Raw genomic sequence first — 72089 nt, 5'->3', positions numbered from 1 at the left:
AGTATCAATTGCAATAAAAATACACTATTTCACAGCAACAGTAACAAGGATTGGACACCGAAATCGACATACTTGGCGAACAAACTAAGCTATGCTAGAAATAGCTCACTTTAAGAAAATCACTCGAATCACTAATGAACACCAGTGAATTGAGAAAAAGCACACATTTATTTTAAAGATCTGCTTTGTTGAGAAGGTTGCTGTGTATGCTTCTCAAATGGGCTGTCTTCTAACAGCGTCGGTTCAGCCTCAGCACAAGACTCACGAAAGAAAGAAAGTCTGTCTACCGCTGAAGGCGAGCACAAATTCGTGTTATAGTGAAGAAATACCGCCTTCATAGCCGGATTACCCTGCAGCGTGGCGATATCTCTTCTCGGGTCATCTAGATACCGAAACACTTCCGCCCTCACTTGGGTTGTTCTGATTGTTCAGAATCCGAAGTCGGTCCCCATCTTCGGAATCCTCAGCCGTCTGACCCTGTCGGCTTCAATGAATCTTTACCACCACCGACGCTACCAGCACCCATTTCAAAAAGCCGCAACAGGCGAAGTCGGCTCCGGCGGTAGGGGAGTCTGCTACCACAAAAGACCGTTTCACGCGTTTAATCAATTACGAACGCACCCTGACATTGGAGATGTGGCTGAAAGCGCGTGAAAGATAGCCATCTTCTGGTCACTTCCGCAGCGACTACGGGAACTGCTTTTGGAAGTGCCGCCGCTTTGGAAACTGAACACACGCGAAGCATTGCAAAGCCTGTTCCAAGGCGGTATCCGCGCGGGGGGTCGCGAAGTAATAGCTTGCCACCCGAAAATTTAGGCGTGCTGCACTGACCTTCAGAGACAGCGACTTTCGTCGGTAGAGGCCGACAATACTGCCCCCGCGATTCTGCCGTCTGCGGCGTAGCGCGCTTTACCTCATGGACCACTCTGTGCTTGAGGGGAAAGCATCGCCGCCCTATCTGTCGGCGACCGGCGGCGCGCCTTTGCTTGTCTTGGCACAAAAAAGAAAAAAAACGACATTCCCCCATTGGAAACACGCCTCAACTCATTTCCGACACAAAAAAACAATGTAACGAGATACCCGTGTCCTGCATAGTATCGCGATACATCGTAAATGTATTTCACTACTGAGATACAAATACAATTTCAAATGTATCTCGATACAGAAATACAGAAGTATCTCTGAAATACTATCGCGATAGTTTGTATCGCGATACTGCCCAGCCCTGCTCGCCAGATACACGCCAGTCTTCGATTTTGCTCAAAGCTGTAATTCTTTTACGCTGCCGCAATCCCGTATGCACTTCCGTATCAACACGGGAGATGCTACACCGATACGCCAGAAGCCTTATCGCGTATCCCCTTCGGAAAGGAAAGTGATCGCCGAACAGGTGAACGACACGCTGCACAAGCGCGTTATTCCGGAGTCATGCAGTCCTTGTGCAGCTCCGGTTATACTCGTCAAAAAGAAAGACAGCTCATGGAGATTTCGTGTCGACTACCACTGCCTTAACGCCGTCACAAGGAAAGACGTGTGTCCTTTACTACGCATCGACGATGCGTTTGATTGCCTGCACGCCGCTGCGTTACAATATATTTATCGTGTATGTGGGACAACAATATATTTATCGTGTATGCGGGACAACAAGGCTATCGACACAGTATGCTTACTGTTACATCACGAAAAATGCAACCGCAATTTGAGGGGGGAGCGGGGTAGCTATCGGGAGATGGGCTGCTGATTCTATAATTCTAAGAACCGGCTCGGGCTACTCTAGCATCAGACGAACATAAGTGTAAGCCTGAAAACAGCCCGAAAACGGAGGAACGGAATGACGCACGTAGGCACAGGACGATGTGTTTGATTCCGTGGTCCCGTCTTTGCGCACTGTTTTCACGCTCAGGTATGTACCAACTTACCCGCTTACAATTAGCGTTGCAGTGAACATAAGTGTATTTGTTATGTTATTATTACACATATAAACGTCATGTACTATTTCACCGTTTAGAATGGTGAGGACGGTAGCGTCCCACGCAATACACGGAACACCGGCTACGCCGTCTTTACATGAAGAAAGCGCTGCCCACACCACTGTGGCATATCATGTGGACTTTCTGCTAGAGGATTTGGGAAGTCCAAGCTAGCGCGAGATCATGCGTCTAACCATGAGATATGCTTAGGTCATATAGCACGAAAAAATTACATAATGGCAGGACATAGGTTTCAAATGTTATTTTAAGGACCAAACGATATGACGATGCTTTTCTGTTGATTGTTCAGAAAAAAGGGCGCGGCTTGCGCACGCTAGTAATGAAGTTTTCGCTGCGGCACCAGTCTGTAGATCTGCTCTCGTCGGTGCCATCAACACACTGGGTAGGTTTTTTAGAAACGCCACGTTGGCCTTCAGGCAAAATTGTTTTTTAAATTTTCGAAAGCAGCCACAGTGAATGGAAAAAGCCACAACATTCAAATGGCCCCATATGAAAAAAAAAAAGATCTTTGCCAGAGTAGGTTGATAAATAAAAGCACATGCAGACAATCTCTAGCCAATCGTTTTTATTGATTATATTTTGCATGAGACACATTTCAGACGACAATGAAAGGAAGGAGCTGGCACACTATTCGTAGCCTGGTGCGCATCGAAGCCACAGATGGTGTAGCTTTGTGGTCGATCGTCAAGTCCTTCGATATAACAAAAGACGAGCATTTGTGATGGCATATTAGCATGAGCCATTAAAAATTGCCGATCAATGCGATACAGGACTACTGCGCAGGGAAAGAAATCCTACATTTCCGGAGCACGTTACAGCAGACGTGAACCGACGGAACAACAGAACGACATCTGCCGCTCACTTCGAGCAGTGAGAATCAATGCTTCGTAAACACGGCAGTTACTGTGCTGCTGCTCCACGATGCGATAGCTCACTTTGTAAGCGTTTGCTAATAAGCGACAATGGGGCGTAGATAGTTTGTCCCCAACTACAATAAATAGATAGATAGATAGATAGATAGATAGATAGATAGATAGATAGATAGATAGATAGATAGATAGATAGATAGATAGATAGATAGATAGATAGATAGATGTGCGCTCTGGCCTCATACTCTGCACAGGGGAAAGGGAAGGAGAAAAAACAATTATGAGGAATACGATGGGGACACGAAGACGTGATGCGTATGTACAACCACGTAACACAGTGGCCTTCTAAAGTCTATTGTCAAGTGCAGTACTCTTGAGAAAAGAACGCCAAGGAAAGTATAGGCGTATACTTTCCTTGGCGTTATTGTCTGTTAGTTGTCATTACTATTGTGTCTAACAAAGAAAAACGAGCCAGTAAAGTTGAAAATTGGGCGAGTTGGTGATAGTTCATGTTTACGTGGGAAGCAGCGCAAATTGGACAAGGCACGAAAAGGAACGAAGAAAGACAGGACGGAGTTGCGAGTGCAGCGGCCGTCCTGTCTTTCTTCGTTCCTTTTCGTGCCTTGTCCAATTTGCGCTGCTTCCCACGTAAACAAAAACGAGCCCTTAAGAGTCAACTCCATTCCTTCACTTGTAGTAGTCGTTGATGCTCTCGTCAGACATTGCGGGAAATAGATTAGTTTCACTTAGAGTGTTCACACCGATGCCGGCCAACGTTGAAGCCTGCGTCTTTCCTTGGGACACGTACAGAGGGCATTCGCACAATTCGGGAGTCGCCTTTCTACTCCCGGCTTGAATACAGCTACGCCACGCCAGTCTGCTGCACCGGATTTGACTAGGCTTTGCCTTCACACTCGACGTTACGCGCACCTTATCGGCCGTGCGTACAGCCCAAACTGTGAGCGTTGCCAAGTAGATGAAACCTTCACTCAACTACAAATGCGGATAGAAATCCTGCGCGGAAAATGTTTGAACTTTAACGCTGCAACTAACAACTAACCATGAGCACATGCATGAATGGGTGAGGTCTATTGGCAGAGAGGATCGAGAACTGACAGCAACCGACCACGTCTACAAAAAGCATTTTCCCATCAGAATGCTCGGAAGGCGTAATACAATGCTAAGCTCAGACATCCTTGACCAGCCGAAGTTCTTGAGGCTCCTTGGAGCAGTATCTTGCGTTTTACAGCGAAAGCAGTTATGAGATCATTTCACCGGCCGTTTTTGGCGCCGTAGTTGTCCGCCGCCGCCGCCGCCGGTGTCCGTTACCACTATCGTTCGAAATAAGAAAAAAAAAACGAAACAAGAAAAAAATTCCAGGATGGAACGAGGTTCGAACCTGGGCCCTCTGCGTGGGAGCCCAGTATTCAACCTCTGAGCCATGCCGGTGTTTGAAACTGCTTTGCGAAAAGGTCCTATACAGGCTTCATGTCGGGAAGGAACCATATGCAGTATAGCGTGATAGAAGAGTAAAATAAGCACCAAGCGTCGGACAACGCGAATTCTGTAACAAGGCATCACACAATGCGAATTGCGCAACGAGGAGGTTGTTGAATGCTTCCAACCCATTACAAAGGGCTCTGCCATAATTCTTCATCGTCATCATCGCATAATGTCTTACATGCGTTTAGCAGGTACGACGGCTCTCCGCAGAATGACGAAATATGGCACAGCGCCTGCTGCCCTACTTCTAAAAATTTACAGTGATTTATAGCGTAGTGGGTTCCTCGCAAGTGCACTTGTATTGGTTGCCAAGGAAGCACATAAGCGCATGATCCATTTCCTCGGGGTCTCAGTAATATTCTTCGCCTCCGCCGCCGTCTCTCTCCCACGTCAACGTATGTTATACAGCATGACGGGAGAGGGAAATAGCGATCGGGCGTCAACCAATGCAAATTGCATAACTGGTGGGCCGTTTAAAGCTTCCAACCCATTACAAAGGACTGAGCCATAATTCTTCATCGTCATCAGTCGTCGCGTCAACAAAGTGCACATAATGCCTTACAGACGTGTAGCTGGTGCCTCGCTTCCCCGCAGAATGACGAATAATGGCTTAGTAGGCGCTTACCAAGTTCACAAAAATTGTGATTTATGGCGTAGTGGGTACCTTTCTAGTGAACTTGTATTAGTAGCCTCAAGGGAGCTGAGAACGGGCTCTAGAAACGCCGCTCTTCCAGCTTTCGCTGTGACTGTGCTGCGGTTTTAGCGAAGGCCTGGCGTTTTTTTAGGACATTTCACCTTACTTGTGCCTAGCAAAGAAACCGAGAACCGGTCGGAAGATTCCCGAAATTACCAATAAAAGTAGCGCCGAACAAGTGAAGGTGGAGAGTGCTTTGAGAGTACTCTCGCGAGTCAGATGTCCTCGGCGAACATACTGACAAGCTCCAAACTGTTTCAAACATCCAGATAAGCTGCGTCGAGAATGAGGCGTGTCTCTCAGCTTCTCGTATCTGTTCGTTGTAGCTCAACATTGAAGAATCGTTATCACGAAGTTTCCGAACAAAAGACTGCCGGAAGAGCTTGGAGACATGAAAATTACTTCATGGTGAATATATATATATATATGTATAAAACTTTTATTCACGTTTCTGCAGGCAGGCGCCGCTAAAATTTTTTCGTAATTAGCACATATTCCATTGCATTTTCACCAACATCACGTGATTGATGTAGTATGCAAAACCGAAAGAAATAAGGCGAGCCACTCTAGCGATTGTGGACAGCTTCGCGAAATCGTCGCGGTCAGTTCATCTGTCTGTCTCCCACGGCCTTCCGGCTAGCTTAGCCAAACCACGTCGAAACGTTTGCCGTCTCGTTTAGGGCTGACGCGCTGGAGTTTTGAGTACTGTGGCGGAGCGTGGTGGCGTGCGCCGAAGTTGGTTGGGTAGCGAAAAATGGACGCCGACCGGTGAGTTACACAGTTCTCAGTTGCTTTGAGCGTTTTACTTAATTTTGCGCGTAGCTTTCAGGCTCAAAAAGTGCTTAAAACGTACGCAGAAACTTGTCCGCTATGCCTGCAAAGCCTGACATGTTTGACGAGCGATCCCTGCTTCAAGAAACCGTGCTGAAAGCAGGCGGACTGGGTGACGGCTCTGGGCAGCGCGCGGTCTCGAAGCGCGGTTGCCGCCGTTATTGTGGCGTGGTTAATTGCCACGAACATGAGGGTAAGGATCCTAATGTGCGGTTCTACCGGTTCCCTGGAAAGCCGTATGAAGTGTAGCTACGGAACCGCTGGATACGTGCCGTGCGACGTGTGAAGTGAGTCCGCGAGAAAAACTCGGTCTGCTACGTAACGTGCTGATTACTTTTCGATATATTCCCTGTGTGCAGTCCTGACGGCTTTTGTAAACTATTCATCATTGTATTGAGCATCAATGAAAGCGAAGTTTCATTTATTTTTTAGGAAATATTGGCTGCTGCATTGTACTATCTACACTTAAATTTTCGTTGTATTACTTCACTTTGTTTTTTAATTACATCACTTCTTGCTTCCTTTTGTTTTCATTGTTTACTTCAGTTGCCCTTTCCTGCTGTTCGTTTCGGTCAGAAATATTTACCGTGTGGGTGGTCGAACCATGGCAAACGTTTTCAAACGTAAAAAAAAAGACCAGCGTTATCTTTAATTTGGCAAGGTTAACACATCACGGTGAGTAAAATGAGGCGGAGGTGGCATTCACGCTCAAAAAATCACCTTTGTACAGCAATAAAAAACAGCTCATACCATGATTTGATGCACTGACCACAGGAGAAAGCAGTGTGGGCTCGTCTATAGGTGCGGCGAAAATGTGGAAGGAAACACGTTATTTTTAGTGCGCCTCCTAACCCGCTAGCTCCTCGTATTATTCCTGCACTGTGAGCCATGCTCACTGTGGGGCGCAGAAAAGAGCGCCACTTATAATTTCCGGACAATAACCCCGCTTCGCCACACAACAAACATTGCGCGCCGTCGCTCCTCGACCGCCACCGCACGCTGACAGAATTTGACGAATTCCCTGGAAGCAAATGTTCAGAATTACGACCGGGCATGGTGCAAATGTGTGTTTGCGAATGAATGCGGCAGAAAACGGCACACGGCGCGAATGCGCTCATTCGGGCCGCCGATGGCTAGCCTGCGTCACTGGACCTTTCTTGATTCCGCTTCGTCGTGTAATGCAAACCATTTCGGCTTTCTTAACAGCAATCTCTTATTTTATGCACTGTCACTAATCGCGCGAGCATGCCTCGTAGAACTTACCTCGAGTTCAACGTCGTATGAGTATCGCTGCACTTGCAAGTTGTAGTGCGCCGAAACGGTCCCTTCAATACACTTGAGGAGAACTTCTTCTTGGCCTAGTTGGTATTGCTTGCTGTATGACATACTGCCGCTCGTAAAAAATTACACCATCTCCCGCTAAAGGGGACCATGAGGCGATGCGAAGCCGGAACACTTGCACGATCGCGTTCCGTTGGCGATCGTAGGGCATGCTACCGACCTCCCCTATTGGAAAACACAGTGTCATTGTCCCCGTGCCATACATGATTATTGGACCAGTGTGGCGCTGGGTACTGGGACGCTGGACGCTGGTGTGCAGCGCGGCACGCTGGACTCTGGCGCGCTGCACACTGGGACACCCGTTACGGGCCGAAATCGGGCTTTTGAATTGTTTTTAAAAACTCTGGTCATGCCCAGATCGTAATTAGGGCTGAAACACGAGCGCTGCGACAAAAAAAACACCTAAAAAAAAAGACGAGCAAATGGGAGTCGAACCCACCACCTCCACGCGCCGTGCATCTTGAGTCGGACACGTTATCGCTACGCCACAGCTGAATTTTTTTCTTTATTGCCTGCTTTTGACAAGAAACAAACAAAAAGACGTCAGACAGCCTCTTGTTTTTTTCATGTTATAACTACTTCCGGTAGCCAATATTTTCATTTTCTCGTCTAGAAACGCAGATTTCAGTCTCTTCGTGCTCGCGAGAACCTAACAGAAGATAGTTAATTTGTTTGTTATGTGCTGCCTAGCATCAGAACGTCTATCTGGCACGTTTTGCCGCAAAAAAATACTAGCGTAACCGCAGATGTGTTGCGGCGATCGCACTGACTCGCTAAGCAGTTAGTCATACCTATGTAGAAAACAATGGTTATCTGAACTGCACACTGAACACTTTAGTTTTCGTCACCCGCTGGAACATATTTTCCGTCCTTGTTGTTTACGTTCCGCGCAATATACAGCCGTAGTAGTTCACCCTAGCCGAACCAACCGTTAGGCTTAGAGCTGTACTCCGTGCGCCGCGATCGCTGTCAAGAACGTGCATATTCAATCACGAAGAATCTAATAACCGTTCAAATGTAGTTTCGATCATGCCTGACTGAAGCGAGGCCATATTCGCACCTTCGATTACACAAATCAGAGGCTAAAAACGCCGAGATTGAGCGTTACGTTGGTTCACTGTTGCCGGTGACGTGCAGCGATGGTACGGGTTTCAGCGGTTCGAGCCCACATGGAAAGATTGATTGGTAATGTAGGTTGATGTTATTATCAGTCTAATACTAATGTCATATTGTGTTGCGAATGATAAGTTCTTTCGATGCAGTTATATGAACTACATTTACGACACTCGATCACACACTTCAGCGAAGGCGCGCGCGCTCGACAGATTGCTTTAGCGTATACGTACGTACGTGCGTCGCCTAACTAAAGCTAAAGCTACATATGCGTAGGACACATAATAGAATAATATTTTGAAAATATTCGATAAGCTTTTCTTTCGACTTCTCGCGACTCAATACCAAATTTTATACGAATTCCATCCAGTGCGCCCAGTTTTTTTTTTGTTTTCAATGTGCTGCCAGTGTTCCCAATGCGCGGGCAGAAACTGTACAGCGTGCGCAGTGCCTCCCAGTGCGCTGTAAGACACTGGGCCACTGGGTACAGTATTCCCAGCGTCTTTCAGCGCACTGGGCGGCACTGGCCACGCTGTACAGTCTGTCCCAGCGCCTCCCAGCGCGCTGTAGTACACTGGGACACACTGTACAGCGTTTCCAGTGCCACCCAGTGCGCTGAAAGGCACTGGGAGACAACTGGATACGCTGTTTTTTTCCGATAGGGTCGCGTCGTGGAACGCGAAGAGGGACGCTACGCGCGTCGTATCTTCCATCTAGCCTGGCCGTTAATTCTCACAGGGCGAGCGGGGAACGCGGTCGACAGGCGGGTGAGGGGGGGCAGCGTAGGAGAGGAGAGAGAAGGGGAGGGGACGCGCATGCGCTCGAGCTCACCGCGGCGTTGCGCAGGAGAGAATTTCAGCATGTCTAGCCCGCGTTTCAGAGGAAGAGTGGAAAGGGTGGGAGAGGGGAAGTGGAGACGGAATGTGGAGAGGGGAATGGAGAGGGGGAGAGGGAAAGTGGAGCGGGAAAGTGGAAAAGGGAAGGGGAGAGGGTGAGTGGAGAGGAGGTGTGTGGAGAGGCTATGCGCATGCGCAGTAAGGGTGGTCACGCCGCACACCACCACCACCACCACCGGATTGAGCTCCGCCTTAAGATACTTCGCATCTAAAAACACACACACAAGAGAGACCATTTGTCGTCCTGTTCGTGTCTCTCTTTTGTGTGTGTGTTTTACTAGCGGAAGTATGTCATAGAGGCCCCTGCAATCTCCTGCACGTCGTAAACATACTTGGCGTTGACGAGCTTCTTGCTTTTGCGCAGATTGCTTGGCCTGAAGAACTCAGCTACGCCAGAAATTGGCCGAAAGCCAAAGCGCAGCACAACCGACAGCGGCGGCTCCATTGTGCATCTGAGCTTACTGCTGCATGCGGCCGCCAGTCTGACTACTCGAAACCAACGAACTTATCGTAGGGGGCGCTCTTTAGCACCGCTTTCGCAACGCCGCCTGGGCAGCCAGGCAGACCTTTAGCGACGGCCTTCGTGTTTAGCCAGTGACACCCTGATATAGTTACCTAATGCAAAGGCGGCGAGCAGCGGTGCGCATGCAGATGAAAAGAGCGGGCTGCACGCTTTCCGCATCTGCCGCTTCGGCTTGGCAGTTCGGCCGCGGTTCTGTCGGTCGTGCTCTCAAGACGTCCGCCGCCGCTCCCAGGCGTCATACTATGACGGCGCGGAAAGCAGCCGAGCTTCCCCTCTATTTTTTCTCGGTGACCTAAGCTAAGTGACTGGTCCGTTTTACTAGTCTAAGCACAAACACAATTTTATTGTTATTATTATCATTAATATTATTGTAGCGAAAAATGAGCCAATAAATGATAATTGGCATACTGTATATCTGTATTATGTATGCTTTCTCGTATGTCGTATATTTATTACCGCTGAAGACTGTTTCTAGTGCATGGTTGCAGGGCTCCCGTGAGATGCCCTCTGTGATGAGCTATTATCAGGTTTTGCGTGCTTGCAATAGTTGAAAGAACACACTGACAGCGAGGTGCTATCTGCGATTCAAGCATACTGTGTAACAATAGGACGTCGGCTTTCCCCCACGCGGGTGAAATCAACATCTAATTCGACCATTTTGATTGATAGCGAATAGGCATTCGTAATCTTCCTTTATTACTGCGTACTCTTACGAGGCGTCGGAGCAGAGGTCTCTTCTGTTTCGAGCAATTACTACGCCACAGGTGTCGGGGAAATGGTCGGCGCACACTGATGTTATATTGTACATCATAAAATTGTGTGTCCACAAAATACCTTCTGTAAAAAAGAAGAAATATATGAGAGACGCAATCTATGAATAAAATTGGGAACACGACGCACTTACGAAAGCAGTTGGTTGAGAATGCTAGGCAACTGCTTCGTCCCGACATTTTCGTGGACTGCTGACCTTTATTATTTTAGCTGACAAAAAATATGTTCTAGAAACCAACACATAATACCGGTCAATAAAATCGCGAGCGTCATCTGTGTTCTTAGCTTGACGTGTCCCCCTCGTTTCTAGCTCTATATTTCGCCTCCACGCTTAGCCAAAAGGGAAAGTTATAATCTTCGCTGATGCAAAAATGAACGTCCATTGAACTTTGTCGGAACCGCGCGCACCCCCAGGTGATAAAGCCACGTGCCGTGTGGTAAGTGTGTGCGGGGCCCACGTGTGTCCTAGAAAAGCCTCAGCCGATACGCTGCGCGAGCAGTCCGCTGCGTACTGGCTGGAGGGTTGTCGAACATACTAAAGCATGGGCAAACCTGAAATGGCGCATATTGACATCATTATCGGCCGTTATGACAAGTCCTGCATCGCTGTCAGAAGTAGCCGCGCTGTATCAACGGATTAGAATCTTGCCACTGGGCGCGAGCTCAGAGGTTCCATTCCGTTCGTTCACCTCGCATAAGTTTTGTACCCTGACATTGGGCCTCCCGCACACTCCTCTCCTAATTGCAATAATTGTTCTATCCGCGTAGCCACGAGGAGACAAAAATCTAGTGTACTAGTGAATTCTTAGTAAGGAAATGCCAGTAGCACCAAACGAAAGCAGAATAAGCCGAGACAAGAAAAAAAAGAGACAGGAACAGGGTGAATGCTGGGCTGTCAACTGACTTTAATTCGACGAAAACGCTCAGAAGAAACCGATATGAGCAAGAGCAGAAACAACTGTGACAACACTGAAAGGCACCCTATCACCGCATCGTCCACCCTCGCCCTTTTCGCGCTGCTGGCATTTCCTTACCACCAACTATGTGCCAACGTGCCCAAGAAGCCGCCCTAATGTACTAGAGAATATTGAGGAAATATTTTTCATCAGGGTCATATTTGACATTCGGGTCCTTGAGGCGGGTTAGCGTTGCAAGGGCGACTATAGACGTTAGACTCTGCCCAGGCGGCGCTGCGAAAAACACCGCCACCAGCGCCCTCATCGTAGCCCTGGCACTAACTGGGTAGTGCAAAGAGAGCCGCCCGCAAGCGAATGTGTATAGGCCGCAATATAACCCTCCTCTTTCGTTGGTGTCGAGGCGCGGTTTCCTGAAAATCAAGGACCTGGAAAGCTTCTTCCGCCAATCCACGCTTCATAAACAAAGGAAGCTGATCAAAGCGAACTGCGACTACAATGCAAATAAGTTTTAGTTATTCCCGCGCGCTGCAACTTGCAAGTACAAGCGAGCATCACACGACACCGAGTTCGAGGCAAGCCCTCCGACATCCGTTCTTTAGAGCCTAAATGCGTTAAAATCGGGTATATACGTATGCCACAGCGATAAAGTACCTACATACACGATCAATTTACTTAGCTATGCATCTTACGATCAGTGGTACAAAACTCGGTTCATCAGGGACGAATGGCTCCGGCGATTTTTGCCTTTTCAGTTGCATTCTCCCTTAACTCATCTCTCGCTCCCTGTGCATTGGAGTGTTTTACTACTCATCCTCAAATGGCCTCTTGATGGTCGTCTTCCATTTGTATGTACTGCAAATGGGGATACGCGCGTGTCCACTTTCGCGGGGTACAACCAAAGGCAAAACAGTGGCCTCCGAGATAGCTACGGCAACCGCGGAGGAAACGGCCGAAACAAACCTGAAGGGGGTCACGACCAACATTCTGCGATTTACTTGTATGACGCACGTGGTGTTAGCTAGTTAGAACCAAAACTCTGAGCCTTCAAAACGTACATACGTCCGCGGTGCTGTGTTGTGACGATCAACTCGTCGCGGTGTGCGTATCACGCGTCTCCAGTCTGCCTCTAGCTGCTCACTTCGTGTTACACGACAAGCACCGCAGTCAGAGCCTCTGCTGAGTTCATAGTCAAGGTTACCACGGTTTTGCATCAGGTCTACGCAAAACAACAGCAGAGCCACACATTCATGCCACCGGCTGTGGAGAACGCGGGTACTTCGCTTACCCAACACGCTCGCAACGGCCCGTATCCAGCGCTCTCGCCTTTCTTCTTCGTACGACAACTATGGAAATCGGTAAAACTGAACGTTGTTATTCAGTCTTTTACGTCCGTGGCAATTCACAACGCAACAGTGCGTCTCTTGCGGAGTTTCTTCGTAGCGTGCGGAGGGCTCTCGTCTGCTGCTGTTTTCGCCGTCGTCCAGGCGAATGATCCAGCAAGCACTTCACGACGGTTCGGTGGCGCGTCCGACTAGCGGAGAGCAATTCACAGCTCTCGTTCTGGGTGCTAAATGCGCGAACACACGCGATGTTAAGCTCAATCGTTGTTTCGCACTCGCTAGTTGCACCTGGTCCCATAGCAAACTGTACGAGAGAGTCGGTCTATGCACTACTCAATACTTCTCCGACAGGTGGCGCCACACATCTTGGAAACTCCAGAGTCTGACGTCTATAGGGGAGGTGAATCAGGCTGGTGCAAGCACTTACTCGTACCTTATAGGCCAGGCGACAAACGCTCTCTACCAGTATAGAGTCGTGCTCGCCAGGTTTTTCCCAGCGAGCACAGACATGGAGAACATTGCAGCTCCAGCTCATGTGACCTTTCATTAATGGAGACTACGAACGCGATCGACTTCGTTCTTGGTTCAAGCACAGCATTAATAGCTGGGCATACCGTCATTGCAGAACTAAAGGCACCTGTAACGTAAGATTATTTGAATTTAGGTCGGAATAGGTGAAATGTGTTACGGATTATGCCCTCTGCACAAACCGGTAGCTTGATATAATGTAACAGGCATGTGTGTACATAGCGCTTGTGCGCCTTTTCACAGAGACGCAATTACTTCTGATTCTGCCCAGCGTCGCACTTGAGACAGGCCTAAAAATTATTTCGGTAGTAATGTCACCACCAACACCCATATTCATCGTGCTTTCGGCATAAGTTGCTCATATCGCCCGAAGTATTAACTACTTAAATTCAGTAACTACAACTATCTTTCACAACAGTGTACTTAATAAACCTGCTACACTTACCTTAGACAACACTAACATATCCAAAAGAAAGCAGTGCCACCTTCAAATATTTCTACTCTTCTTCGTTTAGAAAGCGAGGTACATTCATGAAAGGTGGGGAACATTAGTTTGTGACGCCACTATACGTAAGAAATTATGGACGACGAAAATTCTAAAGAAACAATTTACTGCGAAAGAGCTTTGTTCATCAACATAATCCTCTTCTAACCTCCTCTGTTTTCACAAGTGGCTATATCATACAGGCAATTTGACTTCTGCACACCAACTTTCACGTTTCAGTTTCCTTCGAATGCTTTCTCATGCTTCTGCAAAGGCGCGCAGGTCAACGGTAAGCATTTATTATTGTTCGCACATCTATTGTGTCTCCCATTGGCTTTTCCAGGTACCTTCTCAGTGAAAAGAGCAAGCATGTCTTAGGAACGCGCTGATCAACGGCATCCGTTCCATCGTTCACCAGTATTTAACGATCACCCGCCTCCATGGCTACAGTGAAAGCATTGATAAATCAGTTTTTTGTAACAAAACAACACCTACGATGTCCGTGATATTCAAGATCCATTACGAGGCAGTCACGGTCAAAGTAGTATATGCCTTCCTTCACATCTGGATCTGGAACAGAAAATAATATACTGCCTAAAATGAGCGTGGCGTGTCCAATTGTCTCACGTCGATCAATATATTTATGCATAAAAAATGGTAGAGATGGTTTCTGGTAAATTCATACCAAACTTGCCTCACTTAACTAGTTTGAGTCTGTTGCTCCAATGCTTCGCGTTATTCTGCTGATATAGAGTGTTAATGCGTGCTTGTTGGTACATAATGAACTACAGGTAAACAGCGCTACAACGGGACAAAGAAATAAGGGAAAGGACCAAGCGCTGACTCACAAAAGGAGTTTTCATTCCGCCGCAGCGGAATATACCTATACTCTCGGAAAAACGAATACAATGAACAAAAATATATGATGATAGCTCTCTTACATGCGCGAAGATTACATTCAATGGTCTAAATAATCATGCTCTTTCTTGAGCAGGTCTATGGAAGCCATGTAAACAGATGATTCATTGCGCGTGTGGATCACGTGGGCCTCATAGATTTCCCTGGTGCACTAGTTCTTGTGTCTTTTTAGTATTTTTGTTTGGTCGAAGCGTGGCGTGCACCCGCACTTCATGCAATGTAGGGCAAGGTTGCTGCCTGTTACGCTTTTCATTGTGCATTCATGCTCTCGCAACCGAACGTTTAGGCAACGGCCAGTTTGCCCAGTGTACGATTTTCCACACGATAGTGGTATGTCGTACACTACTCCGGATCGGAATTCAACAAACTGTCGCGCATGCTTTATGGAACAAGAGTTTTTTGCATCTTCTTGCTCGTTCACTTTTTTGCACAATCCACTCAGTTTGTTCAATGCGCTGAACACGACCGAGACCCCGACTTGAGCTGCAAGCTTTTTCAGTCGATGGGATATACCATACATGTTCGGGATGACATCCATATTCTTCCGTTGAATAACGCCACGTTCGTTCACAGATTTTCGCGTGCGAATTTCTTTTAGAAGCGCTTCATACAGACTTAACAGCATATATGCGGGAAATCCTGCCTTGGTCAATCTACCAGCTTGCGTAGAAAATCTATCGCCTATTTGAAGTGAACAGCATCGGTTGAAGGCATTTCGGAGCGCTGATATAGCAATGCCTCTTTTCACGACTTTTGAATGGGCGGACGAAAATGGCAAATTGTTATTTTTTGAGCGCGCGAGTATTTCCAGCAGAGGTGTCCGCGACGCAAAGTCAGCTCTAGGTCGAGGAACCTGAGGTGGTCATCGGTGGGTTGTTCAGTCCTCAATGTGAATCCCTTCGAGGTTAAATTAAATGTCTTCAGAATGCACTGCACTTGTTCCACTCTATCGGAGGACACGGAGCACTCGAAGGTGACCAAAAAGTCATCCACATAGCGAAAGACCCGCACAATCCGGCTAATCGCGAGCGCAATTCTAGTTCCCTGTCATAGAGGGCCAACAATAAGAATATACTCCGCTGCGGCGAAATAAAAGCTTCTTTCCCCTTCTTTCTATGTCCCGTTGTAGCGCTGTTTACCCGTAGTTATTCTGCTCCCTACCGCATTTTACGACGGCTATGCGATGTCACTTGCGTGATGGCTTCCGAAAACCCGCGCCTGTCATCTGTACAGGCAGCAGCCTATGCTCATTGTAAAGTTCAAGCGGCAGCATGTTTTCAGCCATTTATGTTCGCTGTCCCAGTAGAATTCTTTCTCTACTTTCTCTAATACTACTTCTTTTGTGCCAGAGAAGTATATTCGCCTCAGATGCCTCTTCGACCTTGCCTATGTGTCCCTGGCAAATTTGCGGACGTTATAGAAAAAAATATAGAACCCCTTACAATCCAAATTACTTAATTTAAAAGGTAATTGATTACAGTGATCATTTACAGCCATAGCAAAGTAACTGAGCAATTAGAGAAATGTAATCGATCTCTTTTAGGGGCAAAGCTCCTTATGCCGTGGGTCTGTCCATCTTCCGTTTGTTTGTCGCGTTGTAGTAGTCACCTCTAGCCCGTGAGAGGTGCTCGTTCTGGTATGTAGTAGAAGATGAAGACGACGTTCACGAGCGAGACTCTCGTGCGTGTTCGGCTGTGTGGCATTCTTTCTTCTTTACTGCGCGCGTTCTGGTGTGCAGTAGAAGAAGAAGACGACGTTGACGAGTGACACTCTCGTCCGTGTTCGCCTGTGTGGCGTTCTTTCTTCTTTACTACGTCTCGTGTTTTCAACGACACCCGAAGACAACATTTCAGAAGTAACGCGCCATGAGGCACCCTCTTGGCACGCTTTCTTTTAAAGACGCCAGTCTTTCTTGGGGAACTTAAACGCAGAAATTTTGGTCTGTCTTTCTGTCTGTCTTTCTGTTTGTCGGCACGTCCCTCGATTCAGCCACTCGGCCAAAGTTCAACCACTTGCACAAGGGCCAGCCATCGTGAACGGCTCACTAGGTTCATACTTGTGTACATGGTTGATCAAAAAGCAAACATTACGCATATCTGAGGCGCAACATCACTAGGTAAGTATTAGGTGGTGTGTTCCTTTAATAGAAAATACATAGATGCGTAATTCTAGAGACCCTAGTTTCTTAAGCTGCGCTGAAAATGCGACTGCGCCGAAACTTGGCTTCCTCCGTGCCCTCTGCGCAAGCTCATTGTTGTGTTTCGGTTTCAGTTCAGTATTGCACTGTACGAGTGCCATGGGGCGCCGCTCTGGCATTCCTGCTTTACCCAGGCGACGTGAATATAAAAGAGTGTGTGGAGAGTACTCGTTGAGTGCGGACGTTTCTTCTGCTTCGGCGCTTCGCGCCAAACCGCGTGTTCGGGCTGGCTGGCGTCCCCGCCGGTCGCGTTGGTCACCGCCGGTCTTGCCTGCTGCTGCGCCGGGACTACCAGCCCGCAACACAGCATTCACGTTTCCCGACGTATTGCCAGATGGCGTTCATATCTCACGCAGCGCCTCTTCTATCGTCTTTAGACGACATTTGCAGCGAAGCACGCAGATACGCGGCCAATTTTTTAGCTCGGAGTCGCCAGATGGAAGACAAGGCTGCGGAACGGAGGGCACGGAAGGCGGCGGCAGCGCGCGCTCGCAGACAGAATCCTGAGGTGAGAGCCCGCGAGGCCGAAGCTGCACGTCAACGCCGCGAAGCAGATTCCGCCGTTCGAGCAAGCCGAAGCTGCTCGACAAGCTGCACGGCTGCGGCGCGAAGACCCCGCCGTTCGAGCCCATGAGGCCGAAGCTGCTCGACAAGCTGCACGACTGCGGCGCGAAGACCCCGCCGTTCGAGCCCGCGAGGCCGAAGCTACACGGCTGCGGCGCGAATCGGATCTTCAAAATGTGAAGGACCGTGAAGCGGCGAGAAAGCGCGCGCACCGGCAGGCAGAACCCGAGGCTGCGTGAGCACGTGAAGTGGGTGCAAAACGCAACACGCGGGCTCTGCCCGAAGGCGCCGACGCGCGCTTCCAGTGGGACTTCTTTGAATAGAGTTTCGGCCATAGTTGCGGTGTGCGCAACAGATTGTAGTTCTCAAACAATCGAGTCACAATATATTCCATCAAGAAGGACCACGCTCGCGCCAATGCCATCGCCATGCTGCAGCGCGAGTTCGCTTTGCCATTCACCACGTGGATATGCTGTGATTTTTTGCATTACTTTCTTTCAAAATCTTATTGCTGTAACACAATAGGACACGCTTACTCAAACTACAACCAAGTACAGTGGCTTGCATGTTAGAGGGGAGGTTGGAGACTTGCGTGAAGACTGAGAGGTTTACTATGGCTTCGGCTTCTGTGATATAGTGCTGCACGTTAACTTTCAACAATAATTGAAATCACCGACAGTGCGGCATGCGAGGTCTGCAGTACTGAGGAAGACATCGATCATCTACTATGCCAATGCCCTCGATTTGCCTCTGAAAGGCAAACTCTTTCTGATGCGATGCGACGATTGGACGATCGGCCGCTCTTCGTGCAGATGCTTCTGGAGCACCGTCCCCATCGCTCGTCGGCCCACAAGGCAGTTAAAGCAAGGTTGTGCTTTTTAAGGACTACGGGCCTGTGTGAACGCTTGTGAGCGCTTGTGACTATTTTACAGCGAAAGCTGTTATGAGATGACTTCAGCGGCCGTTTTTGGCGCCGTAGTTGTCCGCCGCCGCCGCCGCCGCCGGTGCCTGTAACCACTATCGCTCGAAATAAGAAGAAAAAAACGAAATAAGAAAAAATCTAGGATGGAACGAGGTTCGAACCTGGGCTCTCTGCGTGGGAGCCCAGCATTCAACCTCTGAGCCATACCGATGCTTGAAACTGCTTTGCAAAAAGGTCCTATACAGGCTTCATGTCGGGAAGGAACCACATTAACATATGCAATATAGCGTGGTAGAAGAGTAAAATAAGCACCAAGCGTCGCACAACGCGAATTCTGTAACCAGGCGTCACACAATGCGAATTGCGTAACGAGTAGGTTGTTGAATGCTTCCAACCCATTACAGAGGGCTCCGCCATAATGCTTCATCGTCATCAGGCACAGAATCAACAAAGCACATAATGCCTTACATGCGTTTAGCAGGTACCACGGCTCTCCGTAGAATGACGAAAAATGGCATAGTGCCTGCTTCCCTAGTTCTCAAAAAATACATTGATTTATAGCGTACTGGGTTCCTCGCAAGTGATCTAGTATTGGTTACCAAGGCAGCCCATAAGCGCATGATCCATTTCCTCGGGGTCTCAGTAAAGTTCTTCGTCCCCCCCCTTCATGCTCCCACGTCAACATATGTTAGACAACATGGCGGGAGAGGGAAATAACGACCGGGCGTCACCAAATACAAATTGCATAACCGGTGGGCCGTTTAAAGCTCCCAACCCATTACAAAGGGCTGAGCCATAATTCTTCATTGTCATCAGTCGTTGCGTCAACAAAGTGCACATAATGCCTTACAGACGTGTAGCTGGTGCCTCGCTTCTCCGCAGAATGACGAATAATGGCTTAGTAGGTGCTTCCGAACTTCACAAAAATTTTGATTTATGGCGTAGTGGGTACCTTGCTTGTATTTATGGCGTAGTGGGTACTTGTATTAGTAGCCCCAAGAGAGCTTACAACCGGCTCTAGAGAGGCCGCTCTTCCAGCTTTCGCTGTGACTGTGCTGCGGTTTCAGCGCAGGCCTAGCATTTTTTTGACAAAGCATGCAATCAATGAAGGAATTTTATCTACCACGAAACAACCGGTGCCCAATTAAACGTCCTACACATGATCATGGAGCGCCCATTTTCTATTACTTATTTTTTCTAACATACGAAGTTTTCTTCCGAAACGTGATATAATATCAGGTATTTTGTCATCTTCTGAAAGTAACCATCTTGCACTCACCGAGATATGGCTTAGCGATGACGTTTCCGGCGCGGAAATTCTTAGACTTCCCAAATTTCCTAAATTTCGCAAAGATAGACAAGGATCTAGAGGAGGCGGTGGTCTTATCGCTGTAAATAAACGATTATCTTGCGCCCGAGTAAACGCATCCTCGGAATTGGAAATCTTATGGTTAAGATTCAACGCTTGTCCACAACATCGTGGTGTTTGCTATTGCCCTCGAAACAATCCGGCTGATTTCTCTTACAAACATAACAGCATCTTAGGCCAGTTAACCAAAAAGCATCCAAATACTCGTATTATACTTTTGGTGATTTTAATTGTCCAAACATCGACTGGTCTTCAGCGCTGCAACGCTCAAACCAATCTGATTCTAAGGAATTCTCTGACGTTTGCCTTGAATTTAACCTAACTCAACTGGTCACGAAACCAACACGTGTAACTGAGGCTACCGAGAACATTTGAGATCTTACACTAAGCACGTCCTGATAGTCTTACTGGCATTGACTACCTTCGTGAAATTAGTGGTAATATAATAATCCGTGCCACCTTCAGTTTAACTCCGATTTTACGCCGTCCATGTAAACAGATAATTCGTCGATATGATAAAGACGATTATGACGCAATTACCCGAGAACTACATGACTCTTACGAATCATTCGAATTGTGCTTTCATTTCCACTCAGTAAAAAATAACCGGCCTCACTTTAAAGAAAAACCTCACAGCCTTGCAGAGAAGTATACATCAACATGCATCGTTCTACCAAACCCACATCAGCCATGGTAAAATAAATCCCTTACAAAACTCGAGAACACAAAGAAACGCTTGTTTCGGTCCGCAAAAAATCAAAGAGAAACCGGGCGCATGGGACGATACTATCAAGCAGAACGCGCATATTTGAACGCGAATCGCACAACGAAACACTCCTTCTGTTATATAATGACCTTCATCGCATGATGTCCGACAAAACCGAAAAAAGTTTGGCAAACCATCAATCCTCAGTCGCACCCAACAATCACAATTCCTAACAAAACAGATGACCCCTTACCAGACTTTGAGTGCGCTAATATCGTAAACTCTACCTTTTCACCAGTTTTCACCCTATAATCCAACACTCCTTTTCCAGATATTTCTACCTTAGTCATGCCAAGATACTAGACATTTTTTTTTCCGTAGATGGTATTTGTTCACTTGATAAGCTAAAATTGTTATCATCCGCTGGCCCTGAAAAAAAAAACTACTTCAATACTGCTCCAAAATACCAAAACCATTTCTGCTTGTTTTTTTTTAATTTTACTGTTTTTTCCGTCGTTAACCGCAGGTAACTTGCCAACAGAATGGAAGGTGGGGAAGGTAGTTCCGGCCTACAAGTCAATTAATAGAGAACCACCACTAAGCTACCGCCCAATTTCCATAAAAACATCCCTTGCAAACTCATGGAACATGTCATATTCTCTCACATAATGGATTTTTTTACTGTAATAACGTTTTCATTCTTCACAGCACGGGTTCCGAATTGAACTGTCATGTGAAACTCAATTCGCCATCTTCGTTCACGACCTACATTTCAACCTCGATACTAATACACAGACTGATGTAATTTTCCTCGAATTCGCTAAGCCATTTCTCAAGGTAGCTCATCAACGGCTACTGCTAAAGCTTTCACACCTTAACCTTCATCTTAACGTTCTAAGGTGGATGAAACAATTTCTGACTAACCGTTCCCAATTTGGGCAAATAAACAATAACACATCTAACCCACTTCCAGTGATATCAGGCGTTCCACAATGTTCCGTGTTAGCTCCCCTCCTGTTCTTAATATATATAAATGATCTACCCCATTGTGTGTTTAGTAATATTCGCTTATTTGGTGACGATTGTGTTGTGCATCGTGCTGCATCTAATACACATCACCAAATTTTGCTTCAAACTGATCTTAACAATATTCAAAACTGGTGTGATGACTGGCTAATGTTACTAAACCTTTCTAAGTGCAAGGTTATGTCAATAACCCGTCGTCGCATTCCCCTTACCTCATCTTATATAATTCATAATGAACCTTCGAATCAATCAAATCATTCAAATGCCTAGGTGTCACTATGGCCAACGACATTGATTGGTGTTTACATATGGACAACGTTATAGCATCTGCTAACAAAAAGCTAGGATTCTTTAAGCGTCACTTAAAAAAACTCCCGCCACGTAAACCTTTTAGCACGCACACCTTTCATCAGACCTAAACTCGAATATGGTTCTTCTATCTGGTGCCCACTTGGAACTTACCTGGCCAATGCCTTTGAATCCGTTCAAAATCGTCCTGAAACGTTCATTCACTCAGCATATTCATACATCAGCTAATCATAATTAAAAACAGCCTCCCATTTGCCATCTCTTTTGTATGGACGTCGCATTTCCAGCTTATCAATGTTTCACAACATTTTTGCAGTACTCTCGCCCTCGCACCATAGAGCTCACCACCAGCACGGGTGTCAATCACACCAGCCATGATTTAAATGTTCCTCGCCACAAAGTGCGCATTGTCACATTTTCATCGTCTTTTTTCCTTCGTGTAGTTGCAGATTGGAACTGCCTTTCCCACGACATCGCTGCTATCACCTGCTCATCCGCGTTCAAGAAAGAAGTGTCTGCATTTATCTCGCCATAAAATTTTCTATTTTTGTAATTCCACCCCTTATGTATACCCCTGTAGGGGCCTTTAAGGAATATAGAATGAATGAATGAATGAATGATTGAATGAAAAATTAGTAGAAACTATCCACAAAAATGAACGCTCCTGCCGTCTCTCTTTTTATATATTCTTTTTTGTGTTAGCTGGCACATATCGAGTTCAATGGGTTATTTGTTAAATTTCCTGACACCGTATTTAATACCTCCTATTGTAACCTTTCAGAAATTCTCCAAGCACTCACCATCGTCCACAAGGAGGTCTAGCGTACCGCGCGTAGGTCCAGGTGTCGCCACGAACTTCACCTCCTGTCTGCATGATCACGGAAAATAATCACTTGTCACAACTCACAGCCATTTGCATAACGGCTTCAAGAACGTATTCTTCGCTTCCATTTCGCATACAGCCGCTCTCGCGCTTGCACTTCAAACGATATATGTGCTATGATTGTCATTGCAAGAGTTCCTCAACGATGTGATGAGAAATAAATCATACTCTGGTGATAAAAACACCACAACTATTTGGCAGTGCGAAAACAATTACTGCAGAAGTCTCGCTACCCTCTACAGTACCGCACCAGATGCATGAAACGTAGTGTAGATGCGTAAGCGTTGCGACCGTCCCTGGAATGCCGTTTTCGAGCGGCATTGTTAAGGCATCTTCGATCTTCTCTCTAGCACGCGTCAGCGTCTCGAACGCTGTCCCATGGCATCCGCATTTCGCGAATACTAAAACGCCTATTTGGCATCAAAATCTCGAAAACTTTGAATTTTCCTGACGCATAGAGTCCCTCCTGTCGGTTTTACATCTTATCCTGCAGAGGGCTTTTATTACACTTTCACGAAACTTAAAGAATCCTTCGTAGAGAGTGTTTTTTTGTTACATTTGCTTCGAACCGCAAAACACAAAGTCGTCACAGCCTATAACTCGTGAGAATAACGCATTTCTAGTTTCTATAGTGTGCTAGAAAAATTATTCCAGCACACTATACTAATTTCTAACCCGCAAGTTTGCGTTGTATTGTATAGACTAGAATTTTCAGCGCTTGCAGGACGTAGCCATTTTTGGCGGAGGCTGCTGATCAGGTGGAACGGACGACCACGATGTCTGGCCTGTCCTTAGCGCATGCTGGCTCTGCTGGCCGCAAGTGTTGACTCGCGATCAGTTATGAGGTATACAAGCCCGCAACCCTTAGCCCTGGCCACGCCTACTGAATAAACCTAGGGTCAAGATTATGAATGCTAGCTGTAAAAGTAAGCGCGAGAGTAGAAATAATCTCGCCTATATCTGGGTATCTAACAACGCGTTGAAAGTAAGTTGGGGATTTCGCAGCATGAATACACTGATTGATGTCACCCAGTTACCCCCTGAGATGTCTTGGATCGATAGGATGTTTGATGTATTAGGCGCGAAGCAGCTTATGCCCACGGGCTGTCGGCGTCTTCGGTCGTCGTAGCCCGTCACGGTGTCTTCTGCCGCTGTCATGGTAAAGCAAGTGGACGTAAGAAGGCCCAGCAAAAGCTCGCGAGAACGCGCGCTTGCCCGCGAGAGACAACGCCACGCGAGCTTCTCCGAGTGGCAAATAACACGGCGCGTTGGCTCAGGAAATGTGCTGTTTCTGTGATGGACGCTGTATGCGATGGGCGCTGGATGCTGTCTGCGACGCTGTCTGTAACAATGAGAGGACGCTGTCTCTCCTTTTATGTGAAACGTGACAAAATTTTATCGTATTATAAAAATCTATCTAAATAACTTTAGTTGGTCCTGAGGAGGCGATGGCCCCCTACTACTCAGCAAAATTCGAAATGGAGGAAGTCTCTCGAAAGCTAGCGAGCAAGCGCCTTGAAACAGGCATTTAACAGCTTATCTAGTGGAGAGACTCACGGCACGTTTTATTCTAAGAGAACGCTTCTAATGCATTCAAGAGGATTAAAAAAGGTCGCATGGAGGTGAGGCCGCGGAGGCCGCCTCTGGGGTGCCTTGATGCGCGTTTTGGCGCACACATCGAGGCACACTACCCGCCTCAGATTCACCCTCTCTCACTCATTTCGCGCTGTGTTAGTGCTAACATTGTTCCAATCAACGCGGCCCAGCTAGTGCCCAGCGTTCGTCGCTGTTCTCCGTCGTGAGCAATGTGAGTGCGCGCGCTCTGGCAGGTCCGAAGCATGGCTGCGCCATCTGCAGGAGTATGCTTTCATTTTCCTAGGGAGAATTTAAATTCGCTGCAGCGCTGGAAGCCTTAGAATTATTTAGGCTATATGTAAAAGACGTCACATGTTTGACAGCTTTCAGGCACCGCTTAAATCTGCCTATTAAAAATGTAGTTTGCATACATTTTTTTAGTGATCACGGTCTTGGAAAATGTATGCCTGCGAGATGCCTGGCATATTCGTTATTCGGATTAGATTGGTCGAGTTTACGGAGTGTGGAACTCAGTGTGAGATCCGCCCAGAGGAACACACGACATATGGAGACGGACTATTACGCCTCTAGCACATTTGAACACAGCCTATGCAACCACTCGAAAACGCGCGAGTGGTGACTACACTGCGAATATCATATGTAAGATTTGAATTGATACGTGACTACGCACTGACGTCCACAACAGACTCACACTCGCCTATTACAAAGTTATTTTACTAGATATGTTTACATTTGTTCTTACAATTTGAAGCGCGTGTGAAATTAGAAGTGTTTAAAAATATGTTCGGCACACTGAAGTTGTCACAGTTTTGGTGGGCACTTCTTGAAACTGCACTATCTCGGTGTGACAGCCCACTCTGCAGGCAACACATAGCCCTACTAAAAAAAAAATGGGGGACTTGAACGCGATAGCGATATCCGGCACCATTCTCATCGTGCTCTGTTTCGCTTGTCATTATGTTCAGTCGCCTGCACTCTTAGAAGAAAGGGCATCGGGGCACTCCCTTTGTGAGAGTTTTGGCTTGTCCCGCTGGGCACTCCCTTTTCCGGGGTGAAACAACTCCCTCTAGACAGGGAGTGATTCAACGCCTCCTCATGGAGTACAGCACTCCGTCTGCGATAGAGTGAAAGCACTCCTCCGAGGGAGTAAAGCTATCACGTTGAAACAGCTTTGAAGTAAAATTAATCGAGCACAGAAAATGGCACATTCATACGCGCACACATTCACGCAACCAAAACACGTAGAGCGCTCGCAACCGAAACGCATACATTAGAGGATTTTAGTCTGTCCGGCACCGGAATACCGGGTGTGAACTGCGCATACGCACGCCCGGTAAACATGGCCGCGCCGCTGAAAGCGATTGCCGTCCACCTCGAATCTATCAAGTGGTCGTCGCGCGCTCTGTCGCTCGTTATCTCCGAACTGATGCTTTTATTTGCTTTAGGTTCACGTCCTGAAGCTTCGACAGCAAGGTATTCGTGTCGATTCGGCACCGTTTTCGAGAGCCATACTCAAATAATCAACGATGCAGGCTTAGCGAGCGACAATCCCGGAATCTCGAAGGTCATACATTATGTATCGGTTAGTTGTTTTTATCCTCCATAGATGGCGCAACTTGACGTGGCGGCAGCTACGGCACACAAAGCGGCTGCGAAAAAGAAAAATTTTGGCACTCGAACAGCGTTTCACGGAATAATTTCTGCAATGCTTATCTCTAGGGGTAATTAGAAAATGGACATCAATGTAAACACGCACATATGACAACACATACAAATCGCACACGACACAGGAATCGAACTCATGACCACAAGCACCGAAAGCAGACACTCTAACTACTACGCCACAGAGCCACCGCGTGCTTCGTTGACTTTTCACGGCCTTATATATTTACCAAGTGGTTTGCAACGAGAGGGCGGAGCTTGCTACTTCTTTTTTTGCATCATCGGCGTGTGTTTGCGCGTGGATTAGGTTAGTAAGTAGTTAGCGCGGCGCCATGAACTCACGAAGGCCACCGTTAGCACCTTCAGCTCCGACTTCTGTTCGTCGTTTGTCGTGCCGCAAGAGAAATGATAAACGTGTGTTTTTTGTGTGTTCACCATACATCGTGGATGTCTCACTCGCCCAAAAATTTGCCCATACCGGCGTGAAAAGTACCTTTAGATAGCGAAACTCACGTATGTGTATTCTACGAGCGTGTGCTGTTGGAGCAGTTTTAGTTATTTTTGCCGCGAGCTGCAAGTGTCGGCAGTGCGTTCTCAGCTGTTCGAAGACCATCATATGTCGCATATTTTTGTTACATACGTCGATGTCAGAGTTCCAAGGGTATTTTAGCGTACACCTATACAAGCATGTGCATTTATTGCGCGTGTAGGTGCTGTTGCGATCTGCACGCAGGGTCAGCGGCACCTCTGAGCAGTTAGACGAATATTTGCGTGATGAGCACTTACGCGCGTCGAAGCACGACATACAGTGCTTCTGAATTAGTCATAGTCAGTATTTATTTGCTTTTATACTCGGAGACTAGCTACCTTTTACTAAGTAACCCTTACTCTTCCGTATCACGCCGTCGTTCAAATGTATGTCGAAGGCGTCCACCAAGGTTAAGCACGATGTCCATTAATTCGCGAGTGACATGTCTCCCTTAAAATAGAAAAGATAATACTGTTGCGCCTCTGTATTGCGAACGTCCGCGTGTAGTTGGCACTACTCCTGAAGAGATTGTGCAGTACCTATTAAAAAAAAAAGGCATTATTGTATGCCTCAGTGAAACAGCTGTTCTTCAGAAAATAAGGTGTCATTTTAATTAGAACATTTTTCTCACGGTAGGACACAACTTGACTTTTTCGTGATTCAGGATTACACATAGCACGAACATGAGTGCAGCAGATAAATAAAAAGTGAAAAAAGTGGGTGCCATGTGCACTCCTACTACCTCGTGTACCTGTAGTTGATTCCAAATCTACAAATTATGCGACCATTGATAAATGATCAACCCATCAATGTTCGATCACAGTTGATCTGTTTCCGTTTACTGCCTGTCGCTTATTTGCACGATGTTTTGTAAGAATCATTAAACCCATCTGGTAACGCAAGCATTATCTATAGCATGCAGTGGTTCTAAAGAGGGGGGGGGGGGTTCAGCGAAGCTATTTCTGGGGGTCCGCGAAACGCATCTTCGAACAAAAAAGAAAATACGCCTTTTTTGAAGAAACAATATGTCCAATGACAGCGGCCCCCACTATTTTGTGTTTTGCTTCACCGCATAACGGTTATGCATTGCGGCGGAGCTGACTTATGCTTTCCATGAGATGGCTGTAAAGCTTTTGCTGCAATTTTCTACCACATGTGCTTTTCCAGGCTTGCATATTTGAAGAGAAAGCGTAGCGAGAAACAGCTGAAATGTGGCGGCAGATCGCACAACTTAGTGACAAGCTGTTGAGATTGAATTGGCGTGGCACTTTAGTTTGACCATTCTTTGCCACGGAGAAACGCAAGGCACCTGTTTCACGCTGCATGTTGTGCTAATTTATAAGCCCTCACCCCCCCCCTCCTTTCTTCTCACTGCAAGGGGTCCCTCATCACTTCCACCAATCCACAAGGGGTCTCCAAAACATCCATGGCTGAGAACCACGGCCTATATATCAGAGCCTGAACAATTTCTTTTACATTGTGGGGATCCGAGGCGCGCCCGAAGCCACTGCGCGGGCATTTCGAATCCTTTCCCTCTCCCGTTCTCCCGCGACGGCGAGTGGCGCCATTTTGCGCTACGCGCCGACACTCGTGGTGGCGCTGCGCGCGGTCGGAGAGCCGCGAAATTCGGCGACTGACGCGCGGGCACGCCAGGACGAACTCTCTCTCTCCTCGGACGCCGCTGGGTAAGCACGTATTTTCCTTCCGGTCCAACGTCCCCTTTGGGAATCGCTGGACTGTAGCCTGCCTGGGTGCCTCGGCATCCTTGCAGGCGTGTTTACCTCAGTGCTAGCTCCGGTTCGTACGTGAAGCCAAAGAGCGGTGCCTAGTGCTCGCGCGCGGTCGTACCACGCCCAGTCGCACTTGCCGGAGGCCTATGCGTACGGAGATTGCCCTAGCTCCCGCGACCAGGCCCAGTGGTCATCGCGAGGGTGCGCAGCATAGCCGCGAGGGGCCTTTTCCCGAGCGGCGTGTCAAAGCTCGCCATTGCGAGCTGCGACGTGCTTCGCGGAACCCCTTGGTGTATCGTCCGCGTCGGGAAGCCCTTTTGCTTCCCCGTGCCCGGGAGCGGACGCTGTACTGTGTGTGTCGGGGTGCCGCCGAAGGCAATTAAAGTGTTTGTGTGTATATGTTTGATCGAACACTGTGTTTATGCTGCGCGGCGCTCAACGCCTTTGCTAGCTGAGCGCGTGCGGAGCGGTGCGTTAAACGTAAGCAGGCGACGGTAGACGCGGCCCTGTGGCTCGCTAAGCCTGAACCCGCGGTAGTCTTCGGCTCCGGTGAGCATCGAGGCTACCACACTGGCGCCCAACGCGGTATCAAAGGCTCATTAAGCCTTTGATTGGACTTAGTCGAGTCAGCACGCCTTTGCGTATCAGGCTCGCCGTGTTACCCGCGTTATGTCTGCTAGGCGTGAGTTTTGTCCGCTGTCGTTTTTAGCAGATACCGCTTCGCTCGAAAACAGGGCCACTGCCCCCTTCGAGCAGCATGCGCAACAGGCGCTCCCCGAGAACGGTGCTACGGCCGGTATCCCTTTTGAAACCGCGCCGCTTATCGAGCTCGGAGACAGTTCCCCACCGCTCGAACGCGCCGTTAACGCACCGACAGCTTCCTTTGAAGCAGGTGCACAGACGCTGCTGCAAAATGCCGCCCAAATGATACAGGCGCTCACAGGGGCAGTCCAAACGCTTTCGGCTGTTCCGAAACGCACTCATCCCACTGTCATGTTGGCCGTTCCGACCTACAGCGGGTACGGTGATCTGCAAAGTGCACGCGATTACCTGGACTCCCTCACACGTTACCAGAGAGCCACGGGTCTGGACGATCAGGAGGTGCTCGGACGCGTCGTCCCAGCTGCACTGACTGACACGGCGGCTAGGTGGTATCGGCTTTCAGGCCACCGAGCAGCAACCCTCGATGAGTTCCGCGCGGCCTTCCTGCGCGAATTCTTACCCGCTGACTACGAGAGTAGGATGCGGCGCGAGCTCGAGCTCCGCACGCAAGCTCCTGATGAGTCGCTTCAGGAGTACGTACGCGCGATGGAAGACCTTTTCTCTATCGCTGAGCCCAGAGCTTCGAACGAGGAACGCGTCGAACGGGTGATCAGGCAGGCACATCCGACCTTTTCGGCGTACCTGCGCGGCAGCCGCTTCCGAGATTTAGAGGAATTGGCCGCCGAGGCGAAGCGCATTCAAGGCGACATTCTCGCCGCGCGCGCCTATCGCCCGCCACCGCCAGCCAGCGTGGCCCTTGAACCGCGCTGCGCGTGGGGAGGGGCCGTGCCCTCTCCCCAACGGCAACAGCCCGCCGGAGCTGCCTTTGCGGCTCCCGCTAGAAGCGGGCACAGTTGGGAGCTGAGCGATCGCGCTCTAGATCCCTACGCGTACGCGAGGCGCGCAGCAGCCTGTGCTGCACCGCAACTCGACGCGCGCGAGCAGGGACGCTATCCGACCCAGCGCATCGATGAGGGTGACACTCGTCATAACAGATCCTTTGATCAACAGGCGAACCGACCCCTGCCGCTAGAGGCTGCTCCTCCTCGGGAGAGGGGCCGCGACGGCGCATCTTCCCTTTCCCGGGTCGGAATGCGCTGCTTCCGCTGCCGCGAGCGAGGGCACATAGCGAGGGAGTGTCCCGTATCTAGGCCTCCTGTGAGGCAGGGAAACGGGGGCGCGGGTCGTTCGTGAAGGCACGAGCGGCCGAACCCTTGCTTCTCCCCTCCGCGTACCGGGCAAGCAGTCTTGCTGGTGCGCACGCGCCGTTTATTTCGGTCATTATTGCCGGCCGCGAATTTTCGGCGTTGCTAGACACGGGCGCAAGCGCTTCGTTGTTTGGCGAACAGGTGTTGTCCCACTTGCAGAAGCACTCGGTGCGCTTGCGGGACAGCCGAACGACATTCACCCTCGCGAAAGGCGTGGCCCAGTCGGCTGGCGCCGCAAGGTTGACCGTCACATGGGGAGATCGAAGGAGACGCACGCGTTTCGTTCATCTTCCAGGGCTCAGTGTTCCTGTGATTCTCGGTCGGGACTTTCTCCTAAAAACCGGTATCGTTGTGGACATTGCGAATGGAGGCTATCGCGACGGACCTTTTTCCCAGCTGAAGCCGTTCATCAGCCCGCCGGCGTATACAACTGCCTGTGCAGTAGAGGCGTCGGAACCGTGTCGCGTGCAAAGTTCGGGGGCAGGCCCCTGCGCTATGCGCTCGTCGGCTCAAAATCCCCATCGGGATCGAGCGGCACGACACGCAGAGGCTCCGCATCCTTTGACCGCCTGTGCGACTCATTTGGATGATACACAGAAGGCTCGTTTGTCGGCACTGTTACGCGAGTACGACGAGCTCTTCACCGATCAGCCGGGCTGTACTGAGTTGGTGAGCCACGCGATCGAAACTGGCGACGCGCTTCCTTTGAAGTGTAACCCCAGGCCCGTCAGCCTGGCCAAGAGGCAGGTTATTGACGGCTTGCTGGACGATATGCTTTCAGCTGGCATTGTTCGCCGTTCGTCCAGCGCCTGGGCGTCTCCAATTGTGTTGGTGCCTAAGAAAGATGGCAGTCATCGCCTGTGCGTAGACTACCGCCGTCTGAACGGAGTGACTCGTAAGGATGCCTATCCGCTCCCCACGATTAGCTCCATCGTAGGAAACCTCGGCACTGCGCGGTACTTCACCACGTTAGATGCCTCCAAAGGTTACCTACAGGTCCGGATGGATGAGCGTGACCGGTGCAAGACCGCGTTCACCTCCCACAGAGGGTTGTTTGAGTTCACTCGTATGCCCTTTGGTCTTTGTAATGCTCCTGCGACTTTTCAGAGACTCATGGACCGCGTCCTCGGGGAAGCAAAGTGGTCATACTGCATGTGCTACCTCGACGACATCGTGATTTATTCACAAACCTTCGAAGAGCACTTGGCCCATGTTGCCGATGTGCTCGGAAGGGTGAGGGCTGCCGGGATGACGTTAAATCCCGCGAAAGCCCAATTAGCGCAGACTCGAGTTCAGTTACTTGGGTTTACGCTGGGCGAAGGCTCCATTGAGCCAGACCGGGAGAAACTTCGAGCAATCCTCGATTTCCCCGTGCCCAAGGACGTACGCGGCCTGCGCCGCTTTCTTGGAATGGCCAACTTTTACCGGTCGTTCATTCCGTCCTGTGCCCGAGTGCAGGCGCCCTTGACCAAGCTCTTGGGTAAGTCTGCGGTGTGGCGATGGGGACCTGAGCAGCAAGAGGCGTTTTGCCGTCTGTCTAGCGCCATTGCGGAGACAGCGCAGCTCAAGCTCCCCGACCTGACCAGACCGTTTGTTGTCCAGACTGACGCGAGTGATCTGGGATTAGGAGCAGTTCTCCTACAGGAATACGATGGCGTGTTGCAGCCGCTGGCCTTTGCCAGCCGCTCGCTGATACCCGCGGAGAAGAATTATTCCGTGACCGAGAGGGAGTGTCTCGCCATCGTGTTTGCACTGCGGAAGTTTGATGTCTACCTGGATGGGACGAAGTTTGTGGTGCAAACAGATCACAGCGCGCTAAGCTGGCTGATGCGGCTCCGTGAGCCTGCGGGCAGGCTGGCGCGCTGGGCTCTCCTAATACAGCATTATGACTTTTCAGTGCAGTATCGGAAGGGGAGCACTAACGTGGTAGCTGACGCGCCATCTCGTGCCCCAGTGTCTACCGGGAGCCTGGATTCTGGTGCGACAACCGCTAGCGGTGCCTTTGCGCAAGCAAGCGTCGGGGGCGAAACGGCAGCCGAGCCGCCGAGCGGAGAGAAGGGTGAGTGCGCCGACGAGCGAATCCTTTCCGCGAGTCAGGCAAGCAGCGCGCCGCGACGCGGGCGAGAGGGTGAGCAACACGTAAGCGAACCCATGACGCCGACGCAAGCGGCAGCGATGGCTGCAGTCCTGAGTGGGAACGATACCAGGCTCCCCTTTGGGAGAATGGGAATCGCTTTCAGCAGGCAAGAGCAACTGAAGGCCCAGCAAGATGATCCGTTTTGTCGCGAGTTGAGCGACGGTCTCAGGGAGACGGAGCGCCGTGACGCTGCTGGTAGTGCGGCGGGCGCAGGGGGACGGGAACCGGCGTGTGTCGCTGGGTCCCCCGCCGCGGATACATACTTGCTGGACCGTGACGGGCTCCTGCTGAAATACATAGCCACCGATGAGGAGTCCGTGGACCCGTTTAAGGTGGTTATGCCCAAAAGTCTGAGAGCCGCACTGTTGCGATCCTCTCACGACGAACCCATGGCCGGTCACCTGAGTGGCTCCAAAGTTTTTGCAAAACTGAGCAAGACTGTGACCTGGCTTGGCATGAAGCGTGACATTTTCCGCTATTGCCGTTCCTGCCATGTCTGTCAAGCGGTGAAATCAAGGGGTGGCAAGCCGCCCGGCCTGATGAAACCGATTGTCAGTGAGCGTCCGTGGCAAGTAGCCACCTGCGACCTAATGGGGCCGTTCCTCAGAAGCAAGCAGGGGTTCATACATCTGATGGTAGTCGTGGATCATTTTTCGAAGTGGGTGGAATTGTTTCCGCTTCGGAAGGTGACAGCGCGAGCGGTGCTTGAGAGGCTGCAGGAAGTGTTTTGTCGGTTCGGCTTTCCGGAAAGACTGATTACTGACAACGCGTCGTATTTCACCGCTCGGGTGTTTGGTGACACGTGCCGTTCCCTAGGAATTAATCACTGCACCACTTCGCCCTACCATCCGCAGTCCAATTTGACGGAGCGAACCAATCGTACGCTCAAACCGATGTTGGCGGCCTTTGCCGAAAGTCAAAAGGACTGGGCAGACCATTTGAGTGAGCTTGCGTTCGCAATCCGAACCTCCGAGAGTCGCTCTACTGGTTTCTCTCCCGCTTTCCTCAACTTCGGAAGAGAGTTGGCAGATCCCGTGACCAGTGTCATGCAATGCCAGCTCGGAGACGAGGAAGCACCAGCAGACTGTTCTGCTTACGCATCAAAGCTTCGGGACAGGCTTTGTCGAGCTCTCAGTAGAGCAAGGCAGAGTTTGGCATCGGCCAGGGCGGCGCAGAAGGCCCAGTATGACCGGAAACATCGCCATCTTTCATCTAAGGTAGGTGATCTTGTCCTGAAGCGCAACCACGCTCTTAGCGACGCGAGCAAGGGGTTCTCAGCCTCGCTCGCTCCTAAGTGGCTTGGTCCGTACCGAGTGGAGAAAGCTTGGACTCCGCTCGCGTACTTGCTGAAAGATCCCCTTTCGGGAAAACTCAGCCGTGCCCACATCGCAGACCTGAAAGCCTTTGCGTCGAGGTCTGACGAGCTCCCGCCAGCGCCCAGTGGCACTGCACGCAAGCAACGGGGCACACCCGGGACGGCGGACCGCATTCGGACCACGCACCGGTATAATCTGAGGAAGCGGTCACCTTAGTGATTTCGCTCCGCACGGCGGACTTATTTCCGCAACCGAAGGCCCTCACATTGCTATCTAGCCTCAGTTGCCTAACTTCTTTACGGCCTGTGCTCGCAAAGAAGTGGGCCCCGCCCAGTTTGCTGCTATTTTTGTTTGTTTGAGTGTTCATGTTTATACTTGATGTGTTTTTTTTTTCGTATTTTCCGCGTATGGAGTGTCATTTTGTTTTGTTTGCTTTTCGCTGTGTTTTTTTTCTTTTGCCTGCGGAAGGGGTCGTGCATACTGGTGCTTATGCGGGGGGGAGAGGTACGAAGGACGCTACGCGCCTTCCATCGCGTGGCGCGTTGGGAGAAGCCCGTCTTCGGAGCTGTGTGTGCGTGTGTGTGTGTGTGTACGTGCAGTGGTGGATCTGTGCGTGCCCTGGAAGTGTGCGGCGTGGTGACGACACCATAGGAAACCACCTTCACCCTATCGCCGTGGACCCTGGAGGTGTTCGGGAACCCGCTGACAGTCAGGCGGACCGGCCGGCTGTGTCCTTGTCTCGGCCGTCGTCGAGAAGCCTAGCTGCCGTCTGCCTCACGGCTGCTGCGCGAGGCTAGCTGACATGGTAGCTGCGCCCGGCTCTCTGCCGACGCCGGGGACGCCTTGCAGGATTACAGCAGAAGGACCGGCCGTCCCAGCGCGGTCTTTGGTCATCCAGCCTGGAATTCGGGACCTCCGAACCACCACCGAAGCGGCGTTCGTCGGACTCGCGGGTCTGTCGTCGACTAGAGCGACGAGCCGAAGGTGAGCCCGTTCCGGGCATGCGGACATCAAACAGGCCTCTTGCTTCGCACTCTGGCCAGCAACATTACGCATCGCCTCCCCACCGCGCCGTGGACGCTCTCCCGCGTGAGCATCACGAACACTCGCCTTAATTTCTTTTACCCCCTTCCGTAGCACCATATTGTATAGTATAGTGTATTTCAAGTGTATTGTGTTATTATTTCTTTTTTTTCATTTTTTTTAATTTGTAGAGTAATTAGCAGCAGTTGTGGGCCTGGGCTGAGGTTAGCTGTTGCTCATTGCATAACGCCTTTGCATGCATGGGCGACGACCGGCTGCCTTTGCAGACCGGTATAGGGTGATTTAAGGAGAGGAGGATGTGGGGATCCGAGGCGCGCCCGAAGCCACTGCGCGGGCATTTCGAATCCTTTCCCTCTCCCGTTCTCCCGCGACGGCGAGTGGCGCCATTTTGCGCTACGCGCCGACACTCGTGGTGGCGCTGCGCGCGGTCGGAGAGCCGCGAAATTCGGCGACTGACGCGCGGGCACGCCAGGACGAACTCTCTCTCTCCTCGGACGCCGCTGGGTAAGCACGTATTTTCCTTCCGGTCCAACGTCCCCTTTGGGAATCGCTGGCCTGTAGCCTGCCTGGGTGCCTCGGCATCCTTGCAGGCGTGTTTACCTCAGTGCTAGCTCCGGTTCGTACGTGAAGCCAAAGAGCGGTGCCTAGTGCTCGCGCGCGGTCGTACCACGCCGAGTCGCACTTGCCGGAGGCCTATGCGTACGGAGATTGCCCTAGCTCCCGCGACCAGGCCCAGTGGTCATCGCGAGGGTGCGCAGCATAGCCGCGAGGGACCTTTTCCCGAGCGGCGTGTCAAAGCTCGCCATTGCGAGCTGCGACGTGCTTCGCGGAACCCCTTGGTGTATCGTCCGCGTCGGGAAGCCCTTTTGCTTCCCCGTGCCCGGGAGCGGACGCTGTACTGTGTGTGTCGGGGTGCCGCCGAAGGCAATTAAAGTGTTTGTGTGTATATGTTTGATCGAACACTGTGTTTATGCTGCGCGGCGCTCAACGCCTTTGCTAGCTGAGCGCGTGCGGAGCGGTGCGCTAAACGTAAGCAGGCGACGGTAGACGCGGCCCTGTGGCTCGCTAAGCCTGAACCCGCGGTAGTCTTCGGCTCCGGTGAGCATCGAGGCTACCACAACATGTACAAGGACTTTTTTGTTTGAATGCATTACAAATTCTTAAAACTTCAAATGATACAATAAATGCTGGTTGTAGCACTTTATTAGAATCAAAACAATAACATTCACAATGTAAATGTAAATTATACATTTTCATCCACCACAGAACCTATGCTCATTATTGAAGAGATGAAACAACATACACAATGCAACCTGAGCACTAATTCACAGCAGTAAAATATTATGAAAGTATAGTTCGAAAATTCATCACAAAGCAAGACACATACACTTCGAAATGCCAGTATGCAAGTACAATCCAAAGAGATGGCATGCACAGCAGTGGCGTAGCCAGGGGGGCACACCACCGGGCATCCCTCGCCCCCCCCCCTTGGAAATTTTTTTTGCTATGGCATACAGAGCCCAAAATGACAACTGAACACATCTGCCTGCCCGGCTCCCACTTCAAATCAAGGAGACGACCCCCCCCGAAAAAAATTTCTGCCTATGCCTCTGATGCACAGAGAACTTGGTGTCTGCTTACACATGAAGGCAACTCGATAAGTAATAAAGGCTTGCAACACTTAGGCATGGTGGTGTACCATTTTTCTTATATATAGCATTAGTTTGCCCTCAGGCATGAAAACATGTTACGCATGATTGTGCAGTTCAGTGTTTTGTATAAAGACCTGTGGTGTCGACCATAGATCCATCTGCCAAGGTTTGTAAACACAGTCGCCTTTATTCACATATTTTTAAGAAATAATGTAAATTTATAAAGTTAAGCTTGGGAACATGGGATTATTTCGCAACCCTATTCACCCGCATTATTATGCATAAATAGTAGACCAATGGTTACAATATTTACATGCCCGCTAGTGCCATGAAATGCGACCGGAAAATTGGTTCCTCGTCACCTTCAACAGCTCAATTTATGGCTCATGCAGAAGTGCCACATTGAAAATGAATCCGCGAATACCGTGACAGGAAAGTTACCTCGGAGTTAGGCAATAACATGCTTTGAATTAAAAATTGCCCATCAATACTGGTGGTGGCTTGGCACATTAGAGCCAAGGACTGGACATGCCATGAGGTTGAATAAAAATTGACCAGAGAATAAATAACGGCTGTAAAACAGTAAAGAACCATGCTTAGTAAATTAAATGAGTTTACATTCAGCATCTTTTCAAGCCATGTAAAATTTTCAAATGCATACTGTTATTGGAAAGTTTGGACTCAGCACCGTGCATAACACAGTGCAGCAGTCCAAGTGCTGACAATCCTAAATACTGAGAGATGTACAAGATCATCAGTATAGTATACTGTAAGGCACAGGAGTGTTCACAGAAGAGACCGTCTTGTAGACAAACAGGTGGGCCAGGACTGTTGCTGCTTTGCCAAAAGTGTTCAGTCTTCCTGAAAAAGATATCAAGCAAAGAAGTCTTAAGCTTTCTGCATCCATACAAAATACCCACTTGTCTTCTCTTACTGCAGACTTTTCCAAAAAAACAGAAAAATACAAAATTAAGAAGCTGCCAAGTATTTTCTTGTGAGATATGCAGAGTGTGCAGCACACTTTCATTCTTGTAATACCTAGAAAGACGCAGCATTATAATACAGAAAGACGAGGCTCAATTGCTTGTCCATGTTTTGCTGCCATGTTTTTATACACCTAGCAAAAGAACAAGGTACAATAGCTAGTGTGCAGTGTTGCTTGTTGTTTTGTGGAGGCAACTCCTATTACAAAAATAATTCATTTATCCTCAAAACTTAGTGCAAGTTCTCCCAAATAAATTATTTAAAATCCTAGGCTAGACGGGACAAATATAGATATATAGTACTTATGAGGCATGCCACAGTGGACAGCCTCAATTTTTTAATTTACATTTAAACATAAAGCTCTGTTTATGCCAAAGCAACTTCTAGATGTTGTCTTTCTCACAGCACTTCGGACTAAACCAGCTGTGCACATAGCACCTGCCTGTAAGCACTGCACCATCCTGCTTCTGCCAACTATGAAATGCGTGCATACTGAAAATTTTATATGCTGCTTACTGCTTGCTGTTACCTTAAATCTCCCCTAGCCAACACAAACTAGACAAGCAATTAATATAACTATCAAGTGGAACTCTCTTTCGCCAGGAGGAGTGAAAGGCCTTTTCACTCCTCCTGGCCAAAAGAGAGTAAAGCGCCTCCCTGAGAGAGAGTATAATGAGATCTGTGGGAGTAACACAGCTCTATAACTCTCACTGCAGGAGTATCAGTTTTTAGAGTGTGGTCTCAAACATACGAGAACGGATAACTGGGCTAGTTTGTGGGAACTCATGTTAAGGCAGGTAGCGCAAAGAGACACGGACACAAGCGAAGAATAAGTGCACAGGACAAGCGCCAACTTCAAACTAAAGTTTATTTCCTGAATCCTCGCCTATTCATCTTAGATCACACCACCACATTGTCACCATGGAGAGAACAACTGACACTGCTGTGAATGTCATGACGCCGACTCACCTTGATCATATATTATGCCTAAATTGATAACAACAATAAAACGCGCAAATCCGCGCAGTCAAACACTGATACACTCGAAAACATCACACTAAAAACACGCACGCATGCCCAGAATCGAAAGTTCCTGTCACGCGGCAAGGGTAGCAGCCAAGTTGGCCGAAAGGAAAGCTATCTCACACGGGAGTAGGCTCAATGAAGCCTGGCTAACACATACGGAATCGCTCTTGAGAATTAAAAACGCTTTTACAATCTCTCTGGACAGCTTGTTCCGGTTCCGGTATATCACCGCCGTGTCAGACAAAAGCGGTTCACACCCGCACTGCCGACAGTGCATCGCGAGATGCGAGTATGGCGAACCTTTTAGAGAGCTGAAATGTTCTCTGAGCCTGATGTTCAAACATCTGCCCGTCAAACAGGGCTTCCCCGGCAGGAGTAGAATCTTGTTAGGGAGATTTGCAAAATCAGCGTGTGACATCGCCATATCTTTTCCGCGCCTTATCGACTTCCCGCTTGTTACGAGAGTTCAGCTCCATCAGGCTCTTTCTGCACCTGCGAAATGCGGGGGAGGGGCTTTGCTCGCTTAGCGAGGCGGTGGCGCCCTCTCTTGAGCGACTCCGGAGTCAGCCGCAGGTATTCGAAACGTTTTTAGCACTTTTAAGTAAATTATTGCGATTACTTCTGGTAATTATGTTAGTTCAGACCTTGTTCGTTCATTTCAACCCAGTTTTGAGCATTGTTATGGCCTTGTTATGGCCTGCATTGAGCGCTTTCCTGTGAGCGCGACCACGCCATATGAGATATATGGATGGACGATACGCCGGGCCTCTAAGTGCTTGGACCTTAAAAGAAAGAAGGAGGCATAAGGGGCTGTAAAGCGAAGGGCAGACACGGAATTCGGACTGTTGGGATCTTTGCACCAATAGAGCCTCGTGTAGCGGCATTGCTTTTCCGCGGACACACGCAGCAGCGTCTCTGGCACTATCTACACACGTTTACATGCGTAAATCATTGCTTTCGTCTAACTGCAAAACCGACAAGCTAATGTTCACCAATCAGGCTCTCTCGCGCATGTTGAGACGTCGGCCATCTGTTTTAAAATGCATATATCTTAATATCGTTCTGCAAGTTTAGGTTATGTTGCAGCGAGCAAATAAACTGCACGGAGAAATAAGAACTGATGTTGAAGAGCAATTTTGCTTGGGCCGGTTATTTCCTAACCAAAGCACAGTGCCGATCCTGTTGACGAACAAGTTCGCGACGGTACTTTCTTTTTCTTCTTACAGGTAACTGATAAACTCAATTAAAACTAGTGTTACCGTGTTCTTGGCGTTGTCAGGGTTCCCTCGTTGCCTGAGCGGCGACGAAGCATTGGGAAGTCATTGTAGAACGAAGATAAGCCAAAAACATCCAGCAGCTAGCATCTGACAGACTGCGTTATGCGACTGGCTTCGTTATCGCGTCGAACGAAACATGGCGGATTCAGCTTATGGGCTTATCGAGAGACAGTGCTGCATATTTTGAATATTCCCCATTAGCACTGGTAAAAACTATTCGCCGACATTTGCGCTGATCTTCTGTATTCAATTAATTCCTTTTTTTCCTTCTTTGAACAAGCGATTGATGTACATTATCTAAAGCAGACAACTATTTTTCATACAACATTTATGCGTGCATGCGGGTTCATATTACAGTACACCAATGAAGCTTACCGCACTGTCCTGCTGTGCCTTTGCTGCATTGCACATGGGAATTTTGTTACGTTCTCTGCTATGTCATTGCTTAGCCATAAGATGACTGAAATTTCTGAAGTTGGTAACTATTTATTAGAGTAATCTAGCGTGCGCGCAACAAACACATTACGAAGACACTACAAAAAAACTCAGGCGCTAACACCCAACTCGCCAGAGTCAGCCAAGCTATATGTACATTTTCTTTCTAAAAATAAACTTAATCACGCGCCACCGCTTGTGCGGTTCCATAAAACGCGCGTCGTGGTCGAACGGCGCTTACTTTGGCAACTCGCCGAACCCGCCAGTGATCACGACGAACGTCGCTCTCTTGACTTCGTAGTCGATCTCAGTTCGGTTGGCAATCGTGCAGTCGAAGATGGTGTCGTTGTCCGAGTCCGATATCGCCACAGCCAATGGAAATGATGCCATTACCTGCGTGACCATTTCGCGTACATTGGAGAGGCATGAACGTTTTAAATGCGAAGCATTTCTTAGCGAACCTTTCACAATTTGAGCGTTTCAATCTACGTATCTATCTATCTATCATATATCTAGCCGCCTACGTCTGGGTGCTCTCATGATCGCCTGCTTGACTTGGCGCAGACCAAAATTGGCATGGGAGGGTAAGATGACTTGACGAATATGATTGTCGGGTCATGACATGCATAACGTGAAAATCCTGTCGCGTACGTCGTCAAACCGTTTCCTCCAGACACGTGTGGCACATACCCGTTTCCCCACGGGCCACGGTGTACGGGTATGCGCCACAGGTGATTGACAGTTTATATCTACCCAGGAACGGCGAGAACAGACATTGGTAACTTAAATGCTAGAGCGTTAAGGAAAACGAGCATCGCCAGCGTTTACTGGACGAATGGAAAGGATGAAAGTAAGGACCCCAGCAGGAATCGAAGCCAAGCATTCTGTGTGGCAATCAGGCATTCTACCACTGAGCCACGCCAGATCTATAAACTGGTTTGGAAAAAGAGCCTACGGAGGCGTAATATCGGTGCAACGTCAAATGTGGTTGTGGCGCTTGCTATCTAATTTTACAAGAAAGCAATAAACACTGCATGATACTCCTACGATGTGTATTCGTACGATACAGGCGTCGTATCAGATTAACGTCTGTGGTTCCAGTGTGGGCTCCGCTTATATAGCAGTCTAAGAAACATAAAGTTTGTATTCCTATGTTTCAGCAAGCTATATTGAAGCAGTGCGCAATCCCGGAGGAATATAATAACGAAAGTTACATATGACATCTACATCACCGCACCGTAAAGTGCAGTTCGTCCGCCAGAACGACGCAGTGTGCTCTCCATTTCTTAGGAGGCTGGGCGATGGCCTCATGCTGACTGAGGATGATGCCAGATTGATTGACAGCTGCTTTGTAGACTAGGCTACGTAGGCCATATACGCCCAGGTAGTCTACGAATACGACACGCGCCATCCACTGATGTTGGTCTACGTAGCACTATCCAGGCCTACAAGCCTCGACGACCTATACCTCACCAACGCGAAGGGTGGCTTCAGGTTCCGACATGTCACCGGCTCTATCAACAGAAAACTTGTCGACGAAATGACCGAGGCATCCACGAATTCCAACAGCTCTACTATACCACATACTTCACTACACATGGACCCCTCGTCACCACGATCACGACCAGATCCTATAACAAGTCATGACCAGCTGCTGGTGCTCACTGATCACGGTGATGATGCCCTTGTTCAAGAACTGTCAAGAACTTCCACACATGCACACGTGTTCGTGAAACGCGCGTGCGCTATCGGGACACGTACAAGCACTACATATCAGCTTACCGCATCTGGTGTTGGTAATACCAACGTTGCCATTGGCAGCGTTACACAACCGTAAATAACTGGTTATATAACACATATGCGGCTCTTAAACATATATGTGTGCGTATAAAATTTAAACAAATCTTTAGCGTCATTATGTAACGTGTCGCTCAGTAAAAAAATTGGCCGCGTATCTGCGTGCTTCGCTGCAAATGTCGTCTAAAGACGATAGAAGAGGCGCTGCGTGAGATATGAACGCCATCTGGCAATACGTCGGGAAACGTGAATGCTGTGTTGCGGGCTGGTAGTCCCGGCGCAGCAGCAGGCGAAGACCGGCGGTGACCAACGCGACCGGCGGGGACGCCAGCCAGCCCGAACACGCGGTTTGGCGCGAAGCGCCGAAGCAGAAGAAACGTCCGCACTCAACGAGTACTCTCCACACACTCTTTTATATTCACGTCGTCTGGGTAAAGCAGGAATGCCAGAGCGGCGCCCCATGCCATTCGTACATAAAGTATTCGTACAGTGCAATGCTGAACCGAAACCGAAACACAACAATGAGCTCATGCAGAGGGCACGGAGGAAGCCAAGTTTCGGCGCGGTCGCATTTTCAGCGCAGCTTAAGAAACTAGGGTGTCTAGAATTACGTATCTATGTATTTTCTATTAAAGGAACACACCACCTAATACATACCTAGTGACGTTGCGCCGCAGATATGCGTAATGTTTGCTTTTTGATCAACAATGTACACAAGTATGAACCTAGTCAGCCGTTCACGATGGCTGGCCCTCGGACAAGTGGTTCAACTTTGGCCGAGTGGCTGAATCGAGGGACGTGCCGACAAACAGAAAGACAGACAGACAGACAGACAGAAAGACAGACCAAAATTTCGGCGTTTAAGTTCCCCAAGAAAGACTATCGTCTTTAAAAAAAAAAAAAATCCGCCCCAGCCACCTTCCCGCCGCATGCTTCGCATAACATCGACTCCCACGGTACGTAAGATCCGCCGAATTTTTTTGTATCAATACATAAAGTCGATAGGCCAATCCATTGGAAACACTTATTTATGCGCTCCTCCTCTGTGTTTTATTCTAGAAATTAAGAACTCCTGAATACAGGTTGCAAACGCTATTGAAAGCACACTTTGTGAGTATAAAACAAGTACACTGTAAAAAATATTTTTGTGAAAAAAACCGAAATTGTCTGGCAGCTCTCTTGCCACAAAATTTCTGTAAAGCTATGTTTTCTATTTTGATGTTTTCTGTGTTTTAACAGATTTTTTTCGTTTACTTTACAGAAATTTTCTGCATAAACACAATGTTCAGTTTTCCGTTTCAGAAAAAAACTTGGTTTTCTGTTTGTCTTCTTTCTGTTATTTCACTGTTATTTTCTCTTTTACAGTACAGAAATTTTATGTTTAAAACATGTTTCACTGTTCAGACACTGAAAAAACTGTTTTCTGTTTTCATTTTTTGTTATTTCGCTAATAGTGTCCGTTTTCGTTTACACAAACGTTATCCATAAGTACAAGTTCGGATATCGAGTCACAAAGGCTGTGTTTTCTGTTACTGCCTTCCTGCTATTTCATTACTGCATTTTAATTCGGGAACATAATTTTTATGCATAAAGATCAGCTTATATATATTGTCATAGACAAGCATTCCTCAGTACTAAAAAGTAGTTATGTCACTTGCACAAGCGATACGCAAAAATATTTTGTTTAGCCAAATGCAATGGCAAAAATACCACTATATTACGTTTGCATAATCCAGATATATTCCTATTTTTTAAATAATATCTGGGCTTTTACGAGCCAAAACCAGGATATGATTACGAGGCCCACCGTAGTGGAGAGCTCCCGAAATTTCGGCCATCTGGTGTTTCTAACGTGGGCTGACGTCGCAGAGTGCACGGGCCTCTAGCATTTCTCCCCTGTCGAAATTTCGCGACTTACCCGCGACTTTCGGGTAAGCAGCCGAGCACCGGAGCCACTGTACTACCGCAGCGGTCATCGTGAACTTCTTGGAGCTACACTCACGAGGTGTTGCTTCTAGCACTCTAGTAAATAACGCAATAAAAACAGGCACGTTTAGTAGATTCTCCTTTCATGATAAAAGAAACAAATCTTTATTTAAGCACAGGAAATGCGGCATGTATACAGCTTCAAAATAATGAAAACTGCGTACATGTTGTCACCGTAGATTCAAACTGGTTGGGAAAATGTGTAGATATACCGTATTTACTCGAATCTAGGCCGGCCCCGATTATAAGCCGACCCGCGAAAAGAGCAAGGCCAGAAAAAAAAAAAGCTTAATCATTGTACTCGAATCTAAGCCGACACCCCCCTCCCCCCACTTTCGCACATCATTTTTTCGAAAAAAAAATCGGCTAAGGTTCAAGTAAATGCGGTATATTCATAATGACACTGCAAATTTTTCGTTGAAACACTTAGCATTCATAGTCTCGCAGAGCTTTAAGTTGGTCATTTGTGGTGTGAGGCAGCGCTGCTTTCTTGACTTCTCGACCTTGCTCCCTCTGTCAGGGTTGAGTGCGGCGGCTGCCCTAAAAACGAATAATGATATTTTTATGCGCACCAGACAGTTGCATGATTATGCTGAACATAATTGGCCACACTGAGAACAACATTGATTATGTTGGTAGAGCGCTCAAGTCATTTATTGCAATGTAAGGACTTGACAGGAAATAATGTTCCTCACAGAGCAAGGTTCATGTGCTTTTAAACACTCACCCAACTACAGTAAGAGCTCATTAATTCGGATTTCACGGGTCCAGAAAAAAACGTCTGAATTAACAGAGTGCAAAATTATCGAGAGTATCAAGAAAAAATAAACAAATGACTATTATATCAATGCGTTTTCTTTTTCTTGATGAATGTGCAAGTCCAGTACCTATTTTGCATAAGAGTAAAAGGCACGATTCCTATCATTAAGTTCATCGTTCACGATGAGACCGCGGCCCAAGACCCCGTTTATTAAGCCGAAACGTTTTCTCAGCCCATCCCTTATTACGTACCTCCGCGAGCAACACCACCACGCCCACGTGATGATCATTTTGTCACCGAAAAATTGGCCGGCAACTGATCGTTTGCCCATCGGAATGTAACAAGCGAGTTTTATGTCAACTTGCGGAATGCTGCTGAAGGTCCTCATCTTCAACAGCTTCCACCATGTATGAGCTTTGTGACATTGTGCGCGCATAGCCCAAGGTCAAAACAAAGCTACCATGCTTATAAGCAAAACAAAGGTGTTATTAAACAGTGCATGTGCTTGCTAGGACCAGAAAACACCTCCGAGCTATCCTACTTTTCTAAGTGCACACGCATGATTGCATGGTTGGCACTATTGGTTTCACAATTTAGATCTGCTAAACATTACACTGAAACCATTGTAGCGCGATAGACCCGGACAAAGTGGACGACGGTACACCACGGGCACAATTTTCACCACGGATTTTAAGGCATTGCCCTAGACAATCAGGGAAAGAACTTACTAATCCTAAAGCGCATGCGTGCACATATTCTCCATTGCAAACAATAAGAGATATGAAAAAGTCGTGTGTAGCTATATATGCGAAATAAACTTATAGACGTGTCGCTGATGCAATCTGTGCCTATTTTGCTTACAGGGAATTCTCGCTTGACCGCGCCATTCCTCGTCGGTCCTTTGGTTATTGTGCCTCTTTCTCTGTCTGCGTTGTGCTCACAATATGGTATACCAACTAGCCCGTACACACACCTTGCTCCGGCAGCAGAACTGCATAAAAAAGTGCTAGCTCTTATTTAAATTAATGAAAATTTTCATGTTACCTGGTGCCCCTTCGATATCCTCATTAAACAGTGATTAAAAATACTTCACACGTCAACCGTTCTATATACTATCATTATTTAAAATCTTTTATGACAGCTCAAAATTCCCGTAGACAGTTTTACACTTAAGCTAAACATTTCTATTTGGTCATTCCTTCCATCAGAACCCTCACTGGCTTAGCCAAATGGGAGTGTAGTATCAGATATTGGAAATTCCCCAGTACTTGTCTACTTTTGTACTATCTAATGTGGCTTGATCTAAGTTAGTTGCATGAATCTTGTCCAAAAACTCAGAAAAATCACATTAAGTTTTACCTTTGTCTGAACTCCAGGGTTAGGCTGACCTCCTTGCGGTATTCAATAGTAAAGTCTAAGTGTGTAAAGAACATCAACTTGAATGCCTGGCACCGTGTGGTGGATTCGATCACAGCATGGGCATCAATACAGATGGTAAATGCCCCGGCAGTCAGAAAGTTTAATCTTGGAACAAAATATTTATTGTTTAGAAATATTCAGCAATATATTGCAAGTATCCATAGAAATACCTTTGCCAATGATGAAAGGGGAGCACGGCACGTCTTCGACGTTATCTTCACTTGTACTTGCCTGCAATGATAAAAGTTATGAAGTTAATTATGCGATAAGTAGCCATTAAAACTCCTGTACCCTGGAGTTCAAACAAGCATACGAAGACAATTAAAAAGTTAGCCAATATTTTTTATTGAACTACAGACATTGTAGATGTGATATGAAATAAAAATAAATAAACGCTCTCAATAATAGAAGGTAAATTAATGCAGCGAACAATTTGAGGAGCAGGCCACTGTCAAATAATTCTCTTACCTTCTGGTAGCTCGAGTTGCAGCGCCACCTTAGGGCACTATAGCATCAGTGCCAACTTAGTGTAATCCATTTTGTTGTGTCTTAGTGCAGGTAATTTGGGCTTCCATGACACACAACCATATAAATCCTTTTGGACTTCGTCTTCTTTAGTCCTATTTTCGTCCTCGGTATCTCGTAGCACTGCTCAAGAGAAGGAATTCTCGGAACACTTTTCTGTGCTGTTCCAATGGGCACTTCATGCAGAATGCATTCGTGTTTTGTGCAGTGCGGCACACTTCATGAAACGTGGCACAGTTGCCTTTGTGGTACCACAGAGACTGCAGACATGCATCGCTGAAATAAATAAAAAAACTGTAATTACCGAAAGAAATAGAAAAGTCTGTTATAACGGTAAGCACTTCTGTAAAGCTATAAGAAGAAAGGAAAGGAGGCTAATGCCTGACTGTAACAAACATTTTTGTCAATTCAGAGAGAATGAATCTTTAACATTATATGCTATAACTAATTGAAACGTATTCCTAATGCTTTCAAAAAGCCTTTAAAGCATTCGCATTTGCACGGACGTGAGGCTAAGCATGCAGACGAATAACACATGAGCACGTGGGCGCGCTCAGTGGACCTCCATTGCAGAAAGTGTTTACGCAAGGAATCAACAATGCATGCGCAATGACGTTCGCAATGACGGTTGCTTCGCGTCGACTATTTCATTATTTGGGCTAGCGAGCCACCAAGTTGCGATTTCCGTCACACTTTTTCGTTACCAGGAATCAATTTATAAAGGGCACGTGGTGGGGAAATTTGTCCAATGATCTGTATCACTCTGGGAAAACTTGCCACCTGAGATGAAGCAAAATGTCTTTCGTTTTATGAAAACTAGAGTGTCAAATGGTTTTTATTCTTACTGAAAAACTCGTTCGAGTTGGGCTAAGCCATTGGGCCAGAAGACGAGTTGCACCTGCCTGCAGGGCCGTAGCCAGAAATTCTTTTCGGGGGAGGGGTTCAACCGCTCTTTATGTATGTTTGTGCGTGCATACTTACACATGCAAAACCTAACAATTAATAGGGGGGGGGGGGTTGAACCCTCACCTTGGTACGCCAATTCCTGACTATTCCGTGCTGTACACTACATAGCATGAAATTTGCTTCTCCGCAAAAGAGCAACACAATACATATGTTCAAGACCTATAGAATATTGTAAATGTTTGCAAATCGCAGAACATTTCTAATGACCAATTCACTTCATTCAAGGAGTGATGCGCTTAAAGGAGTAGATGTTATTTTTTCAGCCATAATATTAGAGTAATTACGGTTTGTTTCACATGGCGTCATTTGGCAGGAAACAGCGCCGTCAAATAAACAAGGCACATCTGTCGCGGTAGCATAGCTGGCTAACACACAGACCAATCCGTCATATGCCAGTCGTCTGAGCAGTTCGAGAGCCGCTGTTATGTGCCAAGCTGCTATTTTTGTAGCCTACATGTCGATAGGGCGGAGGTATACAACGGATGTCCTTCTAAACCTGTCGACCAAAACGTGCACACGTCTTTTTTTTTTTCAGACGCCCTAAACCTCACGCGCGACAACGTGCGCCTCACAGAGCTAAAAAAAGTCACAGTTGCGCCCCAAGGGCGAAGCAATGAGTGCAATAGCAAGAAACTAATGCTATACGAAGTGAGGCTCGCCAATGGATACTCTCAGTTTGAACAGCGGTCCTGTTGCAAAGGCGGCCGAAGCAGCGAAAGAAATTAGCGTGCTTCAAGTGTCGAGCTGTGACACTTGATAGTTCGCGCTCATCTTCTGCTTGTTCGTTTAGCGGCGTCCCTTGAGCTCGAGTGACTTTCGTACGCTCCGTAACATGAGCGCGGACATCACGTTGAAAACTTGAAACACCCCTCTTCCCCTCACCACGAGAAAACCGCGCGAGCAGACAGCGGAAGCGAGCGAGCTCGCCGACTTTTAAATGCGCCCGTCGCGCTCCTAGCGCCATCTCGCTGGTAATGAAGAAACGCCTATAAGCGTCTGCCGTCTCTGAGTCCGTCCAGCGGCAAAGGCTGTGTATATAACGCTCGCCGTTAGCTACGTGGATGATCTGCGTTTCGTGGCGTAGTGGATAGCGCCACTCGCTGCGGAGCAATAGGTCCCTGGTTCGATTCCGCGCTTCGGAAGCAATTTTCTGAATTATTTTTCTTTGGGAATTTTATATATATATACATACTTATACATATACAGAGCATGACGGCGACGGCAGAATCCAGCCGAGACTGTCCATATAATTGCTATCGCAATAAAAATTCGCGTTCAGCGACGAACACATCTCGTAACTTGGTTGCGTTATTCAAAAGTTGTATCGGTACTTTTATTCGACGATGGAAGTCTAATAACTACTGCCGCCAAGCACTGGTGAACAAAACGGGCGAGAGCCAACGAAAGATTCATTCGCCCTTCAATACGCCACTAAAAACAAAGTCCGCTCTCCGGAAACCGGGATTCTTTAACGGTAGTCACGATCGATGTCCACAATAAGCCTTCACGAACGGCTAGAACAGCGGCGTCGGCTTTGGTGCTCCACTGAGAGATCACATGTGGCATGTGCCACGATTCACCGCCTGTACTACGAGTGCACTTGAGCCCACTTTCCAGAGGTCTTCACGGCCTCACGCCGTTGCGTGTAAACCACGGATAACAAACTCGTATCTAACATTCTAACGCGTATCTAACGCGTATCTAACGCGAATCTAACGCGTATCTAATCAGTACTCCATTTATCGCCATGACCGGGCACATAAAAAGGGTGGCGGCGTGCTGTTAGCCATCAAACGAACTATACCTTCCTTCCTTGTTGATAATGACACTCCCCTTGATATAGTCTGGGTCGCCTGTCCTACCTTACCTGGAAAATTATTGATGGGCGTATGCTATCGCCCACCTTCTTCTGACCGCCTTTTCGTGTCTGAGCTTCACAAAAGTGTTTCCAGGGCTCTTGAGCTGTTTCCCACCAGAAAAATTTTCTTATTTGGTGATTTTAATTTTCCTGATATTTATTGGTCTCGCATGTCTTCTTCGAGCAGTACGTCAAGTGAATTGATCGAACTATGTTTTGACTTTAATTTCACCCAGCTTGTCTCAGAGCCCACTCGCGATACTAATATTTTAGATCTTATTCTGACAACAGAGCCACATACCGTAGGTCCAATTGTGCAATTAGACGGTTTTAGCGATCACAACCTTCTACAGTTTTCAATTAATATTCCACTAAAATTTCCGGGTATTCAGCGCAAGGTAATCAGGGATTCTAGCAAGGCAAATTACAATCAAATGAACGCTGAATTTGATGTCTTCCTACACAATACATTTCTTCGATCATTCACCTACAGGTCTGTTCAGGATAGCTGGAATTCCTTTAGAAATATTATGGCGCTCCCCCGCTGAAATTCCCCGTTCATCTACTTACAAATACCTTGGTGTTCATATTTGTACTAATCTTGCCTGGTGTACTCACATCGACAAGATATGCGCGAAAGCAAACAGAACACTGGGATTCTTGCGCCGGAATCTGCGTCATTCCCCATCTACCATTCGGCAACAGGCCTACCAAACGTTTGTACGCCCTCAGCTAGAATACGCTTCGTCGATCTGGTCTCCGCATCAACAATACCTAAAAGATAAACTGGAATCCATCGGAAATCGTGCAGCCCGCTTCATCACTTCAATGTATAATCGCCACTCCAGCATCACCCAAATCAAACGCGATATTACCCTAACTTCGATTCCCGCCGCTCTGTCATCCGTCTATGCCTCCTCCATAAGTACTACTACAATTCGTGGGCCAGTCCTCTATCGCTTGACATTCCTTCGCGCACATCTAGTCGACTTCATAATCATCTCAGTTTCAGACGCATCTTCGCCAACACACAGTCATTCAATAATTCCGCATTGCCACGCGCCATCGCACTTTGGAATAGCCTTCCGGATGAAATTGTTTCTTTGAGAGATCCGGCCAAATGTCGTGAGCAACTGCAGGTTTATATGTTCCCTTGATTTTGTATAAATATGCTTCATTTTTTCTTCCATTTTGTATTTTGCTGCATTTGCTTATAGTGTTTGTTCTTCTCCCTTCCATTGTACAATTTTCTTTGTTTTTTCTTCGTTATCATTTCTTTTTAAGCTTTATGTATTGAGATTTTTCTGTAACCCCCCTACTCAATGCTCATCTGGGGCCTGTAGGGTAACATGAATAAATGAATAAATAAATGAGCTCCAGCAGGGATCACGCCAATACCAAACGCGCCGAGTTTCTCCTACCGAGGAGAAGCCGTGCTCCACCACAACGCAGGCGGAATGCGATGACGCAAGGAAGCGCGTGTACACGTCAAGCCCGTGTCCCATTGGCTAGTCACTCGAGGTATCAGTTTACCGAGTGGATGTGCCCCACACGTCCATTCGGTAAACTAGGTTTACCTAGGTTATCTATCTTCAGCCAGGAACTTAATGCTTCGTAAGGAAGGTCATCCAATGATACTACGCCCAGAAGCTATGCGTTCGCACGCTCCCGCCAGCAATGTTCAAAATACATAGCATTATGCAACCAAGCAGACCTTATCATGCAATGACCACTACAAAACACAAAACACCGTACACCAAGCCACAACGCCATTGCTCAGGGCCATGTTCACTATGCAGGAGAAAGCTACCTATTACACGTAGATAAACACACAAAAAAGCACCGTTTGCACTTTCATTTAAAAAAAGAATTATATAACGTCGCTCGGTCATCTGAGCTGAGTTATACACACTTCATTAGTTCGGGCCAAGCTACAAGCAAAAGATACGTGCGGAAACACAGAATACACAGGTTTTATGTAATAAAGAAACAAAGCGGGTAAGGTGAACAAATACCTCTCATTGTTCTGCACAGCGAAATCTCGTTAATGACTGCCCGCAGAGAACGCACATGAAGTGCGCGGCGAACGCTGTAGTAAGCGCTCTGCAACCGTCCAAGTACAAATTCGCATATTTTGACGTACGCTGCCGCTACCGGCAAAGAAATAAATGTGGTACAACAGCAGGCGTTCCCTCAAGCACCACTTACAAAGCCTCATCAGTATTTCTACCAAAGCATGGCAGGAATTCCGGCTCTCGCACAACGTTGTGGTCGCGCGCCCTGCCGACACAAAGCTGAATTAGAAACTACGCGAGAGCGAATTTCGAAAGCGGGCAGGCATAACAATGAGACCTTGCTGTAAGGAACTCCAGTTAGATGCAAACCACCCACCTTTCAATGACAGACGCACAAAAAGCAGGAGACGGAGGGTGCCGTAGCCGCGCTTTACACTGCCGCCATGCGTAGCCGCGCTTCGACGTGAGCGGTAGCCATCTTGTAAATGTAGGGGCCCGCGAGGAATGAACGTAGAACCGCAGAAAAGGCTCTGAATATTAATCAATCAAAATAGCATTGTACGAGAAACCAGAAAAACATGAAATGTTATTTTATGGACATTTGTAATCTTTCAGGTATTTAAAACTGTGGAGGTTCAATTTTGTGTCGTTTGTTTTGCTGAAGGTCAAAAATAACAGAAAATTTCGGTTTCTCGTTTTAACAGATTTCCTTCATGGCACATTTAGGGAAAGTTTCTTTCGCGACACAGAAATTTCATGTATTTTATCTGTAAATTTACAACTATTTTTCACAGTGTAGGTTAGACTTCTTCCAGCGAAACAATAAAAGAGCTAATGTACATACGGGTGCAGTACTCTAATACGCAACACATTTCTTTGTTGGTTATCAGGTTGACTACACCGTCAACGGAAGATCGGCCTCTTCTAAATCGGGTCATACATCCGGGTGAGTAATTGTTGCTTTCCAAGACTCCCCTTAATTTCGGCCATAGCATACTTCACCTCACCTTGCTGAACCAACTGGTTATGGTGACTAGCCTGTATGAGGAATGGTCGGTAGGGCACCTGCCCGTTTTAACCAGTTGAAGGATGCAACAGAATTCTCAATTAGAGGGAACGTTTCGTGATTCCCACGAGGTGTTCTGCCAAGACCACAGGATAGGTGATGCTTTCATGTCATGGAGTCAGAGTGCAGCGTACGTGATTGTTGCAGTTACAGGGACCGTTCAGCATGCGGAAAAAAAACTGCAGCGTCAACATCTTCCACTTTTATAGGTAGTTGGATGCTCTTATGGTGGGGAGTGAATAAGTCGGCGGAAAGAGGTAGGGATGATATATCTTGCTTTTACACGCCCATATTTATATATTGTTGCAACAAAAAGTCGGATGATGCTTGTAATAATAATATTATCTGGGCTATAACGTCCCAAAACCAGGATATGATTATGAGGGACGCTTTAGTAGAGGTTTCCGGGAATTTCGACCACCTGAGTTTTTTTAACCTGCACCTACATCTATGTACACGAGCCTCAAATATTTTCGCGTCGCGTCCATCGAAAATGCGGCTGCCGCGGCTGGCATTCGATCCCGCGACCTTCGGGTAAGCAGTCGAGCGCCATGAACACTAGACCACCGTGGCAGGTTGAGGACGCTTGAGCTTCGCTTCAAGAACAGAACCCGATTGTGTAATCGGGCCCTTTCGCATTCCCTTTTCAATCAGTAGCCTTGCTTAGATTCTCGGTGGGTAGCTCAACCAGGCCACAAGGAAAGGAACGGATGTGCCAGTAGCAGTAGCCGTAGCCGTTTAAAACTGTCCCGGAATGCCTACTGCGAGTACAGCGCCAAAGTGCCGACTACGCATTCGTAAGGCAACACGCGAACCTTCTCAGCTACTCACTGTGTTGACGCTTTTGCTGCTGATGATGATTAAATCTGCCTGAGTGCTTTTTGACGGGTAGGCCTTCAGAGCCCTGCATGTCTTGACGCCTCGCGCGATTCTATGCTTCTGCCACTTAACATTACATGCGTTTAGGAGACCCCTCGCATTAGCTGACATTCGTATCGGGTTCTTTTTGAAGCAGAGCGCGTTCTAAGGGCCAAATTCAAAAATTATTTCTTCCTTAAAATAAAAATGGTTTGATTAGACTTTCTTCATTACTTAACAATGAAATCTTCTATCAAACACTCCGTGACGAGGATGTTTACTAAAACCGCCTCAGTATGAAAAATACAGTCAAACCTTCGCACATTTTCTCTAATTTCAAATTTTTTTCGGGAAGATTTGAAGTATATTTTACCCCTAAACATTGTTGTACTAAAATACACTTTCCTGAAAGTCATACTATTATGAAGGTTGGTTAGGGAGAGTTCCAGATAGCTCAAGAAAAAATCACAAGCTTTGAAGAAACTTTAGTTTTTGAAGATACGTAGCTGGTAGTGAAACACAAAAATTTCGGAATTAATGAATAGGACAACTAAACAGAACCTCTGCAATAGCGCAAGCGTGGTGTCGAAGCTGAACACACAGAAATAGATTTTATACACACTTTTTTCTATTGGGCACAGTTTAACAAATAAGAGCGAAATTTGAGGGGGCGCCTTCACCGTCAAACTTTTTTCGAGCAAAGATGTTTTGCAACAATACTCCATGTGGCACAGGAAAAAGACGCAAATTTTATAAGCAAAATCTGCGATGTGCGAGCGTCACGTGTGGGACACTTGACATGGAATGGCCCATATATATATATATATATATATATATATATATATGACAGAAAACTAGTCACAGTGAAAAACATAACATTTATTCTGAGCTTTCGGCCGGGGACCGGCCTTTATCAAAGAATGCATTCCTACATGGCGTACGGGTTTAAGTACAGATTTTGTCAATACATAGATGTAGACACACCATCGTGATTCGTTGGACTATGACATGGGAGGGGCCAGAACAACAAAAGGTAGGGGTTGTGAACAACCCTTACCTTTTTCTACACATTTTCTTCTTCCAAAACGAGCCGATGCGCTTAATAAATATTGATGACACGGCAATACTATCGGCCACTTTGGGTCTTACACCCAGGCCAACACGGAAAAGCATACGCTGAAAGCCCTCACTCCCCACCCCACCAATTACTTTAACGCGGTAAACGACGAAGAAGTACGTCAAAAACGCCACCCGTGGCCCCACACCGGAAGGCGCCACACTAGATGCGCGGGGTCATTACATTGCCCATTTGGGGGAAGGTGGGTGCGCAGAGGCTCTATTGTTGTCGCTACCTAAACGAACACAATGTCCGCGTCAAGCAAAACTCTTCTTACTGACCTTCCTGACTCTTCTTTTTTTCTTCTGTTTTTTTCTTTTTTTGTATTGCTGTTATTGTTGCTGTTGTTATTGTTGTTGTTGTCGTGGTCCACCCCCCTTTTTCTCCGTTACTTGTTACGTTCCTATTTCCCTTCCTTTCTGTCCTTTCCCATCCACTCTCAACATGCTATAAGAAGGCACACACACGCTTTAAATATCGTTATGTCCTGAAGAAGACGGGGCTCCCGTCGAAACGTAGACAAAATAAACAGTTGTTTTATGAAGGCGCATATACTTTTATACTTATAACCTTGCGGCAACCGAAGTTACTCTTCCGTATTTAAGCCTTATATATATATATATATATATATATATATATATATATATCTCTCTATATATATATTATATATATATATATATATATATATATATATATATATATATAGGAAAAAGGTATACGCTTCTAAAAAACTGTTTATTTGTCGACGTTTCGATCGGAGACCGATCTCCATCAGGGTGAAATTTACCAGGCTTCGATCCGCTTTTATATCATCGTTCTCCGAGTCAAGAGGGAGAGAAAAAGGTTAAGAAAAGGTACATACAAAGAGAAAAAAAAAGAGAGAAGTAGGAAACCTGACGAAAAAGAGTCGCGAACACACCATGTGCACATACCTTGACTGACAAAAGAAGAACACGTGTTTCCCGAAAAAAAAGAGAAAAAAAGGCAAAAAAGTCGCGAACACACCACGTGCACATACTTTGACCTACGACAAACACGTTCAGCAAAGCTGAATGCTTCAGCAGTTGAAAGTTTGCGCATCACTAGTCCTGTTCCTTGTCACGTTTCTCGTTTGTGCTTCACTCAGCGCATCTACATTGCTATGAAAAACACGTCTGAGGCTTCATCCCCTCACAGGCTTCAGGAGCAAATGTGGAGGGGGAGAGCCGAAGACGTGAGGCGTGACAATGGGCTGGAGGAATGCGCCCATGTTGTGTTAAGGCTTCAAAGCATTGGAGCTCGACTAGTGACTACAGGAATGTACCTCACCTCGACGATCTGTGTATATCAGCGTAGTCGTTGTTTTTTTTTTTCAGGAGAGAGAGAGAGAGAATGAAAAAAGGAAGGCCGGGAGGTTAACCAGATATTAGCATCTGGTTTGCTACCCAGCACTGGGGAGGAGAAATAGGGGCACGAAAGAGGGTCTAGAGAGAGAGAGGGGAAAAAAGAGGAGGAAAAAAACGCACGTACACACGCAGGATAAAAAACAACACACACAGGGACGAAGTTCTTCTTACAATCGTACAAAAAGGCCGGTCGATTGCAAGAAGCGCAGTAGCGCTTGCATGGCCTTCTTCTGTGACGTTGCGTCTTGTCGGTGGCATAGGATTCGTTCCTCCGGCAAAAGTCGGTCGTCCAACTTGTTCAGCGCGTTGCAAAGAGATAGTCGCTGTGCACTGTGCAGTGGGCAGTCGCAAAAAATATGTCTAATTGTTTCTGCGTTTCCACAGTGGTCACAGGCTGCGGTGTCGGCCATCCCAATGCGGAAAGCATAGGCGTTGGTAAACGCAACACCCAACCACAGCCTACACAAAAGGGTCGCGTCTCCTCGGCGAAGCCTTGATGGGACTTGAGGACTTAATGTAGGGTAAAATGAGTGCAGTCGATCATGTTTGAAGTGTGGCTCATTCTATTGTGACGTCGTGCGTTGGCGAGCATGCAAACGAAGCTTTCGTGCAGCGTCGGTCCTAGAAAGCGGTAGTAGTAGTCCATGGTCTTCTGCGTGGGCCGTTTTTTCATGTACGACACATGAGAGCTCCATGAGACGTCTATATCAATTATAACAGGAAACACGTGTTTTTCATAGCAATGTAGATGCGCTGAGTGAAGCACAAACGAGAAACGTGACAAGGAACATGACTTGTGATGCGCAAACTTTCAATTGCTGAAACATTCAGCTTTGCTGAACGTGTTTGTCGTAGGTCAAAGTATGTGCACGTGGTGTGTTCGCGACCTTTTTTTTTCTTTTTTTGCGGGAGCACGTGTTCTTCTTTTGTCAGTCAGGGTATGGCACATGGTGTGTTTGCGGCTCTTTTTCGTCAGGTTTCCTACTTCTCTCATTTTTTTTCTGTCTTTGTATGTACCTTTCCTTAACCTTTTTCTCTCCCTCTCGGCTCTGAGAACGATGATATAAAAGCGCATCGAAGCCTGGTGAATTTCATCCTGATGAAGATCGGTCTCCGATGGAAACATCGACAAATAAACAGTTTTTTAGAAGCGTATACCTTTTTCATAATTATTTTACGGCAAACGAAGACGGACTCTTCATAATCTAAGTACCATATATATATATATATATATATATATATATATATATATATATATATATATATATATATATATATATATATATATATATATATATATATATATATATATATATATATATATATATATATATATATATATATATATATTACCACATTATAATTGTCAGGGACGCCTCCTTAGTGGAGGGCTGCGACTCTTTAACCTGCACCCAAATCGAAGTACACAGGCATCTATCAATTCGCGTCTATGGAAATGTGGTCGCCGCGGCCTGGATTCGATCCCACGCCCTTCGGGCCAGCATTCGAGCACCATAGCCACAAAACCAACGCAGCACTTCAAGTTTTCCCAATATAGCGTTTAATATTTACCGCTTCGGCTGATGCGTTCTTCGCCGTCACAGCTACGTGGCGATACTTAGAAGAACTTGTTGCTCGACTGCTTGGTCTATAAATTCCGATTAGTTGGTGTATAAATTGTATAAAACCGAGACGCCAAAGCACCACCAGCAAACAGAAGCACAAGAAGAGGAGAGCTTTTCTTGTGACTCTTCTTTCTGCTGGTGGTGCTTAGGCGTCTGGGTTTTCTCGATGTTACATGGCAATAATATGGACATTTAAATCGACATCTGTGAAATTTGATGACTGTGTTTGTCACCCGCTTATATAAAGCCCCCTTTTTTGCTTATCGGTATGCAGCATAACGAAGTCTTCATTACAAATCGCTGTGTGCTATTTAAATGACGTATTGAATATTTCTATCACACTGTGCCATATAAATATTAGCAAAACGTTTTCTTGGGCTAGTTGGTTCATGACTTCTTGAAGTGAAATTGTAGCGCAAAATAAAAAAAAAATATGTTGTGTAACAGTCTGTGCTTGTGTTGGTTAGCGCTACAGTTTTTCTTGGAAAAGACATTATTAGCAGGCAGCATGGCCTCGAATCTGGATGGTTGTAGTATTACACGGCTTGTAAAACGGTAGCAAACAATTCACCGGTGTTCAGTTTCGCAAATAGCTGTCAGTACAATCAACTCTAAACGTAATTTGGCCAACGGACGAAATTGCGTTTATAAAGTGTAATTACTTTTGTAATTACGTTTGTAAAGTGGTATGTTGGGAAGATCTAGCCAAAACTATGAGTTTTTCCGACCTGGTGTACATTTCAAACTTGGGATTGCTGTCAATCTTGTTGACTAGACCTGTCTTATGCACATGTGTGACCTTGTTGCATATGAATATCAGGGATGCAATGCGCAGATAGGGTACTACGTGTAACCCGCCAAGGTGGTTATATGTACAGCCCTGTCTGCGCTTGACTGCTGACTCGAAGTTCGTGGCATTGAATCCCGGCCCCATTTTCGATGGAGGCAAAAATGCTTGAGACCCGTGTGCTTATTAAGGTGCAAGTTAAACGGACACTAAAGGCAAATAACAATTTATGTCAGAGGGAATGGTGAATGTTTGAGAAATCCTAAAGCGTAAATATTATCAACAGTAGTGCTCTACTAATCGAGAAATTATGGTAAATATAGGACACGATACGCTCCACTGGGGAACATTTGGAATCAGCCCTATGACGTCAAGAGTCACGACTACAATTAAACACTAGCACTCAAACTACTTATAATATAAAAAGAGATTCCCTGCATTTCAAGACGTAACAGAACGCTGCTTGTGCATTTCTGTTTTATTCATGGAAAAAAGAACTTGGTGTTGCCAAGGAGAACAGCGTGGGTGGCTTAAAAGTTCCGTTTTCGCCGGGCTCCTCACCGCTCGCGTTGTCGCGTCTCAGTGGTAGTTTCGTTACAGCGTACTGCTGTGTGTGCTTTGCACGCACATGAAAGTCGCTCTAACGGAAAGTTCGACAAAATGCCGCCGCCCTGGTATGTTGCCGGATGCCTGAATGGTGTGCGGCGCTTGAGCAGCAGCAGCTGCAGCAAAGAAACCGACGTGGCTTTCCAATGGGTGCCGCAAATAAACCCACGCCGAAGTGGCTGAGCGCTGTGCATCTGCGACAGTGTGCTAAACAACCATGAAATGTGCGTGTGTGCTCGCTGCACGTTCGTGCAGAGTATTGCGAGATCAGCCGCAACTTAGGAAATGATTTTAATTTGCCCTTCAAAGCAGAAACCGCAGCATCGGCTGCCGGCAGTCAAGGCGGGCAACATTGGGCAAGGCTAACGCTACATCAGGAGGCCGTTTTAGGCGGGCGATTTGAAGTGCGCTGACGGTGTGCGGACAACTAAGACGTGATTTTCTTTCAAGATAAACTTTTCCTTGGCACGAAACAAACACTACGAGGTTCCTGTAACGTTATTTCAGCAATCAACGTCGACTTAACATATGCCTTTAGTGCCTCTTTAAAGAACCCTACGTGGTAGAATTTGCGGCGCCCTCCACTACGGCGTCCCTCATAACCATAACGTGGTTTTGGGATGTTAAACCCCAAGAATTCATATTATTATTATAGTTGTACATATGCAAAAAAAAAAGTTTGTTAATGAGAGAGATATAAACAACTTTAAGAAACATAAGACTCCCCGAGTGTGGGCAGCAAGCAAAGAAACATTAAACGAGGATTTCTTTAAGAGAAATTCTTGTTTAATGTTCCTCAAGAGAAGAGAAAATGTAAAAAACAAACATTATTTCAATTGCGAGAGAGAGAGCAAAGAAAAAATCTGCACAACAGAACACATCCTACCATGGAAATAATAAAGCCACATATTCCAATTGCCACTTTACAAAGTTTGCTGAAAACGAAGTAGAGCGGTCTCAACACAATAAAAAAATGCTATTAAGCGCCCGAAATTCAATGGGAACTGCGACACGCGCCCTCCATTTTGAACCGGTGCAGCTAGCGTCAATCATGGCTGGTCGCTGCGCGGACACAGTGGCAGCTGACAGGATATTAAGCCGAAAACCTTAGATGCCTCATCAAATGAGAAATTTAACCGTCGGCGTCTCGCGTCCTGCGGCGTCGAGGACGAGTGCTTCAAAAAATCATCATCACGACATGACGTGTTCATGATGTCATAAATCGCCAAAATTTGTGACGCCATCATGACGTCACAATATTAGGACTGACGTCACTTCACGTCACGTGCCGTCCCATCATGTCGTCATAACATGACATCGAAGCTTGGTGAAAAGCGGGCACATCACGGTTTCAGCGCAAAACAAGGTGACGTACATCCGATCCTGGAGGCAATGCAAAACCACGCTAGGTGCGCAAAAAATTCGGAGGGTGGCGGGGCACGATCAATACATCGACTTCGAAGAAAAATAAAATGGCTTTCGCCTTCGAATCGTCTTAGGTGAATGCGTGAGAGGTTTTCACGCACAAGTGTTTTATGGCAGGGTCTCCAAAACATTGCAGAAATATTCCCGTGGTAGAATTACGTCAGCAAAATTAACGAGATTGATTGGCAAAGAAAAATACTACACGGAATAGCTACGCTCAGAGGAGTCGAATACGCGACCCGTGCGCCTGCGGCGATGGCCAGCGGATGTTTAACCCACTGCGCTACCACAAAACACAACATGGAGGTTACCAGAACGCGCCTGATATCTCTCGCACTTCCCTCTAACAGTGCTTTTGATTCGCGGGGTGGTGTCACCTGAAGAAGTAGAGATAACTAATGCGTGACTTCCGCGAGCTGTTGTTACGAACGTTCCGTTAAGCGCGTTTACAATAGGTGAAGTGTAATTTTGTGAATTATTTAACACACCGCAAGGTGGTTTAAAGAAAGGCGTGTTTCCGTCATGGAAGTACGTCAGCAAAATGAACGCCACCAGATGACAAAGAAAGAAATATGACAAAAAGTTGCGTTTATAGAAGACGAACCTACGACCGCTCGGTCTGCGGCGATGGCTGGCGGGCGTTTAGCCCACTGAGCTACCTCCAAACACGTAACGGACGCTACATGAACACGCTTTTTTTTTCTTAAATCTCTACACATCAACAGCACCGCTGCGTAGGCGAAACGAGGGACGCCACAAGTTCATATGTTGATGGCCTTGCACCGCTCCGGGATCTCATTTGTAGGGCTGGGTGCGAGCCCCACCACAGGAAAAGCTGGGGCCACATTGGCGTGACGTGCTTGGAAGGATCACGTGTTAACAGCGGCCTGATCGTTTGCTTCGAGAGTGCCGAAGGGAGCTGAAAACGAAATTTTAGAGTACCTCCTGCGCTGTATCTCTGATTCAGAAGGGAGGTTTTCCCGCTTGCAGTTCAGGCTTGAGAACAGTTGCAAGCAGTGCAGTATTTAGTCGCTGTCTTTGAACGCGTCCTATTTGGTAGGCCAGTGATCGGTGCCCTCGCACGTGTCCGTAGGGTAAGGAGCTGCTTGAAGGTTGGATTGCGATACTTAGAACTGCTAAACAATCGTCGGCTGCCAAGCGCATGCCAGCCGACATTTACGGGAGGAAGATTTCTCCTTCGGAGTCGGGCTGCGATGTTCGGTGAGTAGCAGAAGGAACCCACTCAAACACCAACTCGTGCACGTTGGTTGGCTAATGATGCTTTTCTCCCGTAAGCTTGTTCATATGTTGCCCACCTCCATATCGCCCCCATGATTAGGTTGATTCACTCGAAATTCATGTTGGTCCATCCCAACCGCCTTGAATCTTTTCCTACGAATCCTTATGCATTTTTTCAGGAAAAGTGCAGCGCCTTTATCGTTGTACCTTTTCAACGTAAAAAAGCGGCATGGCAACCCGCGCCGCTTCATAGGAGGACACGAAATATGCTGCACTGAAATATACATCAGGCTCAAATACTTGCCCAAATCATGGGAAGTGCCCAATGCCCGCCAGGTCATTTTTTTCCGCGGTGCGAAAGGTCACATTTCAGCTCCATGCGTTACAAAATTCCGTGCATGCTGGAGAAATCTGCGTGACGTTCGAATGCACTCTTCGCACTGTTCGTAAAATGGTCGTCGTCAACCGGTGACGCTTGTCAAATTTTTCTGTATTGATTTTTTTTTTATTTGAAAACAAATTGGCGATTCATTCCTTCGCGCTTGGGGCGAAAGAATGCATAACAAGCGCTCAACTACGTCTGTGAAGACACGTTTCACTTTTGTGTTATACCGATTCCTATGACAGAGGGATCAGCCATGTTTTTTTTATTTGTGGAATGGACACTGAGACATATTTATTAGTCGTCATCAGCAAAGGCAAGAACAAAGTGAGCAGCTGCGAAGGTTCCCGTGTTGCCTTACGGGCGCGTAGTGGGCCCTTCGCTCATTCGCAGAAGGAAGAGTTATGGCGTAGTGGGCACTTCGCAACTCTACATGCAGTAGGCATTCTATGATAGTTTGAAACGGCCAATGCTACTGCGCACAGACGTTCATTTCCATGCGCTGCGGTTCAGGCATCCACCAATAACCGAAGCCAGGCTAGCGATTGCCAAGGCAATGCGAACGGGGCCCGATTATGCTCTCGCGTTCTACTCCTGAAGGCGAAGCTGAAGCGTCCTATGAGTTTTAAATGCGAAGCACTTCTTAGCGAACGTATGCGACTTTGAGCGTATCTATCTATCTATCTATCTATCTATCTATCTATCTATCTATCTATCTATCTATCTATCTATCTATCTATCTATCTATCTATCTATCTATCTATCTATCTATCTATCTATCTATCTATCTATCTATCTATCTATCTATCTCTATCATCTATCTATCTATCTATCTATCTATCTATCTATCTATCTATCTATCTATCTATCTATCTATCTATCTGGCCGCCTAGGACTTGGTGCTCCTGGCAGTTGCGTTAATGGGATGTATACCAAAATTAGTATGGCGTAATGTGACCATATGACAAACATAAATGACTATTCATAGCATGGAAATCATGACATGCTTGTCATGAACGGCATCATTTACATGCCCTGATCATGTAGCTCTTGCGGCCGTTTTGTTAACTTAATATATATCGAAATTGGCGTAGCGTGACAAGAGTGCATGTCGAACATAAGTGACAGGTCCTATCGTGCAAATCATGACACGCCTGTCATGTACAGCATGATTTACACTGCATGATCTCGGCGTGCTCGTGGCCGTTTAAATAAATGGATATATACGAAAATCGACACGACGAGACATTTCTGAATAAATGACAGGTGGTAACATGAAAAGCATGGCATGCATCTCATGGTCATCATGCCTTACATTCCACGCTCATTGTGCGCTCGCTAGGTTGATATACACCAACATTGGTATTGCGCGACATCACTGCATGCAGAATATAAATGACAGGTGGAAATGAAATCATGACATGCATGTCACATACGGCGTGCTTTACATGGCACGCGCATGGTGTGCTTGCGGCCGTTTCGCTAGCATTGTACACATCAAGATTCGTATTGCGGGACGTGACTGTGTGGCGAACATAAATGGCAGCTGCTAACATGAAGATCATGACATGTATGTCATGTACGGCCCTATTTATACGCCCCTCTCATGGTGCGCTCGCAACCTGTTCTCTAGCTTGATATACACGAAAATTGGTATGGCGTGACGGGACTGTATGGCGAACATAAATGGGAGGTCCTAACATGCAAATCATGAAATGCATGTCATGTGTGGGATGATTTACATGACAGTGTCTTAATGCGCTTGCTGCCGTTTTGCTAACTGAATGTATACCAAAATTGGTGTGGCATGACATGAGCGCGTCACGACATAAAGAACAGGTCATGCGTTGTGTATACCAGAATATATGTTTCATTAGCATGGTATATACGAAATTGTACATGCATATATGAATGTCAAACATGCGATATATAGCGAATTAGATATCATACTATGAATGACTTAATTTGCCTCAAAGACAAACAAGGCGATGTATACAGTTCTTTGCTGCCTGCTTTGCATTACATGGATACTCACAGTGCATCAGATTTGCCGGATTTTTGCCGCTGCCGTCATGTCCCTCCTGCATGAAGTTCAAATTGATAAGATCTATGTTTTACCGCTGGTAAAAGCGCGCCGAGCGGGGTCGACGAACGCTGCCGAAGTGAGATCAAACGAGCCCATTTTCGTCGCTGGGAGTGTGCATGCGATAACATCACCCCGCTCGGGAGGCCTGGTTTCGAAGTAGACAGGAAACGCCCCATCCGTCTTTAACGAGCATGAAAAGGCGCGAGGGGGTGGGGGTGTCGCGCGAGAAGCAACTTTGAACTTTGAAACGAAGGGTGCGGTCGCGATCGCTGGCGCGCGCTATCTCGACAGCAATCACAGCGGGCGGTATACCCTTCTACGCGCTGCCCTCTCAACGCGAAGTGACTATGCGGAGAGCATCTCTCCCTGGAGTGGCCGTGTTCTCTTACACCAGCGTTTTGTAGTTACGCGAGATCGCATACAAAAGAGTTAGCTGCCAGCCTCACATCGTATAACACTGTAATTTGTTGCTATCGCATTCATTGTTTCGCCCTTGCAGTGAAACTGTGACTTTTTATTGGTTGTTTAAATAATTGTAGAACTGAACGTTTTTAACAGCAAACATGCAACTACTGTTGCATGTTATCCTCGCAATTTCGCCACCCAACTTTTGTTTTTACTTTTTTTTCCTGGTGTACCAAGGACACCCCTTTCCAGTAGCCATACGGAAGCAACAGCGCAAAATACACGAGGAAGGGATGAGTACGCCGGTCTGTCGTTTAAATCTCACCATTATTCTGAAGCGAATACAAAAAAGCAGCACAATCAGAATGCTTAAGTATTTTAAGTGAAGTTCTATCAGACGAAGCGCCAGTGTAGTGCAATCGTCACTCCTTGTTCATTTTGCGCCACTGCTTCCTTATTCTCAATCATGATGCCATTCGTCAAGCATTATGTTTTTCGAAGTTTTGTATCTATCGTATACCGTGGACAAGGGGACATATCCGTCCGTGAGTCTTTCGTTTTAGTCTTACGTTTATTCTTTTCAGCGTGCCTCGTTTTTATACACTTTTGTTATAACGACGGCGTTGTAGTCACGCGCACGCAATTCTTCCGTGCTGAAATCAACAGCTGCACATATTCATATTCTTCTCACTAAAAACTTTCCACTAAGTTAAAGGACCCGCTGATAAATTTTTCGTTTCTTTCGCTTTCGTTTTGTTAGACTGCTGAAGCATTTATCACGGATTTCTTTTTTCTACTATCAATGTTCATCACCCAAAATGATGTGATGATGGGATGGTGCAGCGAACACACTGCATCGACTTTTCCTTGACATCCCCACTCACGTCGAGGATACGGTACCTCAAAGCTGTCCGGCACATCGTAGTGAAGCTTCCGCGGTCCCCCTGGAGCACTCAACTTGGCTTGGACTGCAGCCGCCGTGAACAGCGCGACCAGTACAAGCGTAGTGGAGGTTCGTTGCATTTCGTGGCTATTGTGATTGCTAACGCAGGATGCCATGAGTAGTTATACTGTCTCGCTTCAGCTTCAGGCTAAGGACAGTGACCTGTGTTAATTTTCGTCTATGAAATGAGTATTCCAGTTCAGTTCTTTCTAACAGACATCTGCACCAGAGCTTGATCAAACGCGGGTACGTACTGTCAAACGTCGGCTGTTGTAATTGCAGCGCGCAAACATTCATAAGTTCATCCAGCGCATTGACTAGGTTGTCCCCCTCTTTTTAATCCGAGTGCCAGCTAAAATATTCTGCATGCCAATAAAATAATCTGTGCGCCAAACTTTTCAATCCATGTGCCAAACATTCAATCCTAGCGCCACCATATTTAATCCAAGCGCCACCACAAATAGGCTGCGTTCAGGTGAGCTTAATCCAAGTGTCAAAATGTTTAATCCAATCGCCAATAACTTTAGTTCGGGTACCAGTCACTATAATCTATACACAATAAACAGTAATACGGGGCATATCTGCAGTACAATTGAAATACAGTTGCTACAACATGAAATGCGATAGCCGGAAAGCAGAAGACAGTACTAATATTTGTATTCGCTGCTATTATTTATGAAAAAATATAATGCCATAGTTTGCTTGAGCCGTGTCTGGAACGCTTATACTTTATTGCTATGCATCAATTTGTAGGGCAATGTTTGGCACGTGCGGAGTCATTTTAATGGGATCGAAAGAAATGCATCTGTGTGCTGCTCATTACGAACATGTTAACCAATATTTTGTAGTTCAACGAAATTAGCTCTTACACACTAGAGCTCATAATTGGATTTTGGGTCGGGCACACAGTAGAGCAGCTCCAGGACAGGTCGTGTAATGCGAAGGACAGAGAGTCTATGCTCAGTTAGTGACGCATTTGATACCAAGATATTTAAAACCTAGTCTAGGGCGGCAATGGTTCAAGTGGAGACACAGAATTAAGAAGTGAACAGACTCGCGCAGGGCAGGGCGAATTGGAGATAATTCGAAGAGCTTTCCTTCTGCAGTGTACATAAAATCTAGACTGCTGATTGCGATGTGGACAACCAAAGTTATATTTTATACTCATGTTAGTTTTGATTATTTTATTAAGACAAAATCATGTGTCCCATGATTTGAACAGTATCAACTGTTGGGCTAGTTCGCACGGTGACATATTATCTGCAGCGCGAGAAAACCAACACAGATAAAACAGAAGGCACAAGGACGACGTCTTCTCTATAAGCTCGTTTTTCCACGCTGCAGTATCCAACCCACCGAACATTTGAAGCTTACGGATGTCACCGAAATCATAAATTTATTTTATCAATGTTGTCTATTTAACGTATATATATATATATATATATATATATATGGGATTATAGGTAAAACGGACGTGAACAATATTTTTGCATACTTCAGATTACTCGAGAAATGCAACCTAAGCACAGCGTCTGGTCAGTATTTATTACATTAGCAATGTCTTCTAGGGGTTGTGAACGGACGTTCACAAGACATCTTCACGCGATGCTGTAGGTACGAAAGATAAATTCTGCCGGTCAACGGCCGCGCAGTCCACGCGCTGTATCTGCTGCACGGATTGTCCATCGATCTGCGTCCATCAGCAAATCACGCCTGCACTCCTTTTTGTCAAACCTTGTGGTGTCGCCAGCACTAAATCAGGGCGTGCGCTTATATAGGCCTTCACGTGCGACTTTATTTTCGAGTACAGTTCTTCTATTGGGTTGAAAAAGGGACTGTATGCTGGCAGGTGCTTTATAAAGTGCATTGATTTAGCCAGAGCTGCCTGCTCTGCTGGAGCGTGAGCAGGTGCGCCACCAAAAATGAACACAGCTTCTGTGTTTGGCTCCTCGCGTTCCACACGGGTCGAAACATCCCTAAGAAAATCGTTGAAAGCGGCCCAATGAACTCTGTCTACTGCAGTCCAGTGAATGACGCCATTTGCGCACATACCTGCTATAAAATACATGTTCGCTCCTTTTGTCGTCGTGGTTGTATGGACAGCCGATTGCCCTGTAGCTGCCTTGCCGAAGTTCCTAGAACACCAGATATTGTAGTTTGTCTCGTCCAAGTAGAACGGGCACACACGTGGTCCATCGGACTGCAGCCACAGGGCGTACAGCTTACGGCTGTGCTTGACTTCGTCACGGTTGCAGTCTGCGAGCATCTGCATCACCAGCTACACCGGGTACCTGTGGGCCTCTAGCATGCGATCGACTCTTCTTGTGCTGATTGTTACTCCAGGCATTTCCTCCTCCAGGGCCGCCTTTAACTGTCGTAGAATAAATGTGCTGTTTTCATCGACAATTCGTCTTAAAGTACTCACGACGTCATCTCCAAACTATTTTCGGAACGACTACCCCACTTTGATGTTTGTCTGTCGGCAGCAGCAGTTGACCTTGTTTTTCTGTTGACACCCACGGCCTCCGCCATTTGCTTTAGGTCGCCACTACACCTGTAGAGCTCCACAATCCTCGCTCTGACGAGTACCAACACCCTGCTGTTTTTTCGACGAGGTTCATCTGGATCTTTGAATTGTGGTCCTCGCTTGCGTCCAGCCATGCCTTCAAGCAAAGCTCGCTTCGCGTATGAAAATGTTTCCCTCAGAAAACATACGTGTTGCAAGCGACAACGCTTACAGCAACACAGCGTCACCTGTTACATGAATATATGTATCTCGTTTGATGCTTTTATAGCAAACTTAATCGTACAAAAGCCTAAATAAATGCACGCTTAGTTGCTTTAAAATGTTATTCTTTCATTTCAAGGATGCGTGATTATCGTCTCTCAATCGGCATCGTTCTGACTAGGGCGAGCAGATGACTGCGAATTCTTTTGCGGAAAAGTAGCCATAATGCCATCTGCTAGCAGATGACGTTGATCCCTGCCAGATGCGATCAACGGAGTACATGATTACGGAAATTCTGCAATTAGCGATGAAGCATAAACTGACTAGGGGCTTAAGCTCATACCACGTGTTATATGAACGTATACAAGTATGACACCAAATTCTAAGGTATGACACAAGGGATTCTAAGGTATGACGCTAAAACGTTAGGGCAAAATACCGTAGCACCTTTTTTCATAAGCGCTACCGTACATTGGCAAAAAAAGGAACATTCCTGTCGCTTTATGTTCACCTTGTTCCGACATTTAGACCACATAAGTTGGCAAACGTTCTGTTTCTTGCGTATGGAATAAGCTGACTCACACTTAATTAAAAACCTTGCCCATTGGAATAAACGTTTTGGCAGTTCAACTAAACTCACTGACACGCGGCGTATTTGTGGGGGCGCTTGGCGATAGGAATAAAGGTTTGCTACATGGTTTAAATAGTTAGCCGCTGAGAATATTTCAGTGGAATATGGATTATTTAGCTGGAACTTGGATTAAAGTGAGCGGGAAAACCTGTAGATGATCCTCGGTGTCTTTGCTAGGTGTCTGCGCTTCTGGCAGAACAATAGTGCCGACGCTTTCTAAGCTAGCCGGCTCGTCTTGAGATGTCTCAATTCGTGACGGTCTACGCTGTCCTTGATAGGCCTTTTTCTGTTGCCTTCGAAGTCGGCCTTGTGCTGCCTGTGATTAGTATTATCTATGCGAAGCACCTCATCTTCTCGCTCTCGCTGACAGACTTCGGCGTCCTGCGTTTTGATATAGGCCTCAGCCTCTAGCGCTCTACGGCGTACTTCAGCCCTCAGCGCATCGCGACGCGCTTCAGCACTGTATTTATTGCCTCGACTTTCACAGTCAGCAGGTCTTTAAGCAGCAGAGTGGCTGAACATAGCATGCTTAGCCTTATCAAAGCCATGCGCTCCCTCAGCGGATAAGCGCTTCAAAACAGATGCACAGCAGCAACGTGACAAGCCTCTTCAGCCAAAGCTCTCGGCTAACACCAACCTCTTGGCAGATGTTTGAGACATTTTCAAAGCTTACGAGAAACAGATCAATGTTCTCGCCTGTCTCGAAAATGTGGGGACGGTTTCGTGCTTCCTGCCATTTATGCGCTTGAAGCATACTCTCAAACTCTTTCATTTTGAAAGCATGTTCTGGCTCTTCGCGACGTTCCTCGGCATCCCGCTCGTCGCGCTCATCGCCTCAAACTCGCGCATCTCAGCCTGCTGCTTCTGCTCCCTAATTGCCTCCCAAGCCTTGTCTGCCTCTTTGATCGTCACGTTCTCTGCGCGCATCACTTTGAGAATCGCTTCCCTTGTTTTGGCGTAGCCGGCGGAAATGCCCAACTCCTCGCAAATTTCAAGGAGGTCCTGCACAAGGTACTTCCACATCGCGATATCGTTTCTCGTGATGCTCTCCTACAATATTTACTCTTACTTTGAAACTAATATAACCTCTTAACCTATTCCTTTGTGAAGAGGTCTGGCGAATTGAGCAATAAAGGTTGGGTAATAAAGGTTGGGGGTTGGGCATAGTGGTGTCGTGGGCGTCCTCGTGCTTGCAGGGATCCGATCCAGCTTGCAAACCGTTGAGATCAAGGTAGCGTACCACAGAGCAGCCAAACGTTGAGACCATGGTAGCGTATCCCTGGGCTGCCAACCACTGTTGGCAGCCCAGGGATACAGACCGCCCCCCCACAAGTGGGGGGGGCGTCCTCGGGCCTGCAGCGATTACGGGTCGTGGTATCCGTTCGCTGCCACTACTGTTGTGATGTTCGCTAAGTAGCGATGCTAGCATCTCAACCAGAGCGTAAGGCTGACGAGCCGACGTTGCCGAAGAGGGGCTTTCGTTCCGAAGCAGAGCACAAAGGCATGCGTTTTAGCAAAACATTACTTCCATAGCATGTAAAGTTTTCGTCGTACAAAGCCTGCCATCACGACAAAATCGACTGGGCGACTTGTCACAAGGGCCCCACAGGGCCTTAAATAATGTATAGGTTCATTGTCTTGCGTCCTCTCCACGGTGTTTGGGGCGTGGTCCACACCGTCAGCGCACCTTTAGGACGTCCTCCACGCAAGCGGGGCGTTGACCTATCATCGTGTAGCATGCATGACACTACATGGCACTGTCGGAGACAGTCTGATATCGACAAGCAGGAAGTCTGAGGAATTACACCTGTGCGGTCGGGGCACTAACAGTTCGTCGTAGGCCGGCACAGCACGGTGGAAGACGGACCTGTTCCCCGCGACCGTAGCGAAATGGCGTTGCTGGGGGAGACAAGATTTCGCCTAAACTCTGGCGGCTAGCCGATCCTCGCGTGGGAAGAAGCGTTTTTTGAGGGCAGGAACTCTGGCACAACAACGGCGAGAGCCTCTCGACGTGTTTACCTACGGAGACGAAAGACGCTTTAGAGCACTGAGACATCGCTACTAACTGTAGAAAGATTGGTTGGAGAATTGGGGTACTATGCCCTGCATTATAGAAGAGGGGCGTGCTGTTTTCAAAGGAACGATCAGAATAACAGTGGTTCAGCTATAGCTCACGGAGCCAGCTCTAGCGCTACGGAGCTCTGGCGGCTGGCCGATCGTCGCGTGGGAAGAAGCGTTGCTTGAGGGCAGGAACTCTGGCACAACAACAACGAGAGCCTCTCGACGTGTTTACCTACGGAGACGAAAGACGCTTTAGAGCACTGAGACATCGCTACTAACTCTATAAAGATTGGTTGGGTAATTGGGGTACTATGCCCTGCAATATGGAAGAGGGGCGTGCTTTTTTGAAAGGGACGATCAGAACAACAGAGGTTCGGCTATAGCTCATGGAGCCAGCTCCAGCGCTACGGAGCTAAGTGCGTCACCTTCAAAAGCCACCGTGCTCGTTCCGGTGAGTTTCGCCTATTCGATCTGCCTATCTGATAATTATTTAAGGTTATCTATAAATCAAAGAAACAGTGCTGCTTTCCCTCTCGCAGCCTTCGTACCCTTTAAAAGGAACATAAGGTAAACACACGCCTCATCTTACTTTGCCTTTGAAGTTATCATCTCTCCATACATGAACAGGGAGGAAATATGTAGTGAGACTTCTCGGTGCGAAGTGGCTGCGAATGTCAAAAGATCAGTGCCCTATCGAAACCTGTCATACGAGAAGAAGCATATGGAAGTATGGACACCGCTAGGCGTCAGTAGCCGCCACGAGACAGTCATCACTACTCACTATTAGAAACCTTCATCCAGCCGCTACAGACGAGGCAACCTAAAGATCGCGCGCGCGACGCCAGCGCCGGATGCTTCCCTGGTGGACCGCTGAAAACGTGGAAGGCCGTCGGCTCGCCCGCTGAAGCGACTACGCGCTGCCACGCGTGTTTTCGGCCACGTCATTCCACAAGTCCGGAACGCAACATTCTTCTGCCGAGCAGCGCCGCATCAACGCACAGAACTGTTGAACTGTGGAACTGCAGATGCAAGAGAAATGCATAGGCAAAACAAGCGCCAAGCTCTACGCAGGTTCAAATCGTTATTTATTTTGCGCGCCTTATTTTGATCATTGTCACCCGGCAGATCCAGTGATCCTACGCATACAACAATAACGTTTAGACGGCTCCTCCCATATCGTCATGCCCATTTAGTACCTTCAGGTAATAGCACACTGGAAAACCAGCTGATATGAAAACCCGTTGTGGTACTGCGCATACCGCGAAGTACTTAACACAGTGATTTCGATGACGTATCTACAGTGGTATTTGTTCTGTGATAATCCAACTTGCGGCCTGCGAGCCCGTGAGGCAGCCGCGTGACAGAG

The 72089-nt window shown here is 47.2% G+C and overlaps 1 protein-coding gene across 1 annotated transcript; it reads left to right on the top strand.

Annotated features, from left to right (window-relative positions):
- The first annotated feature begins 29063 nt into the window (after window positions 1-29063).
- Window positions 29064-69317, top strand: LOC119398669 (uncharacterized). Its single transcript, XM_049417382.1, has 2 exons — window positions 29064-29950; window positions 69223-69317. Exons 1-2 carry the CDS (start codon window positions 29137-29139, stop codon window positions 69315-69317), a joined length of 909 nt encoding a protein of 302 aa, XP_049273339.1. The 5' UTR covers window positions 29064-29136.
- Window positions 69318-72089: the final 2772 nt, after the last annotated feature.

The sequence above is a fragment of the Rhipicephalus sanguineus genome, chromosome 7, assembly GCF_013339695.2.
Source record: "Rhipicephalus sanguineus isolate Rsan-2018 chromosome 7, BIME_Rsan_1.4, whole genome shotgun sequence".
Classification (NCBI taxonomy): domain Eukaryota; kingdom Metazoa; phylum Arthropoda; class Arachnida; order Ixodida; family Ixodidae; genus Rhipicephalus; species Rhipicephalus sanguineus.
The sequence above is the reverse complement of the archived record's forward strand: the minus strand, read 5'-3'. Positions and strand labels throughout refer to the sequence as shown.

What these genes read in the sequence shown, in the direction of transcription:
- LOC119398669 (XM_049417382.1), top strand. Translation starts at nt 29,137, where the DNA reads ATGATACAGGCGCTCACAGGGGCAGTCCAAACGCTTTCGGCTGTTCCG. An exon ending in GACCCAGCGCATCGATGAGG is followed by an intron (nt 29,951 to 69,222) that starts GTGACACTCGTC and finishes GCGCTCCCTCAG; the next exon opens with CGGATAAGCGCTTCAAAACA.